Genomic DNA, 72,089 nt, shown 5'->3' with positions numbered 1-72,089 from the left:
GTGATGAAGAGCAGGAAGAGGATGGTGATGAAGTCTAGATGATGATGAGGAAGCAGGGCCAGCGAAGCCGGGGTCTGTTGATGGAGACGGTGCTGCAGCTCTCAGGCCAGCCGAGGCAAAGAGGAAGACCAGTGACCGCATGCTGGAGGAGAACCTGAGGAAGAAGCAGATAGAGAGAGAGATGAGGTCTTCTCCTTTAGGCATCTGCCCCCCCCCAGACCAACACCATCCCACTCCCAACTCCCAACAAGGTGGAGGCCTGGTCAAGACCCCTCTGGGAACCCTTTAGCTTTGTTTTTGGGCTCTGTGATTAAGTCAGCTATAATAAATATGCAACGTCTGGTTACACTTTCAAAAATAGCAATTAGGAACCAAAAACAACTGGTTGGGTTTAGGAGAAAATCAGTCCAGTTTCTGATCCACTGGTCCACCTCCTTACTTGGACTTTTCTGTTATGTTCATACTTTTGTTTAATTTATTAACCAAACTCTCACTGTACAATAACCTGTCTGCATTTGACTGACCAACTGGCTTTTATCATTTATGTGTACAAAAAACTGTTAAACCATTTAAAGCTTTCCATATTTATCAGAGAAATGTTTGACATGAGGTTTTGATATCTAATGTTCTCCTTACAAGTCACAAGTCCCAACTCACCGGGCCTTTTATATAATAGTATTTGGATTGTATTTGTATGTAAAACTGGGATGAACATGAACGGATCAGATGCAAATTGCTTTAGGCAGCACTGGTCCGGCTGGCTGAAGGTGTCCTGTGCTGTGCCCTGTTCCTGAGTGGAGATAAGGCACCACGGCTTCTCTCATGTGTTCCCACATGCCACTGTAGGTTTCCCACACAGCTGAGATATACCAGGGTGAAGACCTGCTGCAGTCGTGCCTCTGCTGAGTGTGTGAAGTAGAGTCAGTTTTACTGCAGCTGATATTTAATAAGTAATAATTCTGTTAAAAAGACAAAACAGATGCAGCTGCTGTGTGACCAAACCAGGAGTTCTGGGATCCGCTGCACCCCTACTATATTTTATCAGGTGTTTCATCCTTCTAGTTAATATGGTCACACACATTCAGGATATTCAGGATATGGACCTAAATACTTTAACCATTTAAATCACAACATTTTTCTTTATTTACTGCTGTGAGCTTTTGGTGTCTCCATCTGTCATGAATGTGACTACTTGAAGTGTAAAGTCTAGACTTCAAACTAAATATCAAGGCATTTCCTTCTCTTGACTCTTTTCTTTGTGGTTAACAGAGATCCAACTATTTATTTTGAAGTATAATTCAATATAATTCAGTTAACAGGTCTATTTGAAATTCATTTCTCTGCAGGTAATGTTTATATTCTAAGATGTATTCTATAATATTACTCTCAGCACTTAGTCCTGAATGCTGGGATGGTCATCAGCGGATGGTCTGTGTTTGGATTAAACATGGCAAACAAGACGGGTCACCTTGTGATCATGTGGGGCAAGACACGTGCACGTGCATCATTACATTACTGAAACAAGAACAAAAAAAAGACAATGGAAACTGAATGTGTAAATCATCAACCTTAGTATATCACATGTCCTGCTGTATAATTAATAATAGTCAATAATAATATAATTGTTTTTCAAAATAATGTTACTATAATTGTTCTTGTGTGAGGTCCTCATGAGTCTGTATAAATATGCGTATAGGATAGTAATAACCACTTGGAGAATTATACACTTTCACAAATGAATTTAAAATTAAAAAATCAAAAAGCGCCTCTTTTTTGGGGGGGGTTATTACATCTCAGACAACATATACTTAAATGTTTATCACTTTTAGCACTATTTTATGAAACTGTAAAGGGTTTCCTGTAAAATGACACCAAAATTGTCTATTTAAAAAAAAAAAAATATGTGGAAATGGGAGGCTTTTCAATTTGGGTAGGCAAATCCAGGCGGAAATCCCCAAAAATGGTCCAGGAGCATAAGAGGTTAATATTTTCTAAACAAGTATTTATTTCCAGTTGAATTTTCTGATTTCCCATGGGCCCCCCCTCACTGGTTCTTGGTCCCCCCTGTGCCCCCCCCCCCCATTTATAAAATCCTGGAATCGCCCCTGACACACACACACACACACACACACACCTCTGAAGCGATAGAAAAGTCCTCGGGACCGCCTCACTCGCAAGACGCAACCTGCATTACTGTACAAGGCCGAAGTCCACCATTCTCCAGTTGAGTGGTTGCTACACACACATAGTTTAGATGTGTCCGTGGTTGATGGCCAGGGTTAGGGTTAGGGTTAGGGTTAGTCCAGCCCGGGCAGAATCGCGGGGAAAGATGCACTGGAACTTTTGCACCACGAAAACAAACGCGTGTCACATCATTGCTCTCTCATCTAATACGCGATATCACAGTTTGACATGTCCGTCATTGGACAGTTCCATGTGGTGTCATGAATAAGTAAGAGGCACTGTCTTCTCAATGGATAAGAAAACTCAGTCTCATGAATAATTATGAGTCACCGATGAGTCATCAAAGTACAGTGCTCTGCCACGTCACAGTCTGTGTCTCACAGTCGCCTCTCTTGAATCCTAAAAACACTCATTGTGAAAAACATCTCAGTGGTAATCATAGACAGTATATAAACTGGACTCAGCGACCCCATAGGTTTCACCATAGACAGGTGGTAATGGAACTCGGTCGCTGTTGTATCGCTCTCGCTGTCTCCCGCTCTTGCTGTCAGATCACCGGAAGTTTCGCCAGAAGTACTGGCCCACTCGAGAATCGAGACACAACGTGAAACAGCGAGACAGCCTGTTAATGGATGTCTTGGGTATTGTGTAGCCTTTGTTCATAAAATAGCCTATAGTTTATTTTTAATAATAAGAAGTAAACTCAGAGTTCTTTCTAGATTTCATAACAATGGAAGACAAAGATCAACCACAAGGGTGCGTAATATTAATAATTAACATATGGCCTATATATTTTTTTATATAGAGAAATTCAAGGTATATTGGTCATCCCTACTTTGCTGAAAATACTTTTTTGGAAGCAACGTTGCATAGCACAGTATTCTCTTGGTCGGCGTTACGTCACAAATCATGTGACCTGTGTAGCAACAAGCCGCCGCCATGTTTGAAGGGTAAAACAAACCGAAGGCAAAGCCCGAGGCAAATCAAAAAGGTGTCTATTCACAGAAGTTTTGCAGAGGATTATGTCAGTTATGGATACTAACGGACTACTTTGTATTAGTAATGAATGGTATCTGTGTATGCAAATGTATGTCGGTGGTGAGAAGTGAATGTAATAAAACACTCATGTAAAGCGCTTTGTGACTAGCTACATGTCTGTGAGAGGCGCTATATGAATACAGATCTTCTTCTTCTATTACAGAATGTCGTATCAGTACATAGACAGTCTCCTAGCGCCTGCATTGACCAGGTACCACAGAAAGCTGTGAGTGTGGGCATACCACATAATAGTGCAAATAGAGCAGTACAGATGGAACAGGTTATTCAGTTTACATTAGTCTGATACAGAGTTATTAGGTGTTCATGGCTCTGATACAGAGTTATTTAATGTTATTAAGTGTTCGTGAGCCTCCTCACTTTGTGCACTTTTTGATTTGTTCAAATGTAATTCAGGTGTTGTTTACATAGAGTATTATTTTATTATTTAAAGTGTTCATGGCTCTGATACAGAGTTATTGAATATAAGTAAAAAGTAAAAGTATTTCTTAAGAGATTATTGTGAAGGATTTTGTTTTTAATCCTTTGAATCAAACCAGGACTAAAACCAGGTCTAACCCAGATCTAAGCAAGGTATAAATGGGTGCACCACTAAATCAGGACTAAACCAGTTATAAATCAGGACTAAACTAGGTCTAAATCAGGACTAAACCAGGTCTAAAAGATTAAACCACTAAACTGGGACTAAACCAGGTCTAAACTGGGACTAAACCAGAGGTCACTTAGAAAATACCCAATTTTACAAATGTAATGAAGTAGAAAGTACAGATACAGGCTCTAAACTGTAGTTAAGTAAAAGTAAAAAGTATTCATCATAAAATGTACTTGAGTAAAGTAAAAGTATCCAATGCAATCCAGTTTATTTATAAAGCACTATTAAAAACAACAACACGGTTGACCAAAGTGCTGTACAATAAAGACAATAAAAAAATGCAAAAAGAAAGTACAAGGCAGTGGCAGATAAACACACTATTTACAGCAAAAAATCAATAATGAAATCATAATGAAATCATAATGAAATAAGAGTGTGTCTTAAGGCGACACTTAAAAACAGGAAGTGAATCGGACAGTCTAATACACAGGGGCAGCTCATTCCACGATTTAGGTCCAACAACAGAAAAAGCTGTACACTGTAAAAACCAACAAGCTCATTCAACTTAAAATAATTAGTAACCTGGCTGCCTTAAAATGTTGTGTTAAGTAATCTAAGAAACTTCAGTTGTTTGTACATATATTGGAGTTCCTTAAACCTAGAATTAATCGTTGGGTAACAAAGGTGAAGCTGACAAAATAGTCTGATCAACTTTAATTTAAGTTTAATGAATTAGTTTTTTAGTTACTCCAACAAGACATTAAAAGTTGTGTAAACCTGAATCCCAGTTGAGACAACATAAAATTAGTGAAACCAACAAACTTTTCTGCTATCTTGAGTTGTTTACACTAAGCATCTTGTTGAGTCAATTTATAATTATTAGTTGTGCAAACAATATAAAAATTGGCTAAATTATTCATTTTGTTGAATTAACTTATTATTTTAAGGCAGCCAGGTTACTTTTTCAAGAATAGTTCATTTTAGTTGGAATGTTAAGTTCATTCAACACACTGAACTGCGTAATTTGCCCACACAACTTAATTTTCTATTTTCTAATAGTACTACATAAAAATGATTCATTGGCATAGAAGAACATGCAGAATGCTATTTTATTTGATTTCAAAACAGACAAAATCCTTCTTAATATTAATGTACTTAATGTTTAAACACCTTACCATTAAAACACATAGCTAAACGTTAACATTTCATATTAACGTTTCTGTAAACATGAACATTTATCTAAAAAAACAAACAATGTATGCAAACTCTGGTACATAAAACTGTAAATATAGAAATCAAATCTTACAGCCTTGAAGTTGTGAAATATAAAAGCTTACTGGCTTAAAAGTGCTGTAGTTAATTGCAAGCTGAAAACTGACATTTCATAACATGTTACATGAACATTTATCTAAAAAAAATGTATGCAAATGAGCTCTAGTAATAATAATAATAAGTTTATTTATATAGCGCCTTTCCAGAGCTCAAGGACACTTTACAATAAACAAACAACAATAAAGGCAGTTGACAAAGACAGCAGACAGAACAACAGTAGGCAGTTGAGAGTGCAAGTACAGTAAGTGAAAATTTGGGTAGATGGGGCGGCAACCAGCAAAATACAAACAGATATAACTGAGAGAAAAAAAAAAAATTGGAAATTTAAGAATTATAACATTCAGAAAATAGGTGAATTTTGAGCATGGATTTGAATTCAGAGATAGTGTCAACAGAACAGAGTGATCGGGGGAGAGAGTTCCACATTTTGGGCGCAACAACACTGAATGATCTGCCCCCCATTGAAGCAAGGCGATGCCGAGGGACGACGAGAAGGCTGGAATCAGCGGATCGTAAAGAGCGAGTCGGGGTGTAGGGGAGAAGCAGGTTACAGAGATAGGGGGGAGCCAGGCCGTGCAGAGACTTGAAAGTGAGAAGGAGGATTTTGAATTTGATACGGTAAGCCACAGGAAGCCAGTGAAGATCATGCAGAATTGGGGTAATATGTGCAGAACGCTTGGTGTGGGTGAGTAGTCTGGCAGCAGAGTTTTGAATGTATTGTAATTTGGAAATGGAGCTAGCTGTAAGGCCAATGAAAAGTGCATTGCAGTAATTGAGACGTGAGGTGACAAATGCATGGATGACAGTTTCAGCATCTGAGATACTGATAAAGGGACGGAGCTGAGCGATACGACGTAGATGAAAGAATGCCAATTTAGTGATAGAATTAATGTGAGAGTGGAAAGATAGAGAGGAATCAAAAATTACACCAAGATTTTTAATAGTACTAGATGGTTTGATAAGAGAGCCAGCGATCTCACAGGTGAAGTTGGTAGGAATTTTATTAGTGAGTGACGGAGGTCCAGTGAAAATAATCTCAGTTTTGTCCATGTTAAGTTTTAGAAAATTTGAATGAAGCCAATCTTTTATTTCATGTACTCAAGCAGAGATTTTGTCAGTTGTGAGAGATAAAGTAGATGTACAGGTAGTATATAATTGAATGTCGTCAGCGTAAAAATGATAATTAAAACCATGACGGCGGAGGATCTGACCAAGAGGTATTATATAGATTATGAATAACAATGGCCCAAGAACGGATCCCTGAGGGACATCTTGCTTCAGGGGGACAGTAGGTGAGTGAAAATTCTGAAGTGAAATGTAGAACAGTCTGTCAGAGAGATAGGAGGAAAACCAGGAAAGAGCAGCACCAGAAATACCCACATCCGAAAGGCGCGAAATGAGTAGTTGATGGGAGACGGTATCGAAGGCAGAGCTGAGGTCGAGCAGCAGGAGCATAGACAGAGAACCAGAGTCACCAGAGAGAAGCAGATCATTCAGTACCTTAACTAGTGCAGTTTCAGTACTATGCAAAGGGCGAAAACCAGACTGAAAAGGATCAAAAAGATTATTTTCAACTAGAAAAGACTGAAGCTGGGAGGCAACAGTACTTTCTAGTAATTTAGCTATGAAGGGGAGATTTGAAATGGGACGATAATTAGATAAAACTGAGGGATCAAGGTTGGGTTTCTTGAGAACTGGGGTAACAGCTGCAGTTTTGAGTGAGAGGGGATGAAGCAGAGGTAAGAGATGCATTGATGAAGTGAGAGATAGGTGCAGCAATAGCTGAATGGCAATGTTTCAGAAGAGTAGTAGGAGCAGGGTCAAGATGACAAGATGAAGGGTTGGATTTCAAGATTAACTCAGAGACAGAAGAAGGAGTAGACAGAGAAAAGAAAGACAGGGATTGACCAGGTTGATTCGGCAGATAACTAATGTTAGTAGCATCATTAAAGAGGCACTGGTTTACGGCATCTGTCTTTTCTAGCAAGTAAGTCAAGAATGAAGTGCAAAGTTCATCAGAAGCTAGAGCAACATGAGATGGAGGTTTGGTGAGTTTATTTATTGTGTTAAATAATGCTTTTGGCCTGTTACTTGATTTATTAATTGTAGCAGATACAAAACTGGAACGAGCCAGGTTCAGGGCCGATTTGTACTTTTTGACGTGTTCAGTAAAAGCCAAATGGTGAACAGTCAGGCCAGTTTTCCTGTAGTAACGCTCAAGCCGTCTACCAGTGGCCTTTAAGATACGGAGCTCAGGAGTGTACCAAGGAGACGAATGTGTGGAAGGGACACTTCTGGTCTTGACAGGAGCATGCTTATCTAAGATATCCGAGATTATGGAGTTATAGTTAGATAGTATCAGTGAGGGTGAAGAGATATCAAAGACATCAGAGAGATTAGAAGAGGAAACGGAGGTACAAAAAAATTCAGTATCAACAGCTTTGAGATTGCGGTAAGATATGACTGTTGTAGAACAATTCTTAAGCATAGGCAGGCTGAAGCTAAAATCAAGAGGTTTATGATCAGAAATACCAGTGTCAGTAGAAGTGATGGAGGAGATATTGGCCCTTGATGTACAGATCAAATCAAGGGTATGACCACGCGTATGAGTAGGAAAATTAACATGCTGAATTAGATTAAAACATTCAAAGATAGAACTCAAAAGAACTGTAAAAATAGTACTATAAAAATCTGCCTTTAAGTTGTGAAATATAAAAGCTTACTGGCTTACCAGTGCTGTAGTTAAATTGCACAAACATTTTGGCAGCAGGTTATCTCTGAGCAGATTAACTGAACACAATGTCATTCTACTAACATTTTTAGAACCTCTGCATTAAACTTTCGACTGTAACTTTTACAGGCCTCTTTCTTTTTGTTTAGTTTTCTAACCATGTGATACATATATGGAGATGGTGGTGTGATGTACTCTTTACTGAACACTGTTGCTATTAACGCTGGTGCTATTAATGCATAACACACACTTTTTTATTTTCCAAAAGTAATTACTTAGTCCATCGAACCGTTCGGTACATAATGCGTACCGCGTACCGAACCGAAAGCCTCGTACCGAACGGTTCGATAAGAATACGCGTATTGTTACACCCCTAATATATATATATATATATATATATATATATATATATATATATATATATATTTCTGCCTTGCTGCTGTCTACATCTGCTCTTTAACTTAACTGAAGAAGACCATTTGTCTGGAGCTGAAACAGTGGGGCCATCACTGATGAATTACTGTGGGCTATGAACTCTCTGTGGCTCTTAAAACGTTGGGGAGGCATTGTTGATTCTTGCATTGTTGATGTGCCTGGATAAATGTGGTATGGCCTGTGATGGTTAAAATGTTCTTCACCTTCCTCATTCCTACATTCTTCTTCGCACCTGAATTCCACTTCCTTTGCACATCAGTGCATGCCATCCCTGTCTTTCCCTGCCTGACTGCATTCTCAACCTAAATTGAATTAAATTTTCTATTATCCAACAATATTAAAATAAATATTTTAAGTCAAGGCTACTGTGAAGCAACATATACAGAACATGAATGACATACAGTAAACATTTCAGTTTAGTACATGTATTAATTAGTTAAAAATATACAATAATACACAATACAATAAAACATTTTGTGCCCTTAATTGTCCTACCTTTACTGACCTTCCACAAAAGTGCTGCTGCATGACTACAAGAGCGTCCTGGCCCTGCAATACATGAACAGCCCCACTGTCTGTACTTCACCTGTCACTGAAACTAGCACCCAAGCCTTATGATGTGTTACGTGCAGGCTCTGGCTCAGCTCAATGTCAGCTTTTAGATACGCCAGGTCGTTTCCGACGTCCTTAAACAACACTCGTCCGACTTTATCAGTGTGTAGGTACTGATATGCCTCTGAGCTTCTCAGATTGCTCATCGCCTTACCATCACAGGCTACTGAATCTACAAAATAGCTAAAAATGCTGCCATACGTGATACGAGGCCACTTCTTCACGTCATCCTCCCAACCATATACCGCGGATGGTAAAGGTACTGTTATATCACCCCTTTATATTTTACAAAAATATTAACAGCAATGTACCTTTGGTGAATGGTGTTTCTCCCCGGTTTGCGATTAGCAGGGGCATCAGACAAGGGTGTCCTTTTCCACCATTTTGTTTTTATTAGTCACAAAGTTTCTTAATATTTTTATTACTCGCTGTGTAGATGTTCAGGGTATTGTTGTAGCTGAACACACTTTTCTAATTAGTCAACTGGCGGATGACACCTGTCTGTTTTTAAAAGATGAAAAACAGGTTCCTGTTATTTTGGAAGCTTTAAAAACTTTTTCTAATGCTTCTGGTCTCACTGTTAATCGAAATAAAAGTGAAATTATACCAATTCACAGTCTTAAAAAAGGTCATATAGAAGGAATTGAGGTCAAAAGTTCTGCTAGATATTTAGCCATTTTAATAAGTAAATCACCCAAAGATAGAATTTTAGATAATTTTTCACAACGGACAAAAAAATTAAAGAATGTCTTCAATTGCTGGCTGCAAAGAAATTTAACTATCTATGGTCATGCCTTGATAGCTATTGCTGAAGGCGTTTCTAGGATTGTTTACCCAGCTTTGCTCTTATATGTCGACCCAAAAACTTGCTCATCTATTGACTCTATACTATTTAAATTCTTGTGGAAAAATAAAACTAAGTATGTTAAAAGGAAGACTCTGATAAGGAATACTTTGGAGGGAGGTGTGAATGCTTTGGACTTCAGTACTCTCAATCAGGTTTTCAAGATCGGCTGGATTAAACGCTGCCTGAATGCTGATTCTAATTTGCTATGGTTTCACATACCTAAAGTTATCTTTGAAAAATGTGGAGGGTTCAATTTTTTATTGTCTTGCGATTTTAAATGCAACAAACTTCTGTTCAAGCTTGCTAATTTTCATAAGCAAGCCCTGGAGGCCTGTAAGCTTGCCTTTTGCCACAACTTTTCCCCTCATAGGAGTATTATATGGAACAATCAGAATGTGCTGCGTGGAAAAAAATCTATCTTTATTAAGGATTGGGTTGACAAAGGTGTTATTTTTGTTTTGGATTTGTTGAAGAAAAAGTAATTGTGTTTTGAACAACTTGACTTACTTCAATACCGTTACAGGGTTCCCACCCGACTTTCTGCATGACCTCTTGGAGGGAATTGTTCCTTTTGAACTTAGCTTGTGTCTTAAAAAGTTGCTCTCGAATAAGTACTTCACATTGGATGAATTAAATTCTGCTATTCAGAATTTCCTGTACTTATTCTCTGATAAGACTAACCGCCCCTAATCGGTAGAAACGGTCATGAGAACTGGACTTTGTTAAAACTTCTTCCACTGATGATTGGTGAACTAATCCCAGAAAATGACATAACATGGGGTGTTATTCTTAAATTAAAAGACCTAGTAGAATTTTTGGCAACACCATCTTTTACCAATCAGTCACTATGCTATATTTGGAAGAAAACATCTCAGTCCATAGGCAGTTGCTCCAGGAGGCCTTTCCAGACTGTAAACTAAGGCCGAAACACCATTTCATAGAACACTATCCCTACCTCATCAGGTGCTTTGGACCTTTGCTGGACTGTTAGACAATTCGTTTTGAAGCCAAACACAGCTTTTTAAAAAAAGTTGTGCGTGATGTGAACAATTTTAAAAACATTTTGTTAACATTAGCCACAAGACACCAGCATATGTTAGCTTACTTCCTTGACATGCCCAGCCTTTTTAAGCCACCAGTGGAGGTTGGCAGAGTATCTGGTTTCTCTGGACATTTTGGATAACTCTGTCAAACAGGCTATCAGACATAAATACAAGGATGTTAAGACCGTGTCCCTTGCAACTAGTGTGATTCTACATGGCACTAAATACTCTGAGGGGATGTTTGTTTCGGTTGGGAGCACAAGCGGACTACCTGATTTTGGCAAAATTCTCAAAGTACTGATTTTGGGCAACAAGGCATCATTCATCATTGAATGCTTTTCAGCCTGGTACTTGGAGCACTTCAGATGCTATGAATTGACAAGGAAACTTTCCACAGACCTTCAAGTTGCAGACCCAGAAGAACTGAATTCCTTCCACCCAGTGGCTCCTTACATGGTGCGAGGAAAACTAATGGTGTCACCCAAGGTGTTTTTACTTCACTGAGGTTACAAGTCTTTTTATTGAAAAACGTCTTGCATGATTTGGTTAATCAATGAATGTCAAGCCTTTTTTTGCTAAAGAATTTCTCATTTTAAATTTGTTCAGCTGTTAAAGTGATACTTTGCATTTTCAAATTGAAAGGATAATTAGTGTTTATTACACACTGGGCCTTATTTTGGAGTTTTGGCCACTTTTATCATCTGATATGGATGTTCCCAGAACTCAGCAGTTAACTTTATGACTACAATTTTATCTTACTGAAAATGTGTGCCAAAAATAGGGCCCTTAAACTGGCATTAAAATAAATTATTTAGTTAATTATTTTTTTAACCCAGTAGTACTCCTCTTCTGTTAAGCTTCCAGCATGCTGCTTCACGTCATTCGGAGGAGATGAAGAAAAGGAAGAGTGACAGTAAAATGATAGATTCTCTGATGGCGAGCACCTTTGCCTTGCGAAGGAAGGAGCTTGTTCATGATGAGCCTCCTGTGTCTGAAATCAAAGACAGATGGCCAGCACTGTTTTAAAAAAAAACAGGTGATTTTGTATTTTTACAAATATGAAGCTTTGGAGTCATTCAAATTTTAGATTTGGATTTGAGTTTTGGTTCAATATGGTTTGTTTTCGCTTTATGCGTTTGTTGATTTAGGAATTTGTTTTTCTTTTTTAGTTAAGTTTTTCCCAGGTGCAATTTATTTATTTTTTTAATGGCCTACAAGAGCCAAAGCCGAACCAATGCCAACCTCTTTGCTCAACTTACTGTTATGTACGGACTTTTTCTTTGGATTTTCTCTTAATAGATTAGTGCTGAGTTTATGCGCCTGGTTTCTACTGATCTCCACCAGTCTTTCTTTGATGGACTCGACTAGTATGTCCCAAGATTGTTACAGATGTACAGACTGCGAACTAGTAGCAGTTCTGACCTGCGCAGTCTCTTGATGTACAGTACAAGTAAGGATAATCTGATTTACCCAATCCTTGATCGCAGTCCCTTAACAAAAAAATAACATTGTCAATTGTAGAAGCAGTCAATCATTGTCAAATCTAATGTAATCAAAAGCCGTTACTGTTATTAGCTTATTTGCAGTTCAGTTTAGGGTTCACAAAGTTTTGTGATGGTGATACATCAGCAGCATGCTTGGTCCTACAGTTGTCACAGTTTGTCTAACGTTCTTGTTTTTGTTGTGTGTTGAGACTTCAAACCAGAAGAGAAGAGCAGCTGGACTTCCATATTACCTAAAGGAGGATCCCAACAGTGTCATCCGTGTCTGTGAGGTGCTCGAGTTGATTTCCATATGACATGGGTAACTGCTGTCACAGTAAAAATCATTTATTAAAGGTATAGTTCACCTAAAAATAAAAATTTGTTGTTAATTTACTCACCGTCAGGCCATCCAAGATGTAGGTGTTTTTTTATTTATTTTTTAACTAGTGGTCAATATATTATATGGTGTAAATATACTGAAAAATATATTAAATTATATATATTGCGTTAATATATTGTAAAATTTAACGCAAACGTTTTTCATGTTGTCTAAGTACACTCTACTATTGTAAATATATTGCAAATACATTTTTCAATATATGAAAAGCGGCAATTCCTTATGTATTATTCAATATATTGTAATATATGAGATAGGTCTAATAAATATATTAGATCATATATTTTTCAGTGTATTTACATATTGATAATAAAAATATGGAAATATATTTTGGTTCCGTAAGGGTTATCACCGCTCGTCTCAGCACTCGTTCCCCCGCTGCAGACCTCGCTTTATCACGCCCCCACTGTTCTACTGGAGGAAAGAAGTCACCTACATGTTGGATGGCCCGAGGGTGTGTAAATCAACAGCAAATTGAAATTTTGGGGTGAACTATCCCTTTAATGTTAGACAAAGCTAAATTACTGTCTTTTAAACATGTTTTTTGTATGACAGTGTAAGTGCACTACACAAATGCTGCCCACTAAATTCACATAGTCACTGCCATAATTACAGTTTTATCCTTTATAGCTTATACAAAAGCACGTTTTTTATTGAATATTCTTCTGGTTTTGGCAAAAGGAATACAGTCTAGTGCTAGACAAACTATAAACTGCATTGAAATATCTATTGTGTAATTACTATGTAGGTGTCTAAGTTTGATTTTCCTATTCAGGTAAACATCATAAGTTGCTATGGTTCTTTCTTTCCCAACATAGGGTAGTACATTAAAGGGTTAGTTTACCCATAAATAAGAATTCTTTCATTAATTACTCACCTTCATGTCGTTCCAACCCCGTAAGACCTTTGTTCATCTTCGGAACACAAATTAAGATATTTTTGATGAAATCCGAGAGCTTTCTGACCCCTCCATAGACAGAAACTTTATCACCACTTTCAAGGTCCAGAAAGGCAGTAAAGACATTGTTAAAATAGTCCATGTGACTCCAGTGGTTCAACCTTAATGTTATGAAGCCACGAGAATACTTTCTGTGCGTAAAAAACAACAACAAAAAAAAACGACTTTATTCAACAATGTCTTCTCAGCATAGGAGAATGACACAGAAGAGAAGACATTTTTTTTGGGGGGGGGGGGGGGGGATAAAGAATATACTTTATTCTATAATGTATTCTAATGATGCTTCATAACATTAAGGTTGAACCACTGGTCTTACGGGTTTGGAATGAAATGAGGGTGAGGAATTAATGACAGAATTTTCATTTTTGGGTGAACTAACCCTTTCAAGTTTGGTATTGTAACAGTACATGCTTAATTACTTAATACTTCATTATGTTCTTTAGACTACCAGTTCCGGAAAAGAGGCTACAAAAGAAGTTGACGTTGGCCTTCTCATTGTGACTGAGGACTGCGGAAGCAGCCAAGCACTACTGGCAAAGGAGATAGTCGATATTGCTGTTGTGCTGGAAGAGAACATCACCATACGTGAGCTAGGAGATGTTGCTAATGCCTTTTCCTCACTCATGGGTCTTCTTTACTGTCTTGACAGAGACTATCCCAAGGGACTGAAGTACACATTTGAGATGATACAAAAAGCTTTCATGGGCATCGGCAGTGGCAATTGTTCTGCAAAAGTTCATGGACTCCGCGGCAAAGTTGGCCAAGTTAATAGCAGCAGTGTTCAGTAAAGAGTACATCACACCACCATCTCCATATATGTATCACATGGTTAGAAAACTAAACAAAAAGAAAGAGGCCTGTAAAAGTTACAGTCGAAAGTTTAATGCAGAGGTTCTAAAAATGTTAGTAGAATGACATTGTGTTCAGTTAATCTGCTCAGAGATAACCTGCTGCCAAAATGTTTGTGCAATTTAACTACAGCACTTTTAAGCCAGTAAGCTTTTATATTTCACAACTTCAAGGCTGTAAGATTTTATTTCTATATTTACAGTTTTATGTACCAGAGTTTGCATACATTGTTTGTTTTTTTAGATTAATGTTCATGTTTACAGAAACGTTAATATAAAATGTTAACGTTTAGCTATGTGTTTTAATGGTAAGGTGTTTAAACATTAAGTACATTAATATTAAGAAGGATTTTGTCTGTTTTGAAATCAAATAAAATAGCATTCTGCATGTTCTTCTATGCCAATGAATATTTTTATGTAGTACTATTAGAAAATAGAAAATTAAGTTGTGTGGGCAAATTACGCAGTTCAGTGTGTTGAATGAACTTAACATTCCAACTAAAATGAACTATTCTTGAAAAAGTAACCTGGCTGCCTTAAAATAATAAGTTAATTCAACAAAATGAATAATTTAGCCAATTTTTATATTGTTTGCACAACTAATAATTATAAATTGACTCAACAAGATGCTTAGTGTAAACAACTCAAGATAGCAGAAAAGTTTGTTGGTTTCACTAATTTTATGTTGTCTCAACTGGGATTCAGGTTTACACAACTTTTAATGTCTTGTTGGAGTAACTAAAAAACTAATTCATTAAACTTAAATTAAAGTTGATCAGACTATTTTGTCAGCTTCACCTTTGTTACCCAACGATTAATTCTAGGTTTAAGGAACTCCAATATATGTACAAACAACTGAAGTTTCTTAGATTACTTAACACAACATTTTAAGGCAGCCAGGTTACTAATTATTTTAAGTTGAATGAGCTTGTTGGTTTTTACAGTGTACAGCTTTTTCTGTTGTTGGACCTAAATCGTGGAATGAGCTGCCCCTGTGTATTAGACTGTCCGATTCACTTCCTGTTTTTAAGTGTCGCCTTAAGACACACTCTTATTTCATTATGATTTCATTATGATTTCATTATTGATTTTTTGCTGTAAATAGTGTGTTTATCTGCCACTGCCTTGTACTTTCTTTTTGCATTTTTTTATTGTCTTTATTGTACAGCACTTTGGTCAACCGTGTTGTTGTTTTTAATAGTGCTTTATAAATAAACTGGATTGCATTGGATACTTTTACTTTACTCAAGTACATTTTATGATGAATACTTTTTACTTTTACTTAACTACAGTTTAGAGCCTGTATCTGTACTTTACTGTACTTCATTACATTTGTAAAATTGGGTATTTTCTAAGTGACCTCTGGTTTAGTCCCAGTTTAGACCTGGTTTAGTCCCAGTTTAGTGGTTTAATCTTTTAGACCTGGTTTAGTCCTGATTTAGACCTAGTTTGGTCCTGATTTATAACTGGTTTAGTCCTGATTTAGTGGTGCACCCATTTAGACCTTGCTTAGATCTGGTTTAGACCTGGTTTTAGTCCTGGTTTGATTCAAAGGATTAAAAACAAAATTTTGCACAATAATCTCTTAAGAAATACTTTTACTTTTTACTTATATTCAGTAACTCTGTATCAGAGCCATGAACACTTTAAATAATAAAATAATACTCTATGTAAACAACACCTGAATTACATTTGAACAAATCAAAAGTGCAAAAAGTGAGGAGGCTCACGAACACTTAATAACATTAAATAACTCTGTATCTCACTGGAGAATGGTGAACTTCGGCCTTGTACAGCAATGCAGGTTGCGTCTTGCGAGTGAGGCGGTCCCGAGGACTTTTCAATCGCTTCAGAGGTGTGTGTGTGTGTGTGTCAGGGGCGATTCCAGGATTTTATAAATGGGGGGACAGGGGGACAGGGGGACCAAGAACCAGTGAGGGGGGGCCATGGGAAATCAGAAAATGCAACTGGAAATAAATACTTGTTTAGAAAATATTCAAACTGTAGGAGGTTCAGGTATTACATATTAAATATTAACCTCTTATGCTCCTGGACCATTTTTGGGGATTTCCGCCTGGATTTGCCTAACCAAATTGAAAAGCCTCCCATTTCCACATATTTTTTTTTCAAAAAAGACAATTTTGGTGTCATTTTACAAGAGGCGCATATTGATTTTTTAATTTTGTGTATAATTGTGTATAATTCTCCAAGTGGTTATTACTATCCTATACGCATATTTATACAGACTCATGAGGACCTCACACAAGAACAATTATAGTAACATTATTTTGAAAAACAATTATATTATTATTGACTATTATTAATTATACAGCAGGACATGTGATATACTAAGGTTGATGATTTACACATTCAGTTTCCATTGTCTTTTTTTTTGTTCTTGTTTCAATAATGTAACGATGCACGTGCACGTGTCTTGCTCCACATGATTTCGTTTCGTTCGTTGAGAAACAGCGTTTCTCACAGGATCGCGTTTAAAGTCTGTGTAGAGGGAATGGTGTCGTCTTAGCGGCCCCTAATTTAATAACAAATGATCATTGCGACGGAAGCAAATCAATCAAAACTAACTTTAGCTGGAAAATAACTTTATTAAAGAACCGCTATAAGGCCAAAACAATCTTGCCTTAAATTATATGTTTATCTCTGTAAAGCTGCTTTGAAACAATCTACATTGTTAAAAGCGCTATATAAATGAAGATGACTTGACTTGACTTGACTAGATCACAAGGTGACCCTTGGGCATCCACATCTATTCCATGTGATAATATTAGATCTAGAGTATGATTACGACGATGAGTAGGTCCTGACACGTGTTGTCTAACTCAAATAGAGTTTACAATGTCTTTAAATGCCAATCCCAATGCATCTTTTTCATTATCGATGTGTATATTAAAATCACCAACAATTAGTACTTTATCTGCAGTCAATATTAATTCTGATAGAAAGTCCGCAAATTCTTTGATAAAGTCTGTATAGTGCCCTGGTGGCCTGTATACAGTAGCCAGCACAAATCTCAAATGTGATTTATCGTTTACACTATATATTTTTACATTAAGCACCAACACTTCAAAAGAAGTATATTTAAAACTTGATTTCTTAGTGGTTTTGAAACTATTACTATAAATTACAGCAACACCACCCCCTTTGCGTTTCAGACGAGGCTCATGTTTATAACAGTAATCTTGCGGGGTTGATTCATTTAAAGTAATGTAATCGTTTGGTTTTAGCCAGGTTTCTGTCAAACACAGCACATCTAGGTTATTATCTGAAATCATATCATTAACAACGAGTGCTTTTGAAGTAAGCGATCGAATATTCAGCAACCCAAGCTTTAGCATTTGCTCATCTGTATTATAGCTGTTTTTTATTTGTTGAACATCAATTAAATTTTTAACCTTAGATGGGTTTAAACGTTTTTTGGATTTCCAAATTCGGGGAACAGACACAGTCTCTATATGATGATATCTAGGTGAAAGAGGCTCTATGTGATGGGATTTATCTGACCTGGGTGACGCGAGGCCGCTAGCAGACGGTCGGTTTAGCCAGTCTCTGCTTCCTGACCTGAGCCCCAGATTGTCATGTTTGAGCTCTAAGACTTATGTGCCATATTACTAGAGAGAAGAGCAGCACCATCCCAGGAGGGATGAATACCATCTCTTTTCAACAGGTCAGGTTTGCCCCAAAAACTTTTCCAATTGTCTATGAATTCTATATTATTAAGCGGACACCACCTAGACAGCCAACCGTTAAGAGAACACAATCTACTAACTATCTCATCACTCCTGCGAACAGGAAGGGGGCCAGAGCAAATTACAGTGCTTGACATCGTACTTGCAAGTTCACACACCTCTTTAATATTAATTTTGGTGATTTCCGACTGGCGGAGTCGAACATCATTAGTGCCGACATGAATAATGATCTTAGAGAATTTACGATTAGCATTAGCCAGCACTTTTAAATTTGCTTTGATGTCAGGCGCTCTGGCTCCCGGCAAACATGTGACTATGTTCGCTGGTGTCTCTATTTTCACGTTCCGTGTGATCGAATCACCAATTACTAGGGCACAATCAACAGAATTCTCAGTGGGTGTTTCACTGAGCGGGGCAAATCGATTTGTTATGGTAATCGGAACGGAAGAGTGGTTTTTAGATCCGCGACTAGAGCGATCCCTCACTGTCACCCATTTGCCCGGCTGCTCGGGCTCTACTTCAGCCGGAACCGACTCATGTAAAGAGTTCACTATTCTATGCGCATCCAAAACATCTGAAGCACTAGCACTCTTACTATCCTCAATTAAAGTTTGGATGCGTGTTTCTAATTCTGAAATCTTCTCTGTCAACCTAACTGTCTCCTTACATTTATCACATATAAATCCTACATTGCCAACAGAGAAGTCTATGCTAAACATGTGACATGAAGTGCAGGTGACAATAACAGGACAAGACATTACTCACCGTGTTTGTTGACTGATTCTTACTCACCTGAGCTTTTATGAACTCAAAGGCGCGGACGCGCGAGAGAAAAATAAATAAATAAAAATAGCTGAGCGCACGGGTGGTGCGTTAACAGGCTAGCAGTAGCGAATTACTAGCGTGTTGTGCTAGTAGTAACGGAAGCTAGCGATGTCAGGTTAATCTGAGATGTTGGGTAAGCAGTAAACTGTATTTAGTATAAACAACTAGAAATTGTAGTAAATGATGGTTCAAAACAAAGAAATACGAGGCTAAGACGGAGCTTACAGCACCGAAGCTAACACACTCACAGCAGGCAGCGAGGCAGACAGGAGCAATCGTTCAGCAGAGCATTGTGAAAACGTGAAATGTGTCAGTGTGAAAAATGTCAGTTAAATGTGAAAACAATTTACAAGATGATGGTGAAAAAGGAAATCAAAACGCCTGCATCTGAGGCGGTTTGGCCAAGGGTATTCCCTGAAATAAATGTAAAGACGATTTGGAGGAATTTAAATGTAAAATACAATGGACTGGACTGTTAAAACTTGGATTTTAAATTAAGGCATAACAGAACATATACTAAGGTGGTGATTCATCAAATTAACAGAAATGTAAAACGAGAATGCGATGTATGTGAGACAGAACCTGAAACATTGATGCACATATTTTTTGAATGCAAAGAGCTGGAGGCATTTCATGCAGAAGTAAAAGGGTTGGTGAAAAAAGGAATGGGGAAAGATGTGACAGGGGATGAATGGAGAAAGCTGTTCTTGTTATATATAAATATATATAAATAAATATGATAAATATGAATAAAAAGGATAGGAAAGTGAATTTATGGAACTTGGTATTAAGTAATGCAAGGTATGCGATATGGGTGAGGAATATGGCGTATTATGATAAGAAAAAAGTGGATGTAATGGCAATGTTTAAGACGATCTTAAGGAAAAATGTGTATTTGATGTGGAAATATTTACCTAAAGAGGAATTTGAAAAGGCGTTTGTGGAAGGGAGGGAGCTGGTTTGTATAGAAGGGAAAAAAGGGTTATGTATAAAACTTTGATAAATATGATTTATGATGAGTTGGGTAAAATTTTATTATTTTGCCCTGGCTTTGTGCTTTGTCTTTGTTTTTGTTTTTTTGAAGTGATGTATATGTGGATTGATTCTAAAGCTTATGTGCTTAAGCATGATTGAAACATGTTATAAGTTTGAAGATGTAATGATGTGAAACTGAACTATTTCTGTTTTGTAAATATTATTTTTGTACTTTTTGATAATAAAACAAACAAAAAAAAGAACGTTAGTACTTGGATGGGAGACCGCCTGGGAATACCAGGTGCTGTAAGCTTTTTACTTTACTTCACTAATGTTCTAACCTTTTAAATAGCCCGTTTTTGGCAGCAGATTTCGCTTACGGCCATACCACTTTGAGAACGCCCGATCTCGTCTGATCTCGGAAGCTAAGCAGAGTCGGGCCTGGTTAGTACTTGGATGGGAGACCGCCTGGGAATACCAGGTGCTGTAAGCATTTTTGTTTAAAAAAAAAAAAAAAGAGTCTAAGAGTTTGTTCAAAAATCCTGAAATATTGTCTGAGTTTCTTCCAAAAGCCCAGTCTTGGCAGCAGAGTTTCTTCAGAAAGTGAAGAATTTCACTTTTTTTCAATTTCTTCAAAAGGCCCGTTTTTGGCAGCAGATTTCGCTTACGGCCATACCACTTTGAGAACGCCCGATCTCGTCTGATCTCGGAAGCTAAGCAGAGTCGGGCCTGGTTAGTACTTGGATGGGAGACCGCCTGGGAATACCAGGTGCTGTAAGCTTTTTACTTTACTTCACTAATGTTCTAACCTTTTAAATAGCCCGTTTTTGGCAGCAGATTTCGCTTACGGCCATACCACTTTGAGGGCGCTGTTGAGCTAACCAGGAAGTGGTGTGTATTGCAAACCAAGAGGCTCAAACCAAGAGTTTTTTCTTTTTTGTTTGTTTAAAAGGTTGTTAAAAAGTTTATATTCGTATAGTGTTTTTTTTTTTTTTTTTTTTTTTTTTTTTTTTAAATCACTTGCCAGCAGCCTTGTGCTGTCTGGGGAGTGTTTTGTGTTCATTGTTTTCTAAAAAATGAGTGGGATTGAAACGGATGGATTAACTGGCAAAGACATGGGAATAGCGGTTGGACAATGGAATAGATAACGACCAAGGAAAAGGACAAAGACGACGAGAACGTATTGAAGAAAACAAGATGGAGAACAAGAGGAGTTATGCGAAAGAGGCAACAGTAACAGTGGACATGGAAGATGTCAGCGATGGAAGGGCAGAGGATTTAATAAAAGTGATAGCAGAGTTGTAGGAGTTTGGAAGATGTTAGCAGTAAGACCTAAACAAAACAGACTGTATGAAGTGACTGACAAATGAAGAAACCTGTGATGAACTTGTGGATGGACTGGAAATTAAAGGAGTGAAATGTGAGGTGAAAAAGCTGCAGGAGAGGGAGTACGCAGTCTCATTTATGCATCTGCCAGCCTACCTTGAGGACAGAGATATTCTAGACAAACTGAAAGGTTGGAGACGGTACATGGAAAACCCAAAGGGAAGAGCAACGAGAGGAAACGAGGCCAGAAAAGACGAAAGAAGCAGAAAGGATGGAAGTCAGCACAACAGAAGAGGAATCAACATATAAGAGAACTGAGCAAATGGAAGTGGAGAACAGGAAAAGAGACAGTGAAATAGAGGAGGACACAGATATATGTGAAAGGGAAAAGAAGCATAAGGCAAAGAAGGAAGATAAAGGAATGGGAGAGGAGATAAGAACTGAAGATGAACAGGACAATGAGGATTCGCAGAGGCAAATGGACTCACAGATTGGAATACAAGGACAACAGGAGATGGTGGAGGTGGACAAAACAGAAATGGAAAAGGAGGAGATGGGGAGAACAGAGTGGGAAAAGGTGATGACGACCAGAAGAAGACCACTAAAAGGTAACCCCAAGTGTAGAATTTGCACAAAAAAGACATATAACAAGAGAAAAATGTAAAGAAAAGGGGACCAAAACAAAAGATTGTGATGAAAATAGCTTTGGGGTTTTGGTGGATTTGGAAGAAGAAGAAAATAAATGAAGTGGACATTATGGACTTTAATGCATTTAATGCTGCTAAAAATAGCAGTATTGAATGTTAGAGGTGTAGCACATTTAAGTGCCAAGTGTTGATACCGATTTTAAAAGAAGTTTATGAGGACATTTTTAAAAGAGATGAAATGAGTAACTTTATGGGGATAGGGTTGATTAATGTCTCCTCTTTTTTTTATATAAATTAATTTAAAGATCTCAGAAACTATAGGCCAATAACAATGTTGAATAGTGATTTTAAAATGTTGGCAAAAATTGTAGCTAATAGATTAAAAGTGATTTTACCAAACATAATTCAGACAAACCAAGCATATGCAATAAGGGGAAAAGATATTATGGATACTATTAGTAGTATAAGAGAATGTGGTTAGTTTTATGATAGCAGAAAAGAAAAGAGGGTATGTGATTAGCTTGGATCTGGAGAAGGCGTTTGATAGAGTTGAGCATCAATTTTTATTTGGGGTCTTGAAACAGTATGGATTTGGGGAAAATTTTATCAAATGGATAAAGATTTTATACAAAGATGTAAGAAGTCAGATTAAATGTAATGGATTTGTGACGGACACTTTTAAATTAACACGATCGATAAGACAAGGAAGTCCACTATCCGCATTGTTGTATAGCTTAGTTGCAGAAGCATTGGGGTTGGCTTTAAAAGAGGAAAAGGGAATTAAGGGAATAGAAATAGAAGGAATGGAAGAATTACAGAAAGTTTATCAATATGCAGATGATACGACCTAGTAAGAGATGTGGATGATGTAAGAAAATCAATTAATATAATTGAAAGGTATAAAGAAACAGATAAGTTAGAAAGAAAAATTAAGATTAGATAGATAGATAGATAGATAGATCGAAAAGGTTTGAAGATAGAAAGAAAGAAAGAAAGAAAGAAAGAAAGAAAGAAAGAAAGATATAAAGAAAGAAAGAAAGAAAGAGAAAAAAGATTGATTAGTAAGAAAGACAGAAAGAAAGAGAAAGAAAGAAAGAAAGAAAGATTGATTAGTTAGAAAGAAAGAAAGAAAGAAAGAAAGAAAGAAAGAAAGAAAGAAAGAAAGAAAGAAAGATTAGTTAGAAAGAAAGTATGATTCGTCAGAAAGGAAGAAAGAAAAATTAGTTAGAAAGAAAGAAAGAAAGAAAGAAAGAAAGAAAGGAAGAAAGAAAGAAAGAAAGAAAGAAAGAAAGATTAGGTAGAAAGAAAGAAAGATTAGAAGGAAAGAAAGAAAGAAAGAAAGAATGAATAGTGGATTAGAAAGAAAGAAAGAAAGAAAGATCAGTGGATTAGTTTGAAAGAAAGAAAGAAAGGTGGATTAGAAAGAAAGAAAGAAAGAAAGAAAGAAAGAAAGAAAGAAAGAAAGAAAGAAAGAAAGAAAGAATGGTGGATTAGTTAGAAAGAAAGAAAGAAAGAAAGAAAGAAAGAAAGAAAGAAAGAAAGAAAGAAAGAAAGAAAGAAAGAAAAAGAAAGAATGGTGGATTAGTTAGAAAGAAAGAAAGAAAGAAAGAAAGAAAGAAAGAAAGAAAGAAAGAAAGAAAGAAAGAAAGGTGGATTAGTTAGAAAGAAAGAAAGAGAAATAAAGAATGGTGGATTAGTTAGAAAGAAAGAAAGAAAGATGTTTATTGATATTTGATCATAGTTTACCATAGTTTACCATTATTTAAAACGATTTACCATAGTTTACCATGATTTACTATAGTATACCATGATTTACCATGTTCAAGTATGATTTACTGATTCTAGCATGATTTATCATAGATTACCATGATTTACCATAGTTTACCATGATTTACCACGATTTACCATAGTTTACCATGATTTACTATAGTATACCATGATTTTCCATGTTCAAGTATGATTTACTGATTCTAGCATGATTTAGCATAGTTTACCATGATTTACCATAGTTTACCATGATTTACCACGATTTACCATGATTTACTATAGTATACCACGATTTACCATGTTCAAGTATGATTTACTGATTCTAGCATGATTTAGCATAGTTTACCATGATTTACCACGATTTACCATAGTTTACCATGATTTACTATAGTATACCACGATTTACCATGTTCAAGTATGATTTACTGATTCTAGCATGATTTACCATAGTTTACCATGATTTACCACGATTTACCAGTTTACCATGATTTACTATAGTATACCACGATTTACCATGTTCAAGTATAATTTACTGATTCTAGCATGATTTACCATAGTTTACCATGATTTACCACGATTTACCATAGTTTACCATGATTTACTATAGTATACCATGATTTACCATTGTTCAAGTATGATTTATTGAGTCTAGCATGATTTACCATAGTTTACCATGATTTACCACGATTTACCATAGTTTACCATAGTTTACTATGATTTACTATAGTATACCATGATTTACCATGTTCAAGTATGATTTACTGATTCTAGCATGATTTATCATAGATTACCATGATTTACCATAGTTTACCATGATTTACCTTAGTTTACCATGATTTACCACGATTTACCATAGTTTACCATGATTTACTATAGTATACCATGATTTACCATGTTCAAGTGTGATTTACTGATTCTAGCATGATTTATCATAGTTTACCATGATTTACCATAGTTTACCATGATTTACCACGATTTACCATAGTTTACTATGATTTACTATAGTATACCATGATTTACCATGTTCAAGTATGATTTACTGATTGTAGCATAGATAGATAGATAGATAGAAAAGGTTTGAAGATAGATAGATAGATATAAAAGGTTTGAAGATAGATAGATAGATAGATAGATAGATAGATAGATAGATAGATAGATAGATAGATAGATAGATAGATAGATAGATAGATAGATAGATAGATAGATAGATAGATAGATAGATAGATAGAAAAGGTTTGAAGGTTTGAAGATAGATAGATAGATAGATAGATAGATAGATAGATAGATAGATAGATAGATAGATAGATAGATAGATAGATAGATAGATAGATAGATAGATAGATAGAAAAGGTTTGAAGATAGATAGATAGATAGATAGATAGATATATAGATAGATAGATAGATAGATAGATAGATAGATAGATAGATAGATAGATAGATAGAAAAGGTTTGAAGGTTTGAAGATAGATAGATAGATAGATAGATAGATAGATAGATAGATAGATAGATAGATAGATAGATAGATAGATAGATAGATAGATAGATAGATAGAAAAGGTTTGAAGATAGATAGATAGATAGATAGATAGATAGATAGATAGATAGATAGATAGATAGATAGATAGATAGATAGATAGATAGATAGATAGAAAATGTTTGAAGGTTTGAAGATAGATAGATAGATAGATAGATAGATAGATAGATAGATAGATAGATAGATAGATAGATAGATAGATAGAAAAGGTTTGAAGATAGATAGATAGATAGATAGATAGATAGATAGATAGATAGATAGATAGATAGATAGATAGATAGATAGATAGATAGATAGATAGATAGATAGATAGATAGATAGATAGATAGATAGATAGATAGATAGATATAAAAGGTTTGAAGATAGATAGATAGATAGATAGATAGATAGATAGATAGATAGATAGATAGATAGATAGATAGATAGATAGATAGATAGATAGATAGATAGATAGATAGATAGATAGATAGATAGAAAAGGTTTGAAGGTTTGAAGACAGATAGATAGATAGATAGATAGATAGATAGATAGATAGATAGATAGATAGATAGATAGATAGATAGATAGATAGATAGATAGATAGATAGATAGATAGATAGATAGATAGATAGATAGATAGCTTAAAGCTTAATTGAGTATCAATGGCTTCTAGCAGTTTACATTAAACATAGTTCAAACAGACATGGACTTTTGGTCAATGAAAGTCTATGGGATGTTTATGATTTTTAATATTAATTTTTAAGAAAACCATAACTCAAACCAGTCTGAAAAGATATAGCACACCAAGTCAGAACAGTATGAAGGTCTGACCCGAGTTTGGAGTATGTAGCTTGAACGGTCTAGGAGGAGTTAGAGTTGAAAATTTTTGGGTCAGAAGAAGAAGAAGAAGAAGAAGAAGAAGTTTAAATAGGATTTCAGTAAGTTGGCTTTCTCAAGCCAACTTAATAATACGTTTAAATAGGATTTCAGTAAGTTGGCTTTCTCAAGCCAACTTAATAATACGTTTAAATAGGATTTCAGTAAGTTGGCTTTCTCAAGCCAACTTAATAATACGTTTAAATAGGATTTCAGTAAGTTGGCTTTCTCAAGCCAACTTAATAATACGTTTAAATAGGATTTCAGTAAGTTGGCTTTCTCAAGCCAACTTAATAATAAGTTTAAATAGGATTTCAGTAAGTTGGCTTCTCAAGCCAACTTAATAACACTAAGCAGAATTTCACGCATGAATTTCGTGTAAGATTCATAACATACAGTATATGGTGTTCTGCATGTAAGAGTTTCCATGATGAAAGCATTGTTGACTCTGATGAGGACTACACTCCAGAGACAAGTACCGCATCGTCAGCTTGAGGACAGGTCCGGGGTTGAGGGCGAAGCAGAGGAGGCCGTGCAACTAGGGTCCGAGGAAGAAGAGGCCGAGGACGGGGTGGTCGAAGTGCAGGGCAAGGAGCACTTCTTGGACAAGAGGACCTGCGTAGAGTTTTGCATCTTCAAGCTCAAATAAGGGCATGTGAACAGGTATATATGATCTGGAGTGTAATGGGCACACAAGTCATCTCAGAGAACATGAAGCTATATAAAAATAAAATAAAAAATTGAATCATGTTGACAAAAGTTCTGTGTAATTACACCAATATTTACATGTTTTGATATATTTTGTGATTATATATTCCATTGCAGGCCAGAATTCGAGGACTGAGCCTGGAATAAGCACATCAAGTCCTGGAGCTCTGCCTGACGCATGACCCAAGTCTTATGTCTGATGTTCTGGAAAGGATGTCAGAAAATGCTCCTCCACCAGGCCCTCTTGTGTCAGGACAACCCCCTTGGTGTGTCTGCCAGCGGCAGGGGCGTCACTAGGCCCTTTTTAGGGGGGCTTCAGCCCCCCTAAACTTCTGCCCAGCCCCCCTAAAAAATATTTGATTAATACATTTTTGATCGCTTCAGTCCCCTTTAAAAAAACTCATTTGAAACGGCGGCAAACTGCTTCAAGTTCCGGCTCCTCCCCTTATCTGAGTCTGCTTGGATTTAGCGCATTTTCAATCTGCAGGGGCGCCGAGCAGAGCGAACATCAGAGAGTACGAGGTGTGTCGTGAGTGCATTTATTGATAGATTGCTATGATATTACATCTGCATCGGTGCAGTTCTTTGTCATAAATGCATTGCAGTTTACATAATGTAATGTTACTGGAGCATTGGGAGCAACACGGGACGGTTTCTCATCCAATACCATACGTTTCGCTGCGTAGGCTACACCTTCAGCCCTTATCAGTGTGATAGTTGTTTTTTATTCCTACAAAAATGAAGCGATTAACACCCATGAAAACATACTTTAGAAAACGATCATGATTTATTTTAATTTACTTTTTAAACTTTAAAACATATTATTTTGTATTTCGGCATTACATTATGCTGCCATGCACAGAAATGATTAAAGACACATCATTGTCTGAAAGCACTAGATGGCCCAGAGAGAGAAACATCATGTGGAGTTATTTTGTTTTGTATTAATAAATATAGTTTTGTATTAAGTAATAATGAATCAGGAGAATTGTACCATGATACATATATTAGAGTAAGAGTAGAGTAAAGGGATTTGTGATTTTCTTTTAAGTACTTTATTTATAGAAGTGGAAAATTGATAATTCATGTTGCTATTTAGAACAGAATATAGAACAGATTAATCATATTGCCAATAGACAGTTACATTAATACATGTTTAGCTGGTTGGTTAAATGATTTGAAATTAAATAGATTTTCACGGGGTGACTTGATGAATAACCAACCGTATTGTTGATTTATAAAGGCTAAAAAGCTTAAAAAATAAAATAATTTATATTTCATTGTAGATGGACTTAGTTACCTAGCTTTCCTGGAAGCTTTGTCTGAGAAAATGATTCATAAATCAACCTATCAGTTGACCCTATGTTTACTTTCTTCACTGACAGACAAAAATTAAAAGCCTATATCAGTCAAAGCTCAGCTTTAGGAGAGGAAAAGATAAAAACAAAGAGAAAAAGAGTGTGATGCTGATGAGGAGAGAAAAATAAACAGCTGCCCGCACATGGTTTTAAAGCTATTGTCATCCAATTTTTTTGGCCTTCAAAACATCTTAAAATGCACATATGTAGATCAGAGAAATCAAAATTTTCTCGGGGGAGCATGCCCCCGAACCCCCCTAAATACCTCACATTCGGGACCTCAGTGATTATAAAACCCTGCCATATGCATGTTACTGGATGAATGAATGAGACTAGTTAATAATGAGCATTAGACCATAAACAAATTATTATTATTTTTTTTTACATCATACCCTCATTGGGGGCTGAGCCCCCCTAAAATGAAAATCCTAGAATCGCCCCTGGCCAGCGGTGCAGAGGAATAGCCACATTTGTAGAACAAAAGTGCTGTGGATTATTGTATTTCCATACTGCCACACATGGAAGCCTACATTTTGGAAGAGGGTGTTCTGCGCCTTGCCAGACGTATCTGGAATGACATTCGTGCATTGACTGATAATCCAGAACCAGGACAGAGTAATAGACAGTTTCGTCATGCAGCATACAGGCAATTTGTAGTGTGGCAGTATGGAGCATTGGGACAGGGTCACAGAGTCGTGATACCAAGTTGCTGCGTCTGGAAGATACGCGATCGTTATCCTGATCCACTGCAACAGCACAGAGGTTTTATTCCTAGTAGAGTATAAGAGTCTAGAGTGCTTTAGAAAACTGTCCATCTATTGTGTGGATGAATACATGTACATAGTTTCTGTGTTTTACATTCTACAATATTAAATTTGTTTTGTACACTATTTTCTTTTTTCTTTTCGTTTATTTTTACTGAAAATGATAAATTAATTCTTTACACTTGCAATAGAAACCACATTTGATTACAAAATAACGACAACCAAATGTAGAATGTCACTTTTTTATTCCTGTATTACTAAAGCTAGAAACTATATCACAAATATAAAAAACATTAGCACAATCAAAAATAACAATATAAATGAATAAAGACATTGTGTTTCCAGAGGTATCTTGACTGGTAGACAGGTCAGACTTGGGACGTAGCATCACATCAGCTATGGTCCTGTGGAGATTATTCATTGTTTCGGCAGCAATTGACCTATACAAAGAATATAATAATTATCTCTCTGACATGATTACCACATTTCAAAAACAAACACATTACTGGTAAATATTACAACGTTATACATCTAATCTATTAGATGAGTTTTATTTGATTGTGTGTTTATCTTGGCCATAAATGATCATTATTATACACTTTTTTTTTTTTACTTAGTTTGCCGAAATCATATTTACTACTACATTTGTCTTGGATGATAAAGTCACCCACGTGATATTTGGATTGTATCATGACTTTTATATAACCACTTTAGATTCTAATAACAGTTTCTGAGTTTGATATGTTACAGTTAAAATTGTGTTATATGTATTGTTGAAATTTAAATTCACATTAGAATTTTTTCTCAATAAATCCATATAGCTCATCAAATAGCTGGTACTACTAGAGGTACCAGTATTTAAACCAGAACTCACCTAACCCTCTGCTGACTTGAATTTGCATCAGCTCCTGTGTTGATGGAGCAGGTGCACCAGACAGTACGCCATGTTGATGGGGATCATCAGGTCTCCTGGTTCTGCTTCTAGGCATCCCCTTATTAGCTGATATCCGTCGAAGGAGGATGGCACGCTGTAGGTCAGAGATGTAGCTGTAGTCCTTCTCCACCTTTAATGAGTACAACCTGGACTTTTTGTTGTACACCTTGCCATACCTGACAATATAGAAAGGTGTATAAGCTTAGTGAAAAGTTTACAATTTAATATTCATTTTTAAAAATAATTCAAAACTTACTGAACTGTGCCATCAGCTTTTCTCCTGGCTGGTCTACGGAGATGATGGTTGTAATCTAGGCCGGCCAGCATGGTACGAGCAGCATACACTGGTGGGGAAAAGCTGAAGCGCTTGCTGGCATACATCAGTATGTGGTTGTGAAACGACTCCAAATCTGCAGTTAACCTGAGTGCACATTAGATAAAAATACATACAAGATATTTTGTATGTATTACAAAATATCTCCTCTGCGTTTCATATCTCTTACAAATCATAATTATATGCTCCACTGACTCCTCTTCTCGACATCCCTCACACAACCCTGTCTGATGTTTCCCTATCATCTTTAGTGTTTTATTCAGCGAACAGTGTCCCAACCTTAACCTCGTCATCACAGCCTCTTCTCTCCTATTCCCACTTCCCACCCTGACCTCTTTAACATTTCTCTGAATTTGGTATAAATGCCTCCCTTTCTCCTCTCTAGCCCACCTCTCTTGCCACCTTTTATTTATTTATTTCCCAAATTATGCTTTTAACCTCTGCTTTACTAACATTAACCTGTACTTCTACATTATCTTTTGTTAGCGCCCTTTTAGCCAGCCTATCTGCCATCTCATTACCTGAAATGCCAACATGTGCTGGGACCCACATAAATTTAACCTGACATCCCATATGACTTAATCTTGTGTTTAATTGGAGTACTTCATACAGGATATCTTGCCGAGCTTTTGAATGGAATGACCTTAAACTTGCCAAGACTGATAAAGAATCAGAGCATATTAAAACCTTTTCCTGTCTTACCTTTTCCACCCATTGCAAAGCAATTAAAATTGCCATCATCTCTACTGTATATACCCCTAAATTATTAGATGTTTTTTGACTAATTTCTACTTCTTTCCCTGGAATTGCCACCCCAAACCCTGTTTCTTCTGTCTCTGGTTTTTTAGCACCATCTGTATAGATCTGCAGAAATTCACTATAGTTTCCACCTACTCTATTGCTAAATATACTTTTCAGATTAACTTCTTCCTTTTCTTTCCTTTTTTCCTCAAGCACATACCAGTCTACCTCAGGCCATGTCATCTTCCAAGGGGCAATCTCTGGAAAAACTACTGTAGGGCTTATTCTAATATTAAATACTTCTAACTCTTTTGCTACATTATTTCCAATTCGACCAAAGTTTTCCTTTAACTTTCTTCCATTTTCCCAGCAATCCTGCAATACTGCTTTTGTGGGATGCGAGTCATTATGGCTAGGGATGGGTATCGTTAAGGTTTTAACGGTATTACTACTCTTACCGATACTCCTTATCGATCCGGTACTTTAAAGGTATTCTTATCGGTTCTTTTTGTTATATTAAAAAAAGGGAAAAAAATAATTTAGAATATAATTAATATTGCTTTATATTTTGAAATGTTTAATAAATCTCTATAGCAAAAGAAAAAGCAATGCTTTAACAAAACACATAAAACATGTATGTTATGCAGAAGGGTGTAGGCTTTTGTGTTTTATATTCAGAGGACACAGGACACCAAAAACAAAGTACACACACATGGTCAAACAAAAAAAAAGTATACAAGAAAACAAATATACAAATTATATACCCAGTGCTTTAATTTCAGTAATGTCTACTGATGTTACTGTTCAGGAGTAATATGGGCTAAAAAGACATCTAATAAAGTCAGATGTAAAATAACACTGCATAGTTTATCATATATAGATATAGAAGCTTATATCATTCAAGAGCTGCGACTGATTTTCTCTTTGCCTTTTGTTGTTTGATTCACATTAATGGAGCAATCGTCAGCAGGTTTATTAGACTGCTGCCTCTTTAAGACCAAATGCAGATCTAATCATTATTACGCCTCATATTTTCTCCCAACTTTTTAGCCAATTTAAGACATAAACTGTATTTAAGTGAATAAACTGTTTAAGTGAATCTCCAAGACGGACATTTTGACATATTTGTGTGGATATTTGATCGTTTAGATGTGCACACGAAGCCCAAAATATACGTTGCTTATCTCGTTGCGGTGTGTTTCGGACATGGTTTCGGAGCGCGCGCCGCATTTGGAACAGCGTCTATTGCGTCAATTTTGGTACTTTTAATAGCCTTTTATTATCAGACGCGTCCCGCAGTTTAGCAACAGTATAGACTACATTTTACAACAATCACCAATCATGCAGATTCTGAAGTTACGTTTGGGTTTTAGGGAGAAATGACAGCGCACCGCTGTGAAGGGAAGGAAGTTGCGCTGGAGAGAATTCGGCTTTAGTTTTTAATGATTATACCTCAAATATCTTCTTTTTTATCATCATTGGAAGCCATAATCTAAAATAAAATTAGTTTAATATCAAAGATCTAAAAAGTGTAACCTTTTGAATGTTCTGTCCTCATCATCACTCATTAAGCAGGGCTGTTGTGTTGTGCGCGTCGTGGCTCCGCGTGAAAGATCGCTCTCTCTCTCTCTTTAGTAAAAATGCATCACAGACAAATGGTTGGTTCAATATTATTTTATATTTTTATATTTATATTTATATTTATTAATTATATAGAAGTGGCTGGCGAGATTAAATTTGCAAGATAATAATTTCTTAATAGCAATAATAAATAGCACGTACACTTTCTTAATTTCTCCAGTACCGACAGCAGAACCGATAACGTCTGAGCTTATCGATCCAGCGGTCTTTCAAAATTCAGCACCGGGGCCCGTTTAATACCGGGTTTCGGTACCCATCCCTAATTATGGCCCTGCAATCCAGCCCAGTAATTAGCCATCAGTTGAATCCTTCTTAGTTCCAGTGGCAGTTCTCCCATTTCCACTTGTATGGCAGGTACTGAAGAAGTTTTAAAAGCACCACAGCAAATTCTTAAAGCTTGATTCTGAATAACCTCCAACCTCATTAAAAGAGACTTAGCTGCAGACCTTTTCTATCTGAGTCTTTTCTATTGAGAACCTAAATCCCCAGTCATAAGCCCATTCTACCACTTTATCAATTGCTTTCTGCACCTTCCTGATTGTGTACTCGATATTCCTTCCTCTTTTCCACACTGCCCCATCATCTGCAAACAATGATGTTCCAATGTCTTCTGGAACATTTACAAATACATCATTTATCATTATAATAAATAACAAAGGACTTATCACACTTCCTTGAGGTGTCCCATTCCCAACCTCATATTGACTTGACACTTCTGCCCCTATTCTCACTTGAATTTTCCTACAAAACAGAAAATCTTTTATCCAATTAAACAAATTTCCACCTATCCCTATTTTATCCAACTTGATTAATAACCCCTCCTTCCACATCATATCATAGGCCTTTTCAATATCAAAGAATACTGCAACTACAGTCTCTTTATTTGCTTGTGCCCTTCTTATTTCAGTCTCTAATCTTACTACTGAATCCATTGTGTTCCTTCCCTTCCTAAAACCACTCTGACAACTTACCAGTAATCCTCTTTTCTCCATTTCATACGACAATCTCTCTGTTATCAACCTCTCCATTATCTTACACAAGTTAGATGTAAGAGAAATTGGTCTATAACTTATGGGTTTACTTGGATCTTTGCCAGGTTTCCTAATTGGAACCACTACTGCTTCTTTCCATGCAACTGGCAGTTTTCCCTCCTTCCATATCTTGTTAAATACCTCCAGTAACTTTAATAGTGATCTTTCCCCAAGGTGTTTTAACATTACATAACACACATGATCCTTTCCTGGAGAAGTAGGCTTTGCTCTTTTGATCACTCCAACCAATTCCGCCAGAGAAAAAGGCTCATCAATAATACTACCAGTCTCTTCCTTCCTATTTAACGCATGCATATTTTGATTTAAAGTTACTGACCTTCTCCTTCTCTCTTCTTCTGATAAATTTTCTGAACTGTGTATCTTTGTAAACGACTTTACCATTATTTCTGCCTTTTCCAGATTAGTGACACCTATCTCCTCCTCTAATATCAACACTGGGTACTCCCACTGTCTCCCATCTCCACCCATCCTCTTTATCATTGACCATACCTTACCCACAGGTGTTGATCTACCAATTTCATAACAAAATTTACTCCAACTCGCCCTCTTAGCCTGTCGAATAGTTCTTCTCACTTCTGCCTGCGCTTTTTTTATACTGAATTAGTGACTGCATGTTGTGACCCCTCTTAACTAGTTTAAACGCTTTATTTCTTTTCCTCACTGCCTTTTGACACTCTTCATTCCACCAAGACACCAATTTTCGATTACCTCTGTTTTTCCCTTTAGGAATAGCCTCTACTGCTGCCATTATGATTGCTGAAGTAACTTGGTTACTTATCTCCTCTATACTTCCTGCAGTATCAATCCTAGTCATTATTTCTTCACTCACCTTGTTGAATTGATCCCAGTCTGCTTTTTCAAATATCCACTTTGGGATCCTTTCTTCTACCCTTATTTCTTGTCTCCCACCTACTCTGCATAAAACTGGGTAGTGATCACTACCCAGTGTAGTTGTTAGCCAGACCTCCCATCTAGTATTTCCAGCCAGAATGTTAGATACTAATGTTAGGTCTAATGCAGATTCCATTCCTGTTACTAAATTTATCCTAGTTCCACTTCCATCATTCAGACTGACCAATTCTCTCTCGTCCATCAATTCTTCAATTATCTTACCATTTGCATCTGTTTGTACTGTTTGTTTTTTCATTTTTTGATTTAACTTCTGCAGTGCTATTAATCACCCCTGCTATGAATGTAACTAGATCTCTTTTTCCCACATACATTATATCATTGGTTCTTTGATCATGACAAGGACTAAAACAGACAGGGTATTTATACACAGAAACTAAACAATGTAATGGGAAACAGCTGCGTGCAATGATGAGTGATGAGAACAGACAAAGGATTGTGGGAAATGTAGTTCCAGGACGAATGTGACAGTAAGGCAGAGATACCTCTAGTGGACACCCGTGGAAACACAAACCAGACACTGTGACACTCATGTGCTACTGAACCACTCTCAATCAATTCTTTATCTCTGTCGTCCAGCAAGGGGCCATGTTTACACTCACCAAGAGCCCATGTGTGTTCTCCTGTGACATGGTGCAGGACTCCCACCCACATGTCCTGTGGTAAAACATTTACAAACTGATTTCAAATTCTAATTGCATAAACAAGTCACAACACGATTTTACACAAACAACATAACACTTTTTTTTTTTTTAGATTTAAAAAGTGATGGACTAAAGCATTATATATGTAATTTAATGCCAAAAGTTATAACAAATACACATAATATGTCACAACATTTGTACAATAAATACCCAGTATATCAGTTATTTCATTTTTAAACCTATAAACCAAAACAGGTGATTACATAAGTTAGTTTAGTTTATGTAAAGAGATGCTTCAATTTCTTCTGTTTCTAAATATTGAAACTGAAAAAAATATATCAAAAAAGAAAATACTCACAATAAACTCTTCATAGGTATCTGCCGTCTTACAGCAGTACCAGAAGTGGTTGCAGATGTCTTTATTCCACATCTGGAGAATGGCACACCCCTTTTGCTGCCCTGCCTGGATGTATAAACAATTATTCTTTTGTGTTAGGTAAACTATGATTATGTCAACAGGATTAAAAATATAATTATATATTTAAAGAAGAAATAAAAAGGTATGGAAGGGTGCTGTTATGCAAGTTTGTATTGTGATCAGATGAAATGTGATTACTGATGGGGTTTTATTATACTTACTGCATGAATTTTTTTTGCTCAAGTTTTTGGACCCATGCCAGACGTCCAGAGTGTGGTGTACTCCGCTGTCTCTGTATTTCCCTTTGTCTGGAGGACAAAAGCTAGGAATTTAATGCATACTTACCCAAAATAACCCAAAACAAAATCAGAGTGATGTATTTTGTCTGTAATGAGTGCAGAAATTTTGAGTGCTTTACAAAAACCATAAAGACTATAGTAAAGATAATTACTGAAGAGAGCTGATATTTGGGAATGAGCATCGGTACAAATTTCAGTCAAGTTTATTTCTTGACGGAGTGTCTCGAAGGTCTGTTGAAAGCCCTCTTTCTCCATTACAACAGAGTTCCTCATGGTCTCCCTCTTGTCGATGTTGACCATACTGATTATATGTTTAGTTTCATTTTCTATTGTTGAATATGTGCAATACTGTGCACAGAATCCAGGACTGTCCATCCTAGCATCACCTTTTATAAGGGAAAGCAAAAGAGCTTAATATACTGTTCAACAATGACATACTCATTTTATACATACTGTATATAACTGCATAAAAGCACTGGGCAACCATAGATGAGATTAGCTCTGTACTTTTTATTTTTATGTTTTTAATTAATTTATGAAGCCACTGCCAACACATCGTTACATGTTGCATTGTTATATTATACTATCATATTCTGTGTTGGCGATTTGCTAACTGAGCTGTTAATAGAAAAGCCTGACAATATCACAGCTAAATACCTTTACGTATTGTGTATTCCGCTCATAGACTGTAAAAAATATGAACAAAGCGTCTGTGACGTCACCCATAGACTTTCTGAAGAACGAGTTTGGCTCTGCTACTCCGGTTATCTCTGTGTATATTTTAGGCAACGAAATATGTGATAAAACACCATACTAACTCTTTTCGTTTTCATTTAAAGAAATCTTAAACATTATAGCCACACAAATGCGGTTCAGGCAACGCGTATTGATTATATTCACTGCACATAACGTTTACCTATTTATATAAAAAATATATATATATATATAAAACACAAACCTGCCTCTTTTCATTTTAAATATAATACAAAAATATTAAACATTTTAATATGGTCCAGGCAATATGTGCATTTGTACTAAACAACAGATGTTGCAGTAAACAACATTACAGTTTTTAAAATTTTTAAATACAATTATTACAATTTAAAATGACAAAACTCAACCCAGTCTCTTTTTGTTAAATTTCAGTTTTATCAATATTAGCCATTATAAAAGTAAAAGGTAAAGTTACAAGAAGCTATACAAATAAAGCAAACAATTCAGTCAAACATACAAAGTCAGCGCTCTAGTCTAACCATACAACGGTAAAGTAATAGCTTTGCCCAGGGAACAAATGATAGATTCACGAGACCAAAAATCGCCCGTTAGATATACACAAGACGAATTATATCTCGTGTTTAACCACTACAGAGATGCCAGAGTCAGCGGCAAACCTCAGAACGACTAGCCGAGGAAAGGCTGTTCCAGGCGGGGTACATGAGCGCCGAGCGCCCGGTCATCATCGCTGGATCTCACAACTGGATAAAATTTTCATAAAACTTTAAAATAAACCACAGATTTGAGCTTTAAACAACTACATTCTCGCCTGAAAAACTCTTAAAACTACATTTCATGATACAGAAACAGTAGTATTATATGTCAACTGTATTAAAAAATGGCGCTTCTTGTTGTCATTCTCCGTGGCGCTGCCTTGTCAGCTGTCAATCAAGCTGTCAATCAAAGTTAACCACGCCCTTATTGTCATACATTTTATATCTAAATACGATCTAAACTAACGAGTTAGAAACAAATTCACCCCCCTCACAGTTGTCAGGCACTCGGAACCTATCGAAAAATACAATAAAAGTCCATGGGACCAACCTGTAAAAACATGAATTTATGCTGTGAAAACGCACATTTTAACATGGGGGCTATGGACATTTGCTCCCTTCTGGGACCTGCCCCTAGCGGATTATCGATGTATTGCAATTTTTCGCACTTCCGGGTAGGCTTCATTTTTCAGATCAGAATGCATAGACAGTAAAAGAAATGGACACAGCGACCCCATTGGATTCAACGGAGACAAAGTGAAGCCAATTAGAAACTCTTACTTCCTGGGGGTCGAGCGTACTGCGCAGACTCAAACTGAGCTTGACGACGTAGATGTGACGTGAGCAAACCGTCTGTCTTCTAGCAGCTGTGCCAAGTTCAATCTGAATCATTACCTTCCGAAACTTGCAGAGACGGAGAGTGTGAGTAGGAGCTGTCCATGATAGAGGTCTTCACGGGTCCAAAAATTCGTGCCCGAACCCGAAAGAGACCCGTAATGTGCTAAACCGAACCGACCCGGACCCGTCTATTATTTCAAAAGCTGGACCCGGACCCGTGCAGATCCGAGAAATGCCTAACTGGACCCGACCCGGACCCGTCTATTATTTGAAAGCTGGACCCGAAACCGACGGGAAGACACAGACCCGACTGGACCCGATTGTCACATATTCCACCTTAAACTGCTATTACAAGTCAATAAACCTGTTGCGAAAAATACAACTTTTTGTCTTACCTAATTTAAGCCGTGGTAGCTTAGTAGTCTCCTCTCCTTTCCTTGTAACGTTACCTGACTGGCTGTGATCATGCATTACAATCCTCCGACAAGAAAGTTATTCATGTTATTCCTCTCGTTATTCCAAGTCCAAGCTTAATCCACTCATTATTTCAGCTTCAAAAGTCCACTTGATGTCACGGTGACGGATGACAAATGCAACTTTGCACATGTAACGTTAACTTACATTCTGACTCGAGTTAACTCGCATAATAACTTTGACTGTTTGCCCTTTTGAACTAACGTTATAATAACGATTGCTCGTTCAGTGCCATGGCCGCTGACGTTATTTATTTGCTATCATCTCTGTGCTCTCTGCTCTGCATCGAGTCCTAATCTGACCACTAAAACTTTAAGATTAAACAAGACGGTTAATTTATATTGTAAAATCTAAAGCGCGGTTTGGCGGTCCCTCACTGAAGCTCTGGTAACTGGTTGCCATAGAAACATGACACGCGCTTGAGACTGCACATGCACGCTAGCTGGATCAACCTAAAATATGCTTTTTAACGCAATTTATTTTGAGTGTCCTAATTTTACAAGTTGCAAGTTACAAAAAAAACACAAGCAGTGTCTAATCACGACCGGGTTTTCTCCGAGTCTGATCTAATGACTCCGATCGCACGGGTATTACACACAATGTTAAACAGACCCGGGACCCGAAGTAATAAATTCGGACCCGACCCGGACCCGGCTGATCATTTAAAATATAGACCCGAACCCGTACGGGTCCCGGGTCGGGTCCCGGGTCAACGGGTCTCGGGTTCACTGTGTAGACCTCTAGTCCATGAGCTAGGAGCAGGAGAAACTTTTAGTAGGTGTTTTGATTAATTACTTTCTCATTTTGCCTCCACGTCCTCCCGATTGCCCGCGAGCTTCTCCTCCTGTCCATACGGTAATTTCCTACTGTGCGACAGAGAGTCGCGTGGCTATGACGCAATCGTTAGCCTATTTTTTACAAAAATTGCTTCTACGGGGCCATAACGTAAGCTACAAGGTAATGAAGCCTTTTATACATTTTCGTGTTTCTTTAGAAATAAATAATGGACAAATGGAGTCTTTAAACGCCTCAGATGTGAAGTTATTCGCTATCAAAGTGACGCCAAAATGAATGGGAGTCAATGGGATGCTAACAGCAGGTGGGGGTCCGCTAGCCAATGGCGGCGCCCGGGGGTACCTTCAAAATAATAGAAATCCATGCCCCCCTGTCAGAATGTTGCCGCTTGATTCCGCCATGTTAATCACTGACACGCCCACAACTCGTAAAGATCGGAGCTTAGAGAAAATCCCGAGCTCCCCACTGGTATTTACGACATTGTGGTGCGTTCAAGTGTGTTCAACTCGTGAATACGATCTATACGAGATGACTTGAACGCACCATGACACTCGATGGAGTTCGTGTGGTGGCATCCCACTTGCCCTCTGTCACTGAGGCAGTAAAGTCTGCCTTGACCACATGTAATTTGACCAGTGAAGCCAGGTCTGAAGCAAATGGGCTCAAGAAGTACTTCAAAACGTTTGATTCTGTTGTCCTTCTCAGTGTGTGGGTGAAGATACTACAGTGCATTGAGCAAAGAAACATCATCCTTCAAGCAGGAGATATTACTCTCGATATCGAGGCAGCGAATGTCAAAGCACTGCTAGATGACATGCAGGGCATCCTTGCTGGCTGAAGCCTCCCTGGTTGCACAAGCATTGGAGATTCCCGTTCAGTTCCACAAGGCAGACAGACGTGAAAGAAGAAGAAAACACATGGCAGATGATGCAAGCGAAGACAGTGCAGAGACTACAGTTTTCAGAGTACAGAGTACAGTTTTCTTCTTTGCACTTGACCGCATCATTAGTGAACTGAGCACAAGGTTTCAGATCACAGCAGAAATAAGTGAAGCGTTTGCTCCCATTCTGAAGCTGACAGTAATCAGCTGAGAGTGAAGCTCAGATAACTGAAGCAAGTCAAAGACTGATCAGAAAATACAACAAAGACCTGACTTCTGAATTTGAAAATGAAGTCAGTATATTCTGCAACATTTCCAACTACTCTGGCCCCATTTGAGCTTCGTAATGCCATCTTTAAGGGTGTATTCACACCAGGAAAGTCCGATAGTTCACTTGCTTTGGTCCGGACCAAATAGGATGTTTTTTTTTTTTTGTTTGGTCTGGTTCACGTTCACACTGCTCTTTTTGCAAGTGAACCAACATGTGTAAACAAAACCACACGTGTGCTAAGGTCGTCCATTCATTCAGGAATTCTCAAGCAGGGAAAAGCAGGAAGTGCACAAACAGGCTCAGCATGGAGATATTTCGTAATGTAATATTTGTTATTTTACTGATTTGGTGTTATTCTCTACAAACGCAATATGAAGAAACTATGGTATAGATAAAAGCCCGCCCGCACTGACAATTGATTGCTTGGGTCCTTACATGCGCTTCGTGAGGCACACTAGCTGGCACACACACGCAAGGTCTCTCGCTCCCTCTCTCTCTGCCGTGCGCACGCTCTTGCTCGCTCGCTCGCTTTAGACACCATTATGCCAAAATGTCCGTTTTGTTAAGTATCCTCATAAGAGCAGTCAAATAAAAAGGTGCCCTTTTCTGCAATTGGGTCGGTTCATGTTCACAAAAAAAACTAACCTGGACGCTGGCGTTTGACGGCGGCTGGGCAGAAAAAACCTGTCGAGCCTATTCGGTGCGGGCACCTTAGGCGGGGACCATTCGAGGCCCAGGTGTTCGACAGCCATGGTGAGGAGGCGGAGAAGCTGGCGTGGGTCCTGCCAGACTCGCGTGTAGAAGAAGAGGCGGAGCGGAGAGAACCGGACCACTCTTCGCTGTCCGACGCCAGTAAAGAACAGCTGTCCAGGATGGCGTCCTCATCTGCTTCATCCCCTGAGGCGACAGCATCGCAGGCGGTAGCCGGCGGCTTCGCGTCGGGAAGCGGTGACGGAGAGGGAGAGAGCGAGGTTCGCGGGAGAGGCTCCGGCGAAAACCTGGCTTGTGTCTCGGGCTCCGGTGGTTTCTGCGAGCGGCGTTTCTTCTTGCGCGGCCCAGAGACAGAAGGAGTGGTGTCTACGTTGAACAAGGCGAGTCGAGCCCGCAGGGTTGACATCGGCAGTTCCTCGCAGAATTCGCAGCCGCCCGAAGACAAGGCGGTGGCTGCATGGTCACGTCCCAGGCAGAGAGCACAGATCACGTGGCGGTCCCTGTCGCTGAGATGAGAGTGGCACGAGCCGCAGGAAACACGAGGCATTTTGCAACAAACGCCTCTGCTCTTTTAGTAAGTGTCGCGAAGCGAACACACACAAACACACAAAGAAGCAATGAAAGGATATGGTCGCCGGATAGCGAAGCAGGCATGGCAGGCTGACGTCCGGCTTCCTCAGGCTGTCCTAAGCTTGCTGGCGCTGGATTCAACGGCGGTAGCTTCTCTCAGAGTGCAGCGATGCGAAGAGCTTCTCTGAAGAGACGGAAATCAGAGATTTAGCCTCCGAGCCCTCCTTATATACGCTCTGACACCTCCCATTGTGGCGGGCTGTGACGCGTGAGGGCGCGCGTGCCCTCATTGGGCGTGACATCACGCCTGGCTCACTGGTAGGCTAAAGCAGTTGCCGCGCAGCAACCAATGAGCGCGCAAGATAGCCCGCTCTAGCTCTGCTAGCTGCTGCACTGCATAAATACAAAATTAAGGATAATTTTTTGGCTTCATATCTCGAGAAAAGATGACTTTACCCGTAGCGTAAGCTTACTTGCGCAATACGAGAGAATCTCTCGTAAGAGAACTGTTGTGCCAGCCACTGAGAAAAAGTCATCTGACAGGATTCCCCCCCCCCTCTCTCTCTCTCTCTCTCTGGCTTTACTTCAAACTGAGAGAATTATTATATTTTTTTACTTCATACTTCACAATTGATTTATTTCTTAATTTAATAAAAAAAAATGTAATTGATAGAATTTCTTGTGAAGTAAATATTTACCTCACAAAAGTACTTCATACTTCAGACATTACATTAATAAATAAAGAAATAAATTCTTGTTAAGTATGAAGTAAAAAAAACAAAAAACAAACGAGTAATTCTCTTTTTGAAGTAAAGAAAGAGGACTTTTTCTCAGTGCCTGACAGGACAGTTCATTTTTTAGGTAAATCTTTACTTCACAATAAATGTTATCACTGACTTTAAATAAATAAATACATTAGATTAATAAAATTAATTAATATTCATTGATAACATTTCTTGTGACATTAATATTTACCTAAAAAAGAGAGAACTATCCTGTCAAGCAGTGGAGAAAAGGCCTCTAACAGTACAGGGTTTTATTTTATTTTTTACTTGGAAATGTTTTTGTTTTAGTTTTTTTGTTGTTGTTTTGTTATTGTTTTCTTTTTGAAATGTTAATACATTATTGAAGTAAAACGTTCCTCAGAAAACAGATTCCGCTGTCAGAGACCTATCAGGGTAGAACTTACATTATTGTCTTAAATAAATCCATTTGATATAATTAATTGTTGAAATAATTTATTGTTAAAGTCAACAGTTATACGCTCTTTATCTGTCCATCTGACCTCTTGAATCTGCAGTCGTGTGGAGCTGTCTCTGAGTCCTCCTGCGCGAGCTTTAACGGACTCTGATTCTGCACACGTTCTGATATTTAGGGGTTCAAGCACTCAGTGCTGAAACTAGTGTTATTGCTCATTTCCCATGATGCACGTGAAAAATGATGCGTGGCGGCTGGCCACTTGGGGGCGCTATAACTGTTAAATTCCTATGGCAAATCCCATGAAATGGCGGATCCCTCTTCCTGCCGGATTTGCACACAACCTCACGAAACCGGGCGTTATGGTAATTCATAATGTAGATTACTGTTTAAAAGTGGATGTTTAGGGTTAGGCCTATATACAATAGGTACATTGCGTATCAATTTTACTCAAGACAATTTAATAAACGCTTCAGGGACTGAACTTCAGCATTTTAATCTTTGGTAAATGTTAACTTAAAGTCTGCGCAACAAGAAATTCCTTCCTATCTCCTTTCTAAATGAGTGTAATGGATCTATTGTGAACAATTCACACATGCATATGTTTTTCCCCTTTTTAATTTAGGTGTTTAATCAAAGATTGGGTTTAAACAAATGTGGTGTTCAGAGCATCAGAACTGGGTGTTGTAAAAAGTATGCGTCATGTTCAGGCATACAGGACTGCTGAAGGTGATCCATGTGTCAGCCAGACCATGTTCCTTCAGCCTGTGATGGAGGAGATGTTGCAGTAGCACAGGTGTCCACGCCGGCCGCTGAGGTCAGAGGTCAGAGGTCAGCTGTGTATCTCTGTGAGATTATCAGGCTGGATACACAGCCCGCTGGAGGGGGTGTAGGGGTGTAGCCTTCATGACGTCGTGAACAGTGTAAGTGACACACACAATAACTGTGTATCTGTGACTGCTGTGAAATGCACATCTTTAAGTGTGAGCATGTTTGACCACGCTCGGAGACTATATCATTATTGCAAACTGTACAAAAACAAAACAAGATGTAAGCGGCGTAATCGACTAGTGAGTAAAATGTCAATTACAAACATTCAAAACTGCTCACAAGTGGCTTTTCTGTATTTGCTCATGTTGTAATTACTTTTTAACCAGTTAAAGTTTAAAGTTCTCTTACGAGAGGTTCTCTCGTACTGCGTAAGGAACTTATGCATGGGGGAAAGTCTCTTTCCGTGAGATATTGAAGCCAAAAATTATCCTTAATTTGTATATATGTATAACGCGTTGCGGCAGCATACAGACATAGGCGAGGCGTATTAGCGCGCCTATTGGCTGCTCTGCGGCAACTGCAGCAGCCTATCCATAAAGGCCCTGTAGACGCTGGCCAATGGAGGTGCCTTGCACCTATTTGCATAGCGTCTCGCCGCGTGGGCGTGCCTGGGGCTATAAATATAGCGCAGATAGGCTGGTTCACTGATTTTTCATCTCTTCAAGCGAAGCTCACGCATCGCTGATACCTGAGAGAAGCCGCGCCGTCTGAAGAAGCCTTTCAGCGGGACGAGTCTGCATCGAAGCCGCTGGCCGAGCCGCCTTCTGCCGACATTCCTGCTGTGCTATCCAGTGCAGTATATCCTTCCTGCAGTGTGTTTTCGCCCCTGCGAATAACACTATTTCTCTCTAAAAGAGCCGAGCGTCTTTCTAAAGATGTCTCGTACTTTCTGTGGCTCGTGCAGAGCCCCTCTCAGCAACGGGGACCGCCATGTTATCTTCGTTTCCTGCCTGGGAGAAGATCACGCAGCTCTCGCGCTCGCCTACGGCGGATGCCCTCATTGCGAGCTGTTGTCGATGGCGACTCTGCGGACTCGCCTCGCACACTTCCACGAGTCTGCACCACTGCCCGCTGCGCTGCCGCGCCGTAAAAAGCGCCGCGCTCAGCGAGGCCCTGAACCTCCGCCCACCGATGCAAGCTCGCCGGTTCGCCCGCCAGCTTCACCACCCGCTTCACTTGAGTTTATCACCCCCGCACAACGGCTGCTGTCTGCCGCCGTTTCTGTCGCGGATGAGTCTTATGATGTGGAAGGAGGAGGACAGCTGCTCTATCCTAGCGTCAGGCAGTGAGGATTATCCGAGCTCTGTTGATCTCGCACCCCCTGCTCGCGAAACGTCTGGGAAACGGGCCAGCATTGAGTCAGAGCTGACGCGTCTGCTCTCTCAGGCCATTGAGAGCCAGCACGCAACCGACTGGATGGCTGCTTTCTAAAAGGGGACCGTGTTGCTACACCGTCTAGACCCGCGCCTTTTCTTCCTTCCGGTCTTTTTTGCCTCAAGATCGATCAGAAGTGCATTTCAGCTCTGAAACCTTGGAGAGCGACCGACTGGTATCGGTCAGGAGTAAGCCTGGGGACTTCCTCGAGTGTGAAGGTGGTGTCCACGGACGCATCCAACTCGGGATGGGGAGCGCTGCTCGAGGGCAGACCGTTCTTTGGCCTATGGTCAGAACGAGAAAAGCTCCTACACATCAACTGCTTGGAACTAATAGCAGTCGATTATGCGCTCCGGCGCTTCTATCCCCAGATAGCAGGGCACCACGTTCTAGTCCGTTCGGACAACATGACGGTGGTGGCCTTCATAAATCACCAGGGAGGCCTCAGATCCCGAATCCTTCACAGGCTGACGGAACGCCTCCTGGTGTGGGCCCAGCACAATATGCGCTCGCTGAGAGCAGTTCATGTGCCCGGCCGCTTCAACTTGGGACCAGACAGACTGTCCAGGAACCACGTTCCGACAGGAGAATGGTCCCTACACCCACAGACAGTCCAGTTGCTGTGGAAGAAGTTCGGCAAAGCGAAAGTGGACCTGTTTGCGTCTCAAGAAAACGCTCACTGCCCGATATACTTCTCAAAGAGCAGGAACGCGCTGGCCCACGTCTGGCCCCGCTGCCCCCGCTGCCCGCTCTATGCCTTTCCCCCCATTTCGCTCATACCCCAGGTATTGTAGCGGATCAGGGAAAGTGGATGCTCGGTGCTACTAGTAGCTCTGTTCTGGAAAACCCACGTCTGGTTCCCAGTTCTGATGCAACTAGCGAGTCCTGCCCCATGGCCGATACCTCTGAGGAGAGACCTCCTCACCCAGGCCAAGGGCTCGATTTGGCATCCCCGCCCGGAGCTTTGGGCCCTACACGTATGGCCATCAATGGGTACCCGCTAACCTCCCTTCGGGAGTGCTAAACACGATCACGCAGGCTAGAGCTCCCTCTACGAGACGGCTCTATTCCTCAAAATGGTCTGTGTTCTCTAGCTGGTGCACAGCCCATGGCGTGTCACCCCAGGACTGTGGGGTGACGTGCGTTCTTTCCTTCCTACAAGAGCTTCTGGAGAAGGGCAGAACCCCCTCCACGCTCAAGGTCTATGTGGCGGCTATAGCAGCGTTCGTCAAACCATCGCTGAGCCAGTCACTAGGGAAGAACGAGCTGGTCATTCGCTTCCTAAAAGGAGCGAAGAGGTTAAACCCTCCCAGACCCCCTTCAGTTCCCATTTGGGACCTTTCCACGGTCCTGGAAGCCATGAAGGGTGCCCCATTTGAGCCAATCCAATCTGTGGATATCAAACACTTGTCTTTCAAGACAGCGTTTCTTTTGGCTCTCGCTTCTGTTAAGCGTGTGGGGGATTTGCAAGCGCTTTCAGTAAGCGCGACATGCATGGACCCAATTTGGGCCCAATGACTCTAATGGCTCAAACCGAGACACGGGTATGTTCCTAAATCCCTTAACACACCGTTCAGGTCCCAGGTCATTTCCCTGTCGGCCTTACCGGTCCCTGAGGTGGAGAAGGACGCCGCTTTGCTCTGCCCTGTCAGGGCATTAAGGGCTTATGTGTCTCGCTCGTCTGCCTTCAGACAGACAGAGTAGCTATTCGTTTCGTTCTACGGACGCTCTAAGGGGCTAGCCGTCACGAAACAGACCCTGTCCAGGTGGATAGTGGATGCCATAGCGCTGGCATACATCTCTAAGGGCCTACAGTGCCCGTTAGGTGTCAGAGCGTACTCCACAAGAGGCATGGCCTCTTCGTGGGCTTGGTCCAGTGGGATTTCCCTACATGATATCTGTATGGCGGCAGGCTGGGCCTCCCCGTCTACATTTATCAGGTTTTACAACCTGGAAGTTCCTGCTTTGCAAGCTAAGCTGTTGTCGGTCTAGTAAACCAGTACTATCTGCCCTGAAGTCAGCTCAGATGCTGGAAACCGTTAGAGCAATGCTCACGGATCGATCATACAGCCCTGTGGGCAACCGTAAGACCTACTTTTTTCATCAGATCAGGCCAAATAACTTGCCCTGACTGCGTGAACACTATTATTATTATGCTCCCTGATGGGATGCTACCTATTCAGGAATGATCATGTACCATATGGGCCCCGGGCACATGCCCTTGGGACTTTGGTGTCGGATCTCAAGCACGCACAGCGTTTTACATTGTGTTCCCCAGGTGCAGGGCACCTCCATTGGCCAGCGTCTACAGGGCCTTTATGGATAGGCTGCTGCAGTTGCCGCAGAGCAGCCAATAGGCGCGCTAATACGCCTCGCCTATGTCTGTATGCTGCCGCAACGCGTTATACATATATAAAAATTAAGGATAATTTTTGGCTTTAATATCTCACGGAAAGAGACTTTCCCCCATGCGTAAGTTCCTTACGCAGTACTCGTTCCCTCTCTAGAGAGAACCGAGGTTACGTTAGTAACCTAGTATGTTTTTAGTGCTTTTCAACCCTCTTTTCTTAGCGATGTGGTCTTTTGAATCTTACACGGATGTTTTGGACACGTGTGATTCCTGTATAAAGAGGATGTTTTAAAGTCAGTCCATAGGCTTTACAAGAGTGTGGAGCTTTGCATCGCTACGGTGTGACAAAACATGCTGTCGTGTAAAAATACACCCAAAGATAAAAGCACAACTATTCACACACACACACACACACACACACACACACACACACACACACACACACACACACACACACGCACACACACACACACACTCTAAGTAGGAGAATATCTAACTGTAGATTGTAGATTGTGAACATTCCATTATCTGTTTATTTAGGGGTCAGAGAACTTCATTAGCTCATACGTCTCTTTAATTTGAGCAGGATGTTGAAGTGTTAGTTAAAAAAGGTATTAGTTAATAACAAACAAACAAACTTTAAAGCAACATGGAACCATGATATTCATTATCTGGATCATCCCAACACCAGTGTAGCGTTTGTGGGTGAGAGCTCGCACAGATTACACCAATATTAGCTTTCTCGAACATTACATGGTAATTCATATGAAATGTAAGTTGGTCAAAAGAAAAAAGGATCGGTCAAAGTGAGTACAATGTTTTGTCACAAACACATCTAAAGCGTCTTTACTCGTGTGAGGAAACCTCTCGCAACATCACTAATCAATTACCCACAGAAATAATGCTGGTCATCAGACTGTTTTAAAGAAACTAAAGCATGAATAAAGCTGAATCTTCATTTAAAGAAGATAGACTTCTGCTTTTGCAACACACTAATGTATTAATGTTCAAAATCGTGTGTGTCTTTGGTAATTTACTTCTAATCCATACTTTGAAGCATCATGATTTTAGGTCTGTAAATAGAGAATGAAAAATAAATAACTATATATATATATAACTGGGAAAAACTGTAGGGGTAAATGAAATATACAATTTTTGTGTCTTGTTTTAGTGTAATACCAGTTTTTGTAAAGCAAGAGTTGTATTAATGTTTTTAAAAATAGTTTGAGACATGTTTTACCTACTGTTGCATGATATGTGTAATGCATACACATCGGCACTTGGAGGAGTTACGGCAGTGTGAGGCCGAACGAACTGCTCGTGTGTGTAGAGAGTGTGTGTCCGTATGAGATGAGGAGATCGTGTGTGTAGAGAGTGTGTGTCCGTATGAGATGAGGAGTGCAGGAGAAGAGATAACGCTCTACCTACTTTTGTTTTGTTCTCTAACTATTATTTGCCTCTTTCTCTTTGTGAACCGAGTTGGATGTTTATTTGTGTGCTTTTATACGAATTAACAACCCAGTCTCACTGCAGTTTGTGACATAGTCACGACATTTAATGTTCGTGAACACGAATTTCCCCTTTTTTTCGTGTCACTCAGCACGACTTTCAATCTCATGTATTTCAATGGGAAGGATATTTCGTGTCTGCACCACGGTTTTCTTTCTGCCAATCTGGAGCATTGCTTTTTCTCATCTGTCATTATTTTTAAAAAACTTTAAGCGCTACATTACTCAACATTTAATCAGACATTTTTTTTGTCCTTGTTTTTATTGCTTTATATTCTGTAGGCTTCTCGCCATAGTAAACCATGGTCCGTGGTTCCTTCCTTCCAGTCAAAATATAGTAAATATATTTAATTAACGAGACTGCAGAGTTCTGCTATCGCTTCTAAACGTTGCTGTTTATTTACTGAGAAACACCGTTTTTCCAGTGGTTTGGTGTGTCATCTAACGGTAATCTACTGAGCCTTATCGACTGATATGACCATCAGTTTACATGGTTTCTCCTTCGGCTGTGAGAACGGGGATATGTTTTGGATATTAATTAAAGTAAAAACTAATTCAATTAATCAGTTGACGGCAGCATTACCCATGAACCTCAGCATCCATTGCTGTGGAGACGGAGCCAGTTCGCTTTGCAATTGGGTGATTTCTCATTGCGTCTCAAACCACCGTCCAGGTAAGTAGGCTTAATGAACACGTTTTGCTTAAGTGGCATAATTCATGCCTTTCTGTGTCATTAGACTCACATGTTAGGGCAACGAATTAAAGCCCGACCAATGGTTTCCTCGTTATCGGCAAAAAAATAAATAAAACTCTTGTGAAATTAGGCTTGCTAAATGGTTAGCTAACTTCAACATAAGCTAACTCTCATTATCTAGACGATGTCATTTTCTCTTGAACGTCATTGTAATGTGTCACTGTCAGTAATAACAACATCACTTGGCCTAACGTTACTGCACATACATCTTTAATGTGCTAACCGTTGACTAATTGCTTAAGTGAACAATTGCTAGTTGACTAGTAAATCTAGGGCAACCAAAGAAAAAAAAGAAAAGTAACTTATGGTAACACAATTAAAAATGATTACAAATAAGAAGTGGAGTAAAATATACAAGGCACACTTACTTGGAACCTTCATTGCATATGTGAGTTTGATTGCAGCATTGCTCCATGAGGTTTGTTGATTACATTGAAAGATGACTGTGTGGTGGTGTGAAATATTTGCTATTCATTTTAGATAGTTTTATTGGTGATACAGAATGCACATATCCTGAAATTGAGTCTGGAAGTTGGTTCATTTTTCTCTCAATATTGTTTTTCAATATTTCTGTTCTTACAGAGGTAAAGATCTAATGGGATTCTGTGCAGGATACTGGGAAGCTGGTATCCAATCTATGAAGGACCACCACCATTTGTGAAACAGAACAGCTTAATAAGAAATTATTGTAGCCACAAAAAAAAAACAAAAAAAAAAAAACATGAACAAAGTTAAAGGAAATTAATAATGCACGCATGGATCTACAGTCAATTAAAAGCAAACCTGCAAATGCATCCTATTATTTGCCAGTGATGAAGATCTTTATTAGTTGAATCAGATCTTTATCTGTGTATCTTTATCCACAGGTACATACCATTTCAATTCATTTTTGTGGACATATAAGCCTACCTTAATTTATCCATTAAATAAGCTAGCATTGTTCACAGAGTATGAAATGAACACCCACGGTTATTTGTGGTTATTGTGCGCTGGCGGCGCTGGCGACCTGTACGTCTTAAAGAATGCCTTTGCCACCCTTCGTTTTGTGTCCTTCTTTTAGCCTGTTTTGAAGGATGCATTGGATGTGTCCTTGGCAGTCTTAAATGACCACAATCCTCTGCACACATTTAAATTCAAGAAAATAAACTGACAGAAAGAGTTTATTATGAAATGCAAGACAAAAATAAAGCGGACATGAAAGTATAGATGTTTTGATTTGCTGTAAATTCTTCACTTAACACTTAAACTGTATAATAATGTAAGCCATTGGAAGACCTCAGACAGCTGTCATTCACTGTATTGCGTTAATAGAAAGCTAGATAGTGTCAAGATTTGTGATACAAAGTATTTTTCCAAAATTAAGAAACATTTATGACGTAGCCATGCACACTTGGTCATGCTGAGGAGGACTGTAGTCTAGAAGCCTCTGAAGGTCTGGAGTAAGAAGGGCACACCCTCAGTAGGATGCAGCCCTCCGTTAGAGAAACACCATAGGCTACATCTGATTACGTTTTAAAGAACAGACGTAATCCATAATTCAGCAGCGGTTATGAGCGCAGTACATGTGAAGAGATTTCACTCTTCTCTAGGGTGACCATCAAACAAACCAATGTTACCAACACTAAACATAACCTGAAACAGTTATATAATGTCTATCTAACTTAATAAAAACATTTGTATTCTGCCTTTCAGCTGATAAAAATACTTTGTTCTTTAGTCCCTTCCAGAAAACACCATGACATCACAGTGTAACACAACACGTCTTTATTTTACATGTCATTTAAATTCAGCATCACTGAGCCCAAAGGCATCATGCAGATCACTATTCCTGAAACAGTTCTGACAGTGAACAAATAAAATATAAAACAACATGAAATTAGATAATTGGCAGTCTTACATATTAAGAATATATTAAATGTGCATATATATAAAGATGTGAATTAACAACCACAGCGGGCAACAATTTGATCAATTCTGTTGAATGAAAATATTAAATAACCGAATTATCCATTTGTTTTCTGACAGGGAACGCCTGGAACGAATCGCCGCTCCACATTTTGATTGACAGCCGTCACAACCTACTAGTGACCGTGTTTACTCCTTTCTTTTCAACCATTGGATAGGATTTAAAAACAGCTGTTGTGTTTGTACTTCTGATGAAGCGCTGGTAAATATAGGTGAAAACTACACTGCAAAAAGAATAAATAAAATGCTTTCTTAAAAAGGCAAAAGAACGCATGCACGTTTTCTTAATATGATAATCAACAGACTGATGAAAATGCGGGGCAATGTGTGACGTGCGGGACAAGGGGTGAGAATGCTGTGCGGTGCAATGAAAGCGGGACGGGTGGTCACCCTACGGTCACCCTACTCTCTCCGTGTCTGTCAGTAGGACGGGTGTCACCCTACGGTCACCCTACTCTCTCCGTGTCTGTCAGTAGGACGGGTGTCACCCTACGGTCACCCTACTCTCTCCGTGTCGGTCAGTGGCTCCCTTTACATGCCTTTGAATGCAAAACTCTGCAGATTCACTTCATTTAGACTCGTCTGATAATCCAAATGTAGCTGTATACTTTATTATTATACAAAGCAAAGGACATGCAATGATATTCTGGCTACAGATGGCAGAAATAATGCTTGTCTCTTCTGGTTTTGTTGCAAAGATATCCAATTGTGATAATAATAATCATCCAAAGCAAAAAGTATAGCTAAATTATAACTTGTTATTGTAGCCTGTATATATATTTATATATATTTGATCCGTAGTAAATAGTGACTATAGCTACTTGTAGTTTTTTATTGGATACTTTTTTACTCTTACTCGAGTAACTATTAGATTATTACTTTTACTTTGTGTAAATTTACATTTACATTTACATTTAGTCATTTAGCAGACGCTTTTATCCAAAGTGACTTACAAGTTAGGACTAGATTAAGCGAGTCATCATGAAGAGGCCAAAACAAAAACAACGCAAGAAGTGCTCCAGATACGAAGTTCAGGCATTATTCAGAGTAGCATAAGCCCGATAAGTGAGGTTTTAGAGGGAAGGGGAGTTTTTTTTTGTTTGTTTTTTTCTATGAGGTTAAGTGCTCACGGAAGAGATGGGTTTTCAGCTGTCTTTTGAAGGTTGTCAGGGATTCTGCGTTCCGGATGAGGGTGGGAGAGCGTTCCACCAGCATGGAACTGTGAATGAGAATGTTCTGGAAAGTGATTTTGTGGCTCTCTGTGATGGAACCACGAGACGTCGCTCGTTGACCGATCGTAGGCTTCTGGTAGGGATGTAGACTCGTAGGAGTGAGTGAAAGTAGGAGGGAGCTGAGCCTGTGATAGATCTGTAAGCAAGCGTCAATGCCTTGAACTTGATACGAGCAGCGAGAGGTAGCCAGTGCAGAGAGATGAACAGAGGAGTGACGTGTGCCCTCTTGGGCTCGTTGAAGACAAGACGAGCTGCAGCGTTCTGGATCATCTGTAAGGGTTTAGTTGCACATGCTGGAAGTCCGTCCAGAAGAGCATTACAGTAGTCAAGCCTAGAGATGACCAGGGCCTGGACGAGAAGTTGTGTTGCATGCTCAGTTAGGAAAGGCCTGATCTTCCTGATGTTGTGCATTGCAAACCTGCATGATCGAGCTGTCTTTGAAATGTGATCTGTGAAGGTCAGCTGGTCATCAAGCGTTACTCCAAGATTTCTGACCGACCTTGATGGGGTGATTGATGATGAATCTAGCTGGATAGTGAAGTTGTGCTGTAGAGATGGATTGGCAGGGAGGACGAGAAGCTCAGTCTTTGCCAGGTTGAGCTGCAGGTGATGTTCCTTCATCCATGTCGAGATGTCCGCCAGACAGCTTGAGATCCGTGCAGCTACTGTGGGATCATCTGGTTGAAAAGAGAGGAAGAGCTGTGTGTCATCAGCATAGCAGTGGTAGGAGAAGCCGTGTGCCTGGATGATGTGTCCCAGTGATGTGGTGTAGACGGAGAAGAGGAGCGGTCCCAGCACTGAACCCTGAGGAACCCCTGTGGTCAGTTGATGTGCTCTGGATACCTCGCCTCTCAATGCGACCTTGAAGGACCGACCTGTGAGATAGGACTCAAACCAGTGGAGGGAAGTTCCTGTGATGCCCAGAGATGAGAGGCTGGACAGAAGGATCTGATGATTCACAGTGTCGAAGGCAGCAGACAGATCCAGGAGAATGAGGACTGAAGATTTGGAAGCAGCTTTTGCGATCCGTAGGGCTTCTGTGACTGACAGTAGTGCAGTCTCAGTTGAATGCCCTTTCTTGAAGCCAGATTGGTTGACATCCAGCTGGTTGTTTAGAGACAAGAAGGATGTTACTTGATTGAAAACAGCTCTTTCGGACTTCCGCCTACGTCATGGCCGAGAGCGGTAGTTAGAATCCTCAGCTCCGACAGACCCATTAAAAATAGCCGTTGAAAGAATTTATTGATAAATGAATACAAGACTACGTGAAAGAGAAAACTTAGCGGACATGCCGATCCAAAACCCGAGCAAAAAGGAAGCAGGAAAAGGGAGTAAAACGGACGAGGGAAGATCAGGCCCCAAACAGCTAACGATAGCTGAAGCTACTCCACTGAAAACCAGCGGGGATGCTAACAACATGGCTACCACGGGGGCTAACGATGTGCTAGCGGAGTTGCGAAAATTCCGACAAGAAAACACGGACTCATTTCGAGATCTAAAATCCTCTTTCACCAGAATGGAGACCAAATTGACCGAGATAGCAACACGCACAGACGACCTGGAAAAAAGAATGACCGAAGCCGAGAACAGAGTAAGTGCTACAGAAGACAGTCATGCTAAACACAGGAGGGTGCTAAAATACTTGTTGCGCAGGGAAGCTGATCTCACGAGTAAATGCGACGATATGGAGAATCGACTGCGCCGCAATAATATTCGTTTATATGGGATCCCAGAGGATTCAGAGAAAGATGGCATGGTTGACTTTGTGATACACTTTCTGAGGAGTTCGGTGAAACTACCAGACGGTCTTGATCTTAAAGTGGAAAGAGCGCACCGAGCCCTTGGCCCAAAACCCCGAGGCGGAGCACCGCCACGGTCTATCATAGTCCGCTTTTTGGACTTTCAGGTGAAGCAGACAGTGCTACAACAAGCATGGAAACAACGCAATGTCCAGTTTGAAGGTCATACGATCTATTTTGACCAGGATTATTCGTCTGAAGTGCAGAGGAAGAGAAAAAAGGTCCGGGAGGCAATAAAAAAGCTCAAAGAGAAGAACATCAAGGCCCAGGCACTGTACCCTGCCCAGCTGAGGATTTCTCTGGAATCAGGTACCCGCGTTTTTGCAACGCTGCTTGAAGCACAGCCTACACTGAAAGATTTGGGGGTGGACATTGCCTTGGAGGACAGAGATGTCCTTGAGATGGAGATGGAGCGTGAAGCCTGGAAAACACAGCCCAATGGAAGGAAAAAGAATCGACATCAACTGAAGTCATCAGATATAAGAGAGTTCATTTGTGGATTGGATGAAGATGAATAAGGCTGGTCAGGATGTGAGTAAACTGAACATTTTCGATTGACCTGAATAACTCATTTGTCAACATTGTATTTTATTTTATTTTTGTATTCTGAGATATAGGCTTAAAATTTCGCACTGAAGTACATTGGGACTGGGTCTGTCTGGGAAGGGGGGTGGGCTGGTACTTGATCTTGGCCTTGGGACGGTCCGAATGCAGCCACAGGTTTGCCTGGAAGATCGTTTCCACTGCACAATGTGCATCTTACCCAGAGAGCTAGCGCTCTCTGCCCAAAGGACACCGGGAGTGGGACGCCCTTTACTTGTTCTTCAGTTATTTTTATTTAAAGGGCTAACCACTGGTTTTCTGGAAGTTCATAAAAACTTGTTCATCATAGTTATTTGCACTGTTATTATCTCTGTTTTCTTTGTTTTGGCACTCGGCAGTACCATGTGTGGTGATATTTTCTTTCTGTTTCTAAACACACGGTATGAATAATCTCAATGTGGTTAGTTATAACATAAATGGTATTAATCATCCCATCAAAAGGAAAAAAATTTTGTCCCAATTGAAAAAATTAAATTGTTCAATTGCTTTACTTCAAGAAACCCATCTTGATGATAAAGAGCACCAAAAACTACGGAGGGAATGGGTAGGACAGGTTTTTAGTTCAGCGTGTAAAGAGGGAAAAAAACGAGGGGTTGCCATATTAGTGCATAAAGCTCTGGGCCTCACTGTGGAGAAAATGCATACGGACAGAGCAGGTCGGTACATTTTGATTGTTGGAACAATAGGAGAGATAAAAATATCAATTTTAAATTTGTATGCCCCAAACGAAGACGACACTGCTTTTTTCAAAGATATTTCAGTTATCCTAACCTCACTAATTGAAGGATTGCTCATATTGGGTGGGGATTTCAACTGCGTGTTGAACCAGCAATTAGATAAACAACCTTCTGAGTTTGGTCCAGCTCCAAGAAAAACAGGGGTACTGCGGAGTATGATGGAAGAGATAGGTCTAGTAGATGTGTGGCGTCAAAAACATCCCAAAGAACGAGATTACACATTTTTCTCTAAAGTACATAGTAGCTACTCCAGAATAGACATGTTATGTATGTTAAAAAGAGATGTTTACAAAGCGACCAGCTGTCGTATTGAATCAATAACAATCTCCGATCATGCCCCGTTAGTCCTTTCGTTGGTTCTAGATAAAAGTAGCAGTTTAAAACAGTGGCGGTTAAATGTTTCCCTCCTTAATAATTTGAATGTTGTACAAAAGATTAAGCAAGAATGGAAAGATTATTTAGATCATAATGATAATGGAGAGGTCTCGACCTCTACGTTATGGGAGGCAGCAAAAGTGGTTATAAGGGGAAAATTGATTGCATTATCATCTAAAATTAAGAAAGAAAGGATTAAGGAACAACAAAAACTAGAAAAAAATATTTTAGATTTAGAAAAGGAGCATAAGGAGACTAGTCAAGATAATACTCTTCAAGCTTTAAAGAAATGTAGACAAGAGCTTAATGACCTGTTAACATATAAAGCGGAGGGGGCCCTACGATTTGCCAATCAACGATATTATGAATCGGGAAATCGAGCTAGTCGTTTACTAGCTTTTCAATTACGCAAAACGCAGGCTAGTCGTACAGTAGCAAAAATTCAACACCCGAACTCCAAAAAAGTTATATCTCATCCTAAAGGCATTGCCAATGCATTCTCCACTTACTATGAAGCATTGTATGACTCACCGGAAGCCCCTGACAAGGCAATTAAGATTGAAAGATTTATGGAAAATATTGATTTACCTTCATTAACTGACACCCAATCGGAAGCACTAGTAAAACCAATTTCAATAAAAGAAATTGAAGGTGCCATTAAGAATTTAAAAAATAATAAGTCCCCAGGGGTGGACGGCTATCCAGGTGAGTTTTATAAATGTTTCAAAGACGAAATTATCCCTTTATTACAAAGAACCTTTAACTATGCTCTCACTCAAAATGATCCACCTAAATCCTGGTCTCAAGCAACCATATCCGTAATTCACAAAGAAGGTAAAGACCCAACAAATTGTTCCTCATATAGACCAATAAGTTTGTTATGCTGTGACATGAAAATCTTAACATCTATATTGGCCAAAAGATTACAGGAGTGTATAAAACATGTAATTGGTATTGACCAAACTGGTTTTATACCAGGTCGTTTGGGAATTAATAACATTAGGAGAACATTAAATATAATGACAGTAGCTAGGAAAAAAACAGTCCCATCAATGCTTCTCAGCCTTGATGCTGAGAAAGCATTCGACAGGGTGGACTGGTTGTTCTTAGAGTATACATTAAAGAAATTGGGTTTTCATTCTAAATTTGTCAATTGGATTAGGGTGTTGTATTTAAATCCTACCTCCAAAGTTAAGGTAAATAGCTATATCTCTGACGAATTTGTGCTTAAAAGAGGAACCAGACAGGGTTGTCCCCTTAGCCCCCTGCTGTTCGCAATTAGTATAGAACCATTGGCAGAGTTGATTAGGGACGATCATAGAGTACAAGGAGTAACGGTCGGAGACACAGAGTTTAAACTGTCATTATATGCCGATGACGTTATTCTATATATTTCTAACCCGTTGACTTCTGTTCCTGCATTGTTAGAATGCCTGAGAGAATTTGGACTAGTTTCGGGTTATAAGGTCAATGAGACCAAGTCACAAGCTTTGTGGTTGATGGGGGACAAACCAAATGAATTGGACAGAATAGCTTCATTTAATTGGCCCACTCGGGGCTTCAGATATTTAGGTGTGGTTGTTACGCCTCATGCCTCCCAATTGTATAATGAGAATTATAGTAAACTAATGTCCAAAATCAAAGCAGATGTGGGTCGTTGGGATATTCTCCCCCTGTCTTTAATAGGCAGAATAGAAGTTGTAAAGATGAACATTCTTCCTCGTCTTTTGTATCTTTTCCAGGCCTTGCCTATATGGATACCTTCATCTGTGTTTAAAAATCTGGATAAGATGATTTCTACTTTTGTGTGGCAGGGGAAAAAACCTAGGATCCGGAAGAGGTTATTGTGTAGCTCTAGGGGAACTGGTGGCTTGAGTCTACCCAATTTCAAGTTGTATTATTGGGCTGCACAGTTACGAGCAGTAGTGGAATGGGTGATTCAGGATGTGGATACAAATTGGTTATGGTTGGAGAATTTCTCGAGCCCATCAGTTCCCTTGGAGACAGCATTATTTTTAGATCAAAAGAAATGGAGAGAACTTAAAATACAAAATGAATGGATCGCATGTACTCATCGTATATGGTCAATGTTGAGGAAGAAACTGGGTATCCCTTTAACAACTTCACGTGCACTCCAAATAGCCAAATTGAGTGACTTCCCTCCAAGTAAAACTGATCCTGGTTTTTTAAATTGGGCAAGGGGGGGACTGATAACTGTACACCAGATGTTTGATGGGGAAATCCTAAAATCCTTCAAACAACTACAGGACAAACATGGATTATCCTCCAAAGACTTCTTCCGATATTTGCAGATACGGGACTATATAAGGTCGAGTAGGGAATGGGAATCCTTGAAAAGATTGCCAACCTCAATGGAATCCTATTTGATTAAAAATATCACTGAAAAAAATAAGAAAAAAATGGTTTCAAATTTGTATAATTTCCTACAGTCACAATTGTTAGATAATTCTTTTGATATAAAAGGCAAATGGGAATTAGAAGCAAATATTATTATTGAGGATGAAGAATGGATTAAGGCTTGTGAAAATAGTCACAAAACCACAAATAGTCCCGTGTGGAAAGAATTCGGTTGGAAAGTCGTGATGAGATTCTTTAGGACTCCCTCAATTATATTTAGTTTTGACAAAAGCAAATCAAATTTGTGTTGGAGAAATTGTAACCAAATTGGAGATCATACTCATATTTTTTGGGATTGCCCCATCTTGAAACCCTTTTGGCGGGGAGTTACGCGAGAAATTCAAGTCATGTTAAAATGTAACCTGTCACTAGAATTTGTTCATTGTGTAATAGGAGTAGCCCCTAGTCTTAACAAACTGTATACTAAATTGATTCAGATACTACTCTTAGTGGCAAGAAAAATGATTACTAAGTCCTGGCTCAAGGTCCAACCCCCTACACTTGAACAATGGCAGAAGGGGTTGAGGGAGATATACTGTATGGAGAAAATCACGGCCCAACTTCACTTGAAAGTTGATCAGTTTAAGGAGCTTTGGGATCCAGTTATTCATTATTTTGGCTGGACACAATAAAATGTGAGGGAAGGGAGATTTTCTTGCCTATTTCGCTTGTATTTTTATTTATTTATTTTAATTTTATTTTTCTTCCTTTAAATGCAATAAAATGTAGTTAAAAAATACTGCAATATGATTGTATGGTATGGGAATACCTAATTGAAAAAATGTAATTGTTATTTTGGACACTGATTGATATTTTACTATGACTTAATTTAAAAAAAAATTGTGTTTTTATTTATTTATTTATTTTTTGTGTAGGACACTGCCGAGTTTGCTATTGTTCTTCTATGTTTGTAAAAAACAAAAGTCAATTAAGATGTGCATTTACTTAAATAAAAATGTTCAAAAAAAAAAAAAAAAAAAAAAAAAAAAAAAAAAGAAAACAGCTCTTTCAAGTGTTTTCGCGATGAATGGTAGGAGAGAGATAGGTCTGTAATTCTCTACAGATGATGTGTTTAGTGTTGGTTTTTTCAGCAGTGGAGTAACCCGAGCCTGCTTGAATGCTGTAGGGAAAGTGCCAGTATGGAGGGATGAGTTGATGATGTGTGAGAGTGATGGTAGAAGTGTGGGAAAGATGGCTTGTAGAAGGTGTGAGGGGATGGGGTCTAGAGGGCAGGTGGTAGGATGACTGGAGAGGAGAAGTGTAGATACTTCTTCCTTGGTTAGCGGAGAAAAGGAGGACAGAGGGTTATTGGCTGTGGAAGGGGTCAGTCTGGGTTCCTGTGTCTGTGGAGCTGAGAACTGACTGCTGATAGTTGTTGTTTTGTGGATAAAGAAGTTCGCAAAGTCGTCAGCAGTTAAAGAGGAGGTGGGTGGTGGTGGAGGTGGACAGAGGAGAGAGTTGAATGTCTTGAAGAGTGATCGTGTGTTGGAGGAGTTGTTGATCTTGTTGTGGAAGTAGGAGGATTTTGCAGCATGAACATCAGCAGAAAAGGAAGAGAGGAGAGATTTATACATACTCAGGTCAGATGTGTCTTTTGATTTGCGCCATTTCCTCTCCGCTGCCCTGAGTTCGGTCCGGTGTTCACGAAGAACCTCAGACAACCAGGGGTTGGAGGGAGTAGCGCGTGCTGGCCTGGAGGAGAGAGGGCAGATATTGTCTAGAGTCAAGTAATCTTCATTTATATAGCGCTTTTAACAATGTAGATTGTTTCAAAGCAGCTTCACAGAGATAAGCGTATAATTTAAGGTAACAGAGATTGTTTTGGCTTTATAGCAGAGTTAACCCTCTAAGTGCCAAAGTCGCAAAATTGCGACAAGACGTCATACTTAATAAAACAGGCTGTAGATCCTAATATGGTGTAATATCTCATTTGTATTCCCTACCACTAGATGGCAGACATGTAATACTTCGATTCAAGACCAAAATGACGTCATGTTCCTATTCAAAGTGTTGGAGGAAACAGCAGAGCAAGTGAGCGATCGTGTCATTGATGCGGAAGCAGTTCAGTTCAGAGCGTCTGAGTAAATTGTGAGATTAGTGAGAGAAAATGGCTAATAAAAACTTGTACCGTGGTCCGTGAGGATGTGTTCAAATGTTATTCGCCGATTCTGACTCTGAAGAGGAATATTTGCCTTTCGGAAATGACGATCGGCCGTCTAATGATCGCGCTTCTCCCGGTACATCTTTGCCGTGCAATGGTGCCGCCCGCGCTTCTCCCGGTACATCTTTGCCGCGCAATGGTACCGCCCGCGCTTCTCCCAGTACATCTTTGCCGCGCAATGGTGCCGCGCGCGCATCTCCCGGTACATCTTTGCTGCGCGCGCATCTCCCGGTACATCTTTGCTGCGCGCGCATCTCCCGGTACATCTTTGCTGCGCGCGCATCTCCCGGTACATCTTTGCCGCGCAATGGTGCCGCCGTGCAAGGTGCGAGTGTTCATGAAGCAAAAACAGATCATTTTGACCATTTGCCCAACGGGGATGGGGGTGGCAGGGGTGGACGTAAGCTTAGTGTACTCTTTTCCTGATCATATGGAATGAGGATAAAAAGACAAAAAAAAACCCAAAAAAAAAACACTCCATATATATTTTTTTCCTGAATATTACTGATGAACTGATCCAAAAGTAGGCTACTGTTCACATGTGTTTTACTACTAAAGTATTGTAATATAGTAATAATTTAGTACTTCTATTTTATTGTTGGTTTCCTCTTATGTAAATAAATTCCAACATCAATTCAATATCTACTATTTCCTGAATATTACTGATGAACTGATCAAAAAGTAGGCTACTGTTCACATGCGTTTTACTATATAGTATAGTAATAATTTAGTACTTTCTCCTGTTATTGTTGGTTTCCTCTTTTCTTATCATTTGGAATGAGGATAAATAAATAAAAAACATGCAAATAAGTTCAAACATCAGTTCAATATCTACTATTTCCTGAATATTATGAAATTCAAGAGGGCCGCCCCCTGATGACGTCATAATATGCAAATTAGATTAGTATATTTACACCCCACATAAACTATCAGTCATCCCCAACATTTTTCTAATTTACAGTAGATCTCTATATTTAAGCCCTTTCAAGCCACAAGCTTTTGAAATTTTGATGTCAAAATCCAGCATTATTTCAAAAAAAACTTGGCGCCTAAAGGGTTAAGTTATTTTCCATCTAAAGTTAGTTTTGATTGATTTGCTTCCGTCGCAACGATCATTTGTTATTAAATTAGGGGCCGCTAAGACGACACCATTCCCTCTACACAGACTTTAAACGCGAACCTGTGAGAAACGCTGATGGCGTTCACATGCGCATTTAGAATGGGTTCTATAGTTATGTGCATTTGAAAATACGCAGGTTTGGAATTCCCTACAAGCCAAGCCTAAACAAAGTACTTGTCTTTCCTTATAAATTTTGATAAAGAATTTTATTTTATTTTGTTGCTTTGGGGTAGGAACGCGAAACGGATTTTCCCGACAACGCCTTATCTGTATAGTGGTAGTGGGATCCTCCATAGGGAGAGACTAGTTGGCACTTCAGCACTGCGTTGTCATCGGTCCAGGCGAAGGTCCTTCGTCAGATCTGGATACGGCCCGGATCCGGCAGGCTGCAGGAAAACCTTGGGATAAACACAGACACTAAAATTAGCGTAGATGCCATTCTTCTCATGATGTAACGAGTACATCAGGATTTATGGGAAGTGTTCCCGGTTCCGGCTGACCTAATCTATGCAGCCTAACATTAAATTATAGAAGTCTATAATGTATTATGTGAATGCTAGGTCAAAGAGATGTGTCTTTAATCTGGCTTTGAACTGACAGAGTGTGTCTGCTTCCCGGACAATGTTAGGAAGACTGTTCCAGAGTTTTGGTGCTAAATAGGAGAAGGATCTACCGCCAGCAGTCGATTTTGATATTCTAGGTATAATCAACTGGCCGGAATTTTGAGATCGCAATAGACGTGAAGGAGTATAATGCGTTAAGAGCTCGCTCAAGTACTGCGGAGCTTAACCATTTAGTGCTTTGTAAGTAATCAGCAATATTTTAAAATTGATGCGATGTTTAATAGGGAGCCAATGCAGTTTTGACAGAACCGGGCTAATATGGTCATACTTCCTGGTTCTAGTAAGAACTCGAGCTGCTGCGTTTTGGACCAGCTGTAATTTGTTTATTAAGCGTGCAGGGCAACCACCCAGTAGAGCATTACAGTAATCTAGCCTTGAGGTCATGAACGCATGAACTAATTGTTCCGCATTTGTCAATGAGAGCATATGGCGTAATTTAGAAATATTTTTAAGATGGAAAAATGCGGTTTTACAGATACTAGACACGTGACTTTCAAATGAAAGATTGGTATCAAAGAGCACACCCAGGTTCCTAACCGACGACGAAGACTTAACAGAGCAGCCATCAAGTGTTAGACAGTATTCTAGATTATTACGTGAGGACGTTTTTTGTCCAATAATTAGAAACTCTGTTTTTTCAGAATTTAGAAGTAGGAAATTACGAGTCATCCAATTTTTTATATCAGCTATGCATTCCGTTAATTTTGTGAATTGATAAGTTTCGTTAGGTTTTGAAGAAATATAGAGCTGAGTATCATCAGCATAACAGTGAAAGCTAATGCCATGTTTCCTAATGATATCTCCTAAGGGTAGCATGTACAGAGTGAACAGCAGCGGTCCTAGTACTGAGCCTTGTGGTACGCCATACTGAACTTGTGATCGATGAGACATCTCTTCATTTACTGCTACAAACTGATAACGGTCAGATAAGTATGATTTAAACCATGCTAGTGCATTTCCCGTAATGCCAACATAATGTTCTAATCTATTTAAAAGAACGTTGTGGTCGATGGTGTCAAATGCAGCGCTAAGATCGAGTAACACTAATAGAGAGACACAACCACGATCGGATGATAAGAGCAAATCATTTGTGACTCTAACGAGAGCTGTCTCGGTACTATGGTACGGTCTAAATCCTGACTGGAAATCCTCGCAGATATCATTTCTTTCAAGAAAGGAACACAGTTGTGAGGATACTGCCTTTTCTAATATCTTTGACAGAAAAGGTAGATTCGAGATCGGCCTGTAATTGACTAATTCTGTAGGATCAAGTTGCGTTTTTTTAACAAGCGGTTTAATCATAGCCAGCTTAAAGGTTCTTGGTACGTATCCTAGAGACAAAGATGAATTGATGATATTAAGAAGAGGATCTATGACCTCTGGAAGCATCTCTTTCAGTAGCTTAGTTGGTATAGGGTCTAACATACATGTTGTAGATTTAGATGATTTAATGAGTTTAGTAAATTCTTCCTCTCCTATAGCAACGAATGAATCAAATTTTTCCTCAGGGAGACTACAATGCACTGCCTGATGCGATACTGTAGTAGACGGTTGCATAGTTATAATTTTGTCCCTGATATTATCAATCTTATAAGTGAAGAAGTTCATAAAGTCATTACTGCGGTGTTGCTTGGAAACTTCTGGGCTTGAAGCTTTATTTTTCGTTAGTTTAGCCACCGTTTCAAATAAATACCTAGGATTATGTTTATTTTCTTCTAATAGGGTTGAAAAATAAGCAGATCTAGCAGCTTTTAAAGCCTCTCTGTAAGTAATTGAGCTCTCTTTCCATGAAATGCGAAATACCTCTAGTTTTGTTTTCTTCCAGTTGCGCTCCATTTTTCTGGCTGCTCTCTTAAGGGCCCGAGTGTGCTCGTTGTACCAAGGCGTTGGACTATTTTCTTTAATCTTCTTTAAGCGCAACGGAGCAACTGTGTCTAAAGTGCTGGAAAAGAGAGAGTTAAACGTTTCTGTTGTAATATCTAGTTCTTCTAAGCTATCTGGGATGCTGAGATGATGAAACTGATCAGGAAGATTATTAATAAAGCAATCTTTAGTGGCAGAAGTGATAGGTCTCACATATTTGAAACACGGAGTCGGCTTTGCAGCCTTGGCTAAATGCAAATTACACGAGACTAGATAATGATCTGAGATGTCATCGCTCTGCTGCAGAATTTCAACGGCATCAACATCTATTCCGTGTGATAATATTAGATCTAGAGTATGATTACGACGATGAGTAGGTCCTGACACGTGTTGTCTAACTCCAATTGAATTTACAATGTCTTTAAATGCCAATCCCAATGCATCTTTTTCATTATCGATGTGTATATTAAAATCACCAACAATTAGTACTTTATCTGCAGTCAATATTAATTCTGATAGAAAGTCCGCAAATTCTTTGATAAAGTCTGTATGGTGCCCTGGTGGCCTGTATACAGTAGCCAGCACAAATCTCAAACGTGATTTATCGTTTACACTATATATTTTTACATTAAGCACCAATGCTTCAAAAGAATTAAATTTAAAACTTGATTTCTTAGTGGTTTTGAAACTATTACTATAAATTACAGCAACACCACCCCCTTTGCGTTTCAGACGAGGCTCATGTTTATAACAGTAATCTTGCGGGGTTGATTCATTTAAAGTAATGTAATCGTTTGGTTTTAGCCAGGTTTCTGTCAAACACAGCACATCTAGGTTATTATCTGAAATCATATCATTAACAATGAGTGCTTTTGAAGTAAGCGATCGAATATTCAGCAACCCAAGCTTTAGCATTTGCTCGTCTGTATTATAGCTGTTTTTTATTTGTTGAACATCAATAACATTTTTAACCTTAGTTGGGTTTAAACGTTTTTTGGATTTCCAAGTTCGGGGAACAGACACAGTCTCTATATGATGATAGCTAGGTGAAAGAGGCTCTATGTGATGGGATTTATCTGACCTCTGACCTCTAGAGAAGAGGTTAGAGCGGAGCATAAGGTATCCGTTGCAGTATTCACATCCAGAGATGAGAGTTGTGAGGGTGGGGGAAGAGAAGATGACACAGCAGAGGAAAGATGGGAGGGAGAAAGTGAGCGCAGGTTTCGCCTGAAAGTGACTTGTGGGGGGGTTGGTGGTGCAGGGGTAGAGAGATGTAGACTGAAAGTAATGAGGAAATGATCTGAGACATGGAGAGGTCTCACCAAGATGTTGTCTGTGGTGCAGTTGCGTGTGTAAACCAGGTCCAGTTGATTGCCTTATTTGTGAGTACCTGTAGTGATGAGTCGTTTGAGATCGAAAGAGGCTAGGAGAGAGATGAACTCAGTTGCATGCGGCTTTTCGAGATGGATGTTGAAGTCACCGAAGACTAGAAGTGGTGTGTCGTCCTCAGGGAAAGAGGACAGCAGCACATCCAGCTCCTCTACGAAGTTACCCAGCTGACCTGGGGGGCGATAAATGACTACAATATGGATCTTACTGGGAGTTGTAAGTGTAATAGCATGATATTCGAATGAGTTGTTGTTGCATAGAGAAGAGAGTGCTGAGTATTTCCAATTGTTAGAAATGAGAAGCCCTGTACCCCCACCCCTCCCAGACTGGCGAGGGGAGTGGGAGAAGGAGAAATTGCTAGAGAGAGCAGCAGGGGTTGCTGAGTCTTCTGGACGAATCCAGGTCTCAGTCAAGCCTAAGATACTAAGAGTAGAATGAGATGCAAAGGCTGGAATAAAGTCAACTTTATTGACTGCTGACTGACAATTCCATAGACCCACGGAAAGAGAGAGAGGTGTGTGTGAGGATGAGAGAATGGGACGCAGATTAGCAGTATTGCGCAGCATTTTGCGCGTAATGAAAGGGCGTTGCCGAGAGATAACAGGAATGTATTGAAAGCACATGTTGAGTAAATTGAAAAGTACGATAAAAAGTGGGAAGGGAAAGGGAGAAGGAGATACTTAAGTGACTTTCTGGTGTCCTTGCTCGGTGGAGTCGCTTAGGTAGAGTCGATGGTCTTTACCCGAGTCGGTCTTCACACGAGGAGGCTGAACGCTTCCGTGACAGCGCACAAATTACATAGATATAGATATAATGCTATCACTGCTTGAGTGAGGACAGCTGTCTCAGTCGGCCAATTAAGTCAATAAAGCGAAAATGGGGCAAATCGAAACTGCTAGGAGTCAATACTTAAGTGCTATTAGAAGTGCAATAATAATAATAATACTTTCCACGCGCGGCCGTTGATTAATGTAGCAACGCGTCTAAGTAAAATACCGAATTATGTGAAGTTAAAAATGCAAAATAAACAGAGAATCGAAGATAGTCTTACCTTGAGTCAAATACAACACTGAAATAACAGGAGAACTGAGTATTCTGAAAAACCACTAGCGCGCTCTTGCCGTGCGTCCTCTTAAGCTGACCGCTGGTCCTCTATAATATCTCTATAAGTAATTATTTTTAGTAGCCTTCTGATTAAATGAATATGAGGGGGCGATATAACTATAATCTTAAACTGCAATAAGAGTCATTTCCAATCACAGTTATGATACACATACCGTGACATAATAATATTGTGTGAAATAAGATTTGTCTCTATAACTAGAAGTTAGGATTAATCAAATGATGTTAGGGTTAGTCAAAATTAAATTATATTGCTTTTAAATTATATTATAATTATATTGTGTTTTTATATTGCTCAAAATAGTCACATACTTATTTATTATTAATAAATATGATCACTGTATGAGATGTAATCTCTCAATGTAAAGCATTAAAACATTATTTATTATTTAATTGTTATTTATTATTATTTTGTTTAAAACTGCTTTTAAACAATGTGCATTTTGAAAAGCGCTATATAATTAAATATGACTCAACTTGACTGCACATATTTACAAATCATTATTCTTACCTTTTTATTTGATTTGTTTGAGTTTTTGTATCTTTTCACCCTGGCAAAGTTGGCCTAACGCTAAAATATATGGTTTTATGATCTGAATTTTTTTTTTTTTACGATTCTGAAACAATTTTTTTTTTTATGTTATCATAACGGCTGGAGAGATGAGAGACTTCAACATTTCTGCTGAGAACCAGATCCAGGGTGCCACGCTTATTGTGTGTTTGTTTCTTTACATGCTGTGCAAAGCCACAGTGAATATAGCTGTTATTAAACTCAGATGTTCTCTGTGTATGGGTTTTCTCGACATGGATATTAAAATCACCAGCCACAATGATTCTGTTGTAGTTGCTGGAAGCCTTCTCCAAGAGCGTCTGAAACTCTAAATTGAAATCCTTTAACTCAATACTGATAGATTTCGGTGGGCGATACACACTTATGAACAGAACAGGTTTTTTCCAGTTGTCATGTTTCAGAGCTGCGGCTACATATTCAAAGGTTGTTATACTGTCAAAAGTAATTCTTCGACCTCGCAACACCTGTGAAAACTGAATGGCGACACCTCCCCTCGGTCTACCCTCTCTGCACTCATGATAGAACTGGAAGTCTGGCGGTGAAGATTCCCTAAGGGCTTCATCTGCAGTGTCATCTTCTAACCATGTCTCTGTTGTGAGAAAGACGTCCCGGTTATTTTCTGTTATGATCTTTTTTATCTTGAGTCTTTTTGTCTCGTCACTTTTGATTGAATGAACATTGAGTAACCCCACATTCACTGCAGGAGGACCCTCGGTCTCTTCATCCTGCTCAGTCTCTTCCTCGCTGTCTTCCTCCTGCTCAGTCTCTTGTAACATTTTCCTGTGAATAAAACAAGTAAATGTACCATTAGGATGATTTAGTCTAGATTCATTTAAAAAAGTGAGATTATTTGTTTGATCAAACATTTTTACAAGATTTTAAAAATGAAAAATGCTTCCCCCTGTATTCAGAATCAGAATCATAATAAGCTTTATTGCCAAGTATGATTACAGACACACAAGGAATTAGTTTTGGTGAGAGGAGCTTTCAGTGTAGAAAAAGTACTGACATAAAGGCAATAAAATGGACTATCACAAGTCAAGTCTATAAGTACACCAGTATATAATGTGCTACACACACCGATCAGGCATACCATTATGACCACCTAATATCGTGCTGGTCCACCTTCTGCTGCCAAACTCACAGGAGCTGCTGAACACATCTTTCCTGCACACATTAGATTGACAGATATAACTCATTCTCTTACTTCAGTGTTGTTGTTCATGTTGTGGTTATTTCAGCAAACAGTTCATAAGTTAAAGGGGGTAAACTTGATCATTCATCCAGTGATGGGAAGTTCGGATCATTTTACTGAATCTCTTGTTCGATCTCGTTCATCAAAATGAACAAATCTTTTTCTGAGTCATTTCGTTCATTTAAAGGGTTACTTCAGGATTTAGCATTAAGCTTTGTATTAGTAGAAAACCTGTAGTATTTTCGAATTACCATGCTTTCCACCCTCATATCCCCCCGAGACAAGAGATTTATGTATTTTTTGTCTGGAAAAAATCCTCCGATGACGCAAAAATCGTCATTTTGCGTCATCGGAGGATTTTCTGGACAGAGGCTAAAGACTACAGCCAGTAGAAGGCGTTGTTCCGCATGTTTTCAGCCCGCCCATAGAGGGTGGGATCTCACTCAGAATGTACACACAGTCAGCCGTCTGTCTTTGGAAGCTAAGCTAGCAGGCTCTTGTTCTGTGGAGAAAGCTGAATAGTAGGAGAAAGCTGAGTAAGTAACCATCCTCCTTTTCCCGGACTTGTCCGGCGGGCGAGATCGTTCAAAATGTCCGGGATTCAGCTTTTGCTTTCTGCGGTCGCCATTCATTGTTTACATGCACACCTTTCAATCTAACTGAATTAATTCCGATCGGTGAATTTGAATGTAGTGTTTACATGAACGCTAAACAAGTGATCGGTTGATGTGCGTTTTAACAATGCTAAGAAAAATTCCCGCTCCTCCGTGAGAGATGCGAGACCCGGCGCGTCTCAGTAATGACGCCACCGGCCTCGCGCTGTTCTCCCGCGGCCGTCAGCCTCGTCCTGCTCGCCACAGTAAACATGATGAATGGCGACAGTAGAACGCAAAAGCCGAATCCCGGACATTTTGGACGATCTCTAAATCCCTTGCAAACTCATCACGTAGGCTAGCTTTGTTGTTTACAACTGCGCACCAGTAGGCGTGGCCTCCTAAGGCAGCGAAGCAAGTGCATTCTGGGAGTTGTTGTCTTTCATCCACATAAGCCAAAAATACATTTTCTGGCTTTTCTCAGTCTAGAAAGCTCCAAATTCAAAAATTTCTTCACATTTCTTCTACTTAAATGACCTATTTTAAATACACATTCATCTTCCCAGAGGTGAAGTATCCCTTTAAGGGGCTTTAAATGTTATACTATTAACAGGCAAATTCCCAGAACACATCCACCTACGCAATCTGAATTAAGAAATCATTATAATGCAGTCAACAATAATTTACAGGGAACATAAATAATTACTTTAACTTCAGAGTCTTCCGTTCATTTGTCCCGTGACAGACGCAATGACGGATCGTTCATGAAGGACCCGTCACTACTTTCATCTGAATGAACTCGAGATCAAGCCTTATTTAGGGTGATTCGGCACGGCAGGCTGAGTCTGACCAGGACTCGCAGATTGAGACTCTGCCAGTGTAAGCCAGTGTAGAGTTTTCTGCATCAGCTCTAGAAGTGTGACCACACTTTTGAGCGTTTGGTTCCCTCCGCCATCATCGCTCTATGATTAAGCGGGACCGTTCATGCTGTGCGTGAGACAGACAGACTCTGCACACAAGAGATCTCACTTCCTGTGAATAACAAAAAACCAGACGAAATTGACGAATGTCTTAATATTATCACAAATCAGAAATGGTTGGTGAGATAAAAGGTGCAAGATAATGTTTATTTAGCAATAATAAATAGTAAAGTATTTTCTTATTTTCTCTGGTACCGAAAGCAGAACAGAAGCATCGGAGCATATCAGTGCCCATCCCTATCAGTGATTGGCTGGCTTCAGTCACATGGTTCCCCTCGATCATTTCTGTCCAGTTGTCAATCATTTCAGGAAGTGCCCATGCTAATACACCAAGTCCTCCAACAACCTGATGTTCAATAAGAACCAATCATTACAGGATTCATTTTCATTATTATTAGACTGTCAGACAGTCTTAAGCACTTATAAGAAACTTAACAGCTTATGGATTGCTTAAGAAAGTTAAAAAGCCTTATGAGTTTCTTATAGTTGTCTATAAACACATTTATTTTCATTATGACTAGCACACATTAAAGGTATAGCGGAGGATTTTTTTACTTCCGGGTGGGTAGTCTATACTATTGGTCCTCCTAATGTACAGACGTGGCCATTAAGAATGAGCATTTTCCCCACGGCTTTCTGCCGAATGCCGCTGAATCCTGTCTGGACATTTTTTAGATGTATGATCAATGAGTTTGAAATGCGACTTAATACACAGTTTACATTCGCGTTTCCTAATTTCGTATGCATAACAGGTGACAATTCAAATGCTTAAAACACAACCCAAAAATATAAAAAAATGAAATATGGGTTGTGTTTTAAGCATTTGAATTGTCACCTGTTATGCATACGAAATTAGGAAACGCGAATGTAAACTGTGTATTGAGTCGCATTGATCAATATGCTTGCGGAGTCAGTGAAATGTGCGCTGGTTTCTCTCCGCGTTCTGCGCTGGTGTGCGAGTCTCATCGACAATAAACGCAAGCCAAACGCGAGCTCTTATCAGACCTATCCAGCGCATTTACATGGTTATTAATAGAGGATACTTTCATGCGCTTCCATGTCCAAGTGTCTGCTATCAGACCCGTTGAAGTGCAGTTTCTGTTCATGTGTGCTATGTGTGTTCCACTAACTAACTTGCTGCGCAGAAATAATAACCAGACAGACTTCAGACAACGTCCTTCACATGCTTTAATCACGGCCGGGAGAGTTCTTGGACACATTTCAGAGAGAATCCCACCCGAAAATAGGAATACAACAGTTTTTATAGAATAAGAGCATGACGAAAATGACATGATTTATTACATAATTTCCCTACAATTTGATTGGTTCTTCAAAGATAAACCTGTTACTGGGTAAAAGCAAACTCTGTTTTAATGATTGCTTAATTGTTAATCACAAGGTTTCAAACCTAGACATCTGTCTAGTTTCATTTCCCATATTTGTTATTTTTACACTCTGGTTGTGTGAGTGTAAAAATAACAAATATGTAAAATGAAACTATAGACAAAAACATGATTTTTCGACTGGTTTTGAACAGTACATTTTGTTCAAATGTTAGAATGTTAGG

The sequence above is a fragment of the Scardinius erythrophthalmus genome (assembly GCF_964197995.2).
Source record: "Scardinius erythrophthalmus genome assembly, chromosome: 7".
Taxonomy (NCBI): Eukaryota; Metazoa; Chordata; class Actinopteri; order Cypriniformes; family Leuciscidae; genus Scardinius; species Scardinius erythrophthalmus.
This window is presented reverse-complemented; position numbering follows the sequence as displayed.